General features: G+C 39.4%; 2 protein-coding genes across 4 annotated transcripts; one reads left to right on the top strand and one right to left on the bottom strand.

The window, feature by feature from the left end:
* Window positions 1-16,254: 16,254 nt before the first annotated feature.
* Window positions 16,255-60,185, top strand: RPRD1A (regulation of nuclear pre-mRNA domain containing 1A). 3 transcript variants are annotated; one of them, XM_069853408.1, is made up of 7 exons: window positions 16,255-16,490; window positions 27,787-27,916; window positions 28,622-28,728; window positions 28,807-28,901; window positions 29,883-30,009; window positions 30,113-30,288; window positions 56,863-60,185. In XM_069853408.1, exons 1-7 carry the CDS (start codon window positions 16,340-16,342, stop codon window positions 57,010-57,012), a joined length of 936 nt encoding a protein of 311 aa, XP_069709509.1. In that variant the 5' UTR covers window positions 16,255-16,339; the 3' UTR covers window positions 57,013-60,185. The 3 variants fall into 3 exon arrangements, with proteins under 3 accessions (XP_069709509.1, XP_069709510.1, XP_069709511.1); XM_069853409.1 differs by lacking the exon at window positions 56,863-60,185 and adding an exon at window positions 33,363-33,841; XM_069853410.1 differs by lacking the exon at window positions 56,863-60,185 and adding an exon at window positions 33,375-33,840.
* A 2,619-nt stretch (window positions 60,186-62,804) lies between these two features.
* On the bottom strand, window positions 62,805-70,354 carry C3H18orf21 (chromosome 3 C18orf21 homolog). Its single transcript, XM_069853412.1, has 5 exons — window positions 70,265-70,354; window positions 69,239-69,261; window positions 68,304-68,503; window positions 65,056-65,264; window positions 62,805-64,630 (listed from the first exon to the last, which is right to left on the bottom strand). The coding sequence occupies exons 1-5, from the start codon at window positions 70,336-70,338 to the stop codon at window positions 64,477-64,479; spliced, it is 660 nt and encodes a 219-aa protein (XP_069709513.1). The 5' UTR covers window positions 70,339-70,354; the 3' UTR covers window positions 62,805-64,476.
* Between the last annotated feature and the right edge of the window lie 1,576 nt (window positions 70,355-71,930).

The raw sequence follows: 71,930 nt of genomic DNA, 5'->3' as shown, positions 1-71,930 counted from the left end.
TGTTTATTTTGAGTAATGCCTTCTGTAAATTACTTTGTAAATGCTAATTGATGTGATTTTTTGAAATCAGTCAGAGCCAGCGAACCTGGCAGCCAGCTTCAAACTGAGTGTCTATTTAACGACATTTTGTGACAATGCGTGTTCTGCCAGACCATTTCTCATGAACACGATGATTCATCCTATTTACCTAGCTCAGTGTAATAGCCAACAACCAGCATTAAGACAGCACAGAACTGCAGCTGTTGTAAGCAGCATGTGACAGGACACCAACTCATCCAGAGTGCAAATTCGGAGCCATGTCACTGCCTGATTGTTACCCAAAAGCACCATTCAGATGGAAGAAGGCCTGGACAGTAGCTGCCCAGCTGTAACTTAATTAGACAATTCTGGTTCGTACTAGAAAATCAAGGAAGCATAGATAGGTACCACACGGTGAGTCCTACCTGAAAGCACTGCTAAATAAGATCTGACCTACACCTGCCCTCTCCAGTGGCTTAGGTATGTGCTGGGAGAACCAGGTAGAACAATATGTGGAAAGAAAAGGACTTTTTCTTCTTCCTCCTCTTCCTCTTCCTCTTCCTCGTCCTCTGTTTCTTTTTCGAACGTCAAAGAAACACTGGTAGCAAAATATAGATTAAAAACTACCTGCTTTTTCACACCCCCAAAAATGAATTCTTTTTTGTTTGTGTTTCCTGACAATGAAATAAAACTAGTAGGGAGTGGAGGAATATGTTTTACTTTATGTATTAAAAACACTGTAGGCTAAATCCAGCTTTCCTTGTTCAGCTAGGCATGAAATCAATAGTACAATTCAAATAAATAACTTAGGCAGGATCTAGCATTCAGTCTTCCACACTAGTAAAATGAAATTAATCTGTGAGTAGTGTGGTTCAGTGGAATACATTCAGCAACTACCCTGTGCATACAGCTGCCTTTGACAAAGATAGAATGTACTCAGTGAAAGCGGAGCATATAATAGAAAATTACCTCCATGAAAGGTAGTTCTTTTTCACTTCCATGTAGTCTTATTGAAATTAATGGAAATTGCACTTAAGCAAATGATAGAATGTTTTGACTACAGTATCACTTTGAGGGATGTCTTGTGAGTGAGAGAGGAAGAGGATTAACTCTCCTAGTCAAAACAACAGTATTTAATTTAAAGCAATCACAATTTTTAAAGTATGTTAAAATTTGGTGGTTTTTTTCTTTTGTTCATTTAAAACCACAGTATTTTTCCTTTTTGCTTTCCTAGATAAAAATCCAGCTAGCTGTATTTACAAGAAAAATTACTCAACACATCATTACCAAATTACAGATTTTCAGCTGAGAGTTAATGCAGAATTTGTTTACCAAGAATAGTATATTTTCTCTAGCAGTGGCAATCCTGCAAAAACTCTTTGTGTCACACTTTTATCCGTTCAGGTTTGTAAAGCTTTAGGGTTGAGAACAGGATATAGCTCTCTCAAATTAATAGTCTGGAATAACAGTATGCCTTCGTAACACACTATGCCTTCAAATTTCAAGCTGATAGATTTACCTTGTATTGTACATCACACTAACCTTGAGTACTAGCAGTAGTAATACAGCAGCAAGCGTGAGCATCTAAAATGATGTTATTGTTTGTGAATGAACTACAGGCCTTGGATAATGTTGGCATTAGCAATTTTTTAAACAGAAGAGGTCATATTCTGAGAGGTTAAATAACTGCAGTTGTTAAAGGGAGTGACTTATTTAAAATAACTTAAGGTCTCAAGTGTAAATGAGCTTACACTTACAGAGGTTCAGTATCATTTTAGTTCTTATGACAAAAACTGCTGTACCAGATGCACTTTTCCAGCCTGGAAAAGTGATGACAGAGTGTTGATATCACAGTTCTGTGAGTAGCAATGGAAAGAGAGAAAATGAGTAGAAAGGGCTTACTTAGGGTTCCTTGCAATACAAAACAACAGGGGGAATTAACTGAAGTTATCAGAACTTAAAACCACACAAAAGTAAGTAAACTTTAACAGAAAGTAAAATTCAACTCTGGAATCCATTGTTATAAGACAATTGTGGACATCAAAGTAAAATTGCACTTACAAATCCATTAGAAAATTCAAAGAAGAAAATCCATTAAACACAATGTTATAATGTCAGAGAGGAAATATTTGTTGCTGAAACGGTATTTGCACACACTATTTTAATAAAGAAAATATATTTTCTGTTTGTGACTAGAATACAGCTGTTCCTACAATTGCTTCATACTAGATATAGATACTTTTGTATCATAGATTTTTATGCATCACCATTTTTAATATCTAATAAAAAATATTCCTTAAAATTGCCTATTGGGGACAGGTCTGTTTTCTGTATTCTTTTTATTTTTGCTACTGAATGCAAAGAGAAGAATATGTCTTATTCTTCTCCCCCCACCACTCCGATTTCTACCATTTTATTCCATTTCCTTAGTTCTGGTTTGGTTTGGGGTTTGAGGGGATTTTCAGCAACAAACAGAGGTGGGTTGTTTGGTTATTTTTTTAGAACACTGAAGAAAATCAGAGTGGAAAAGAAATACAATGATACTGATGTCAGGGGAAAGTCTTAGTGAACCACTCCTGGCTGTAGGCAGAAGAAAGGTGCCTAAATCCTGACTCAATCAATTGTTGACAGAGAAGGTGAGGAGAGACAGACACAGTCACAAAAGAATCCCCAGACAAGATGATGAAAGTCTACGGCCTGACAGGGTCCTGATCTCAGCCTTTAGACCTCTTGCACTGTAGCTAGTCATTAGTAAACAGATTGCTAAGAAGAGGCAGGAAAGGAACACAACCAGAACAGAGTCACAGGAGCCAGAAACACCATGATTAATGATGTTCTGCAGACATGCAGAAGCAAATGCACTCCATGTTCATGGCATCAAAATCAGCTGCAGTCTAACAAAGATTCCTTAATTGTTCTCTTGGCATACGGCACATGGTTTTTCTTCTAAAAATAATTTTATATTGAAATTCCTGGTAAACTTTTTATCCAGACCAGAGAGAACTAAGCAGTGAAGCTTGTCCTGGGGAAAGAAAGAAACAACTTTGAGCAAAATGGATGAAGTGGTGGAGGAGAAGGGTCTGTCTGGAACAAAGACTAAATGCCAACTGCACTACCTAAATCACTTGAGGAGTAGTGAAGTGAAAGAACAGTGAACTTCACACATGACAGAGAAAATTTGCTTCTGGCAAGAGTTAAGTTTTCTTCTGAGGCAAGTGTGAAGGGTAGGTAGGGCAGAACCTGAGGTGTTCTCCTGATCCTCAGCCAGTAGATCTGCTCCTCTGATACCAAACCACAACAACCTTGCTGCACTGCTAGGTGTGCTTGGCTGCAAGGTCTGCTTAGCTGCCCCAAAGTTGGGAGAAAGAACAAACTGGTTTAATTTTAATTTCACATTCACCCTTCCCCAAAACCAGAGGCATCAGAAAAGTCTTGCTTTTTTGTTCTTCTTTCAGCAGTCACATGCCAATCTATTAAAAGTCGGTGTTTGTGGCAGAACATGAACTTCATTGTTTTCCTGTCATAATCTTGGTTATCTCACTGTGAGCTTAAGACATCTGAGTGGTTTATTCTAGAAGAATAAATTGATAGTCCTATCATGTAGCCCTCAAATTGGGAGCCATTTTTACCTTTAGCCAGCCTAGCTCTTGGAGCTCCCACCACCGCAAGGTGCAATTCCAGTTAAGAAATTTTATACAGAAAGTTCTCAAATATTCTGAAAACAATCTAGATGCAAAAAGGTTGGTCAATAACTTAAGCTTTTGACAAAATAAGTATTCATTACATATCTTCAGATAACATAGTCCTGTTTAAAGAATACAGAAAAAGCTTGCTGTTCAATCTGTTGTCTTTGGAAGAGGTTTACTTGGAAGCTCTTGGTTTCCTTCTGCAATACTTTGTCCAAAGATTGCTTTCAGGGTCTCTATTCTACTGTTCCACCATAAAAGCTTTTCTGTAGGATAGCTTTTCCATTTCTTAAAGCATAATTTTACATTGCTTTGCCCAAGACACAAAGGTTAAGAGGGTTCCACAGAACTTCTACAGAAGTGATGCACAGTCCCAGAATGGGATAAAGTACATCTCCACCAGAAGGTGTGACCAAAAGCTCATCTCAGAGGATGTTATTAATGGGAAGGCTGTAACTGTACCAAAGCTGTAACTGCAGGTAGCTGCAGGCAGCAGAGGTGGCCTCTATCACTAAAGTTAGACAACAGCTGCTCAATTCTCTGCTTCTTTGAGGTGGACGCTTTGTTTTGGCACCTGCCTCCCTCTTGGACTGAAAAGGCATTCAGAATCGACTTTCCAGGCATTCTGTAAGATCTGCCTAAGCTTTGGGAGGGCAATGATTTGGTCTGGAATGTACGGGTGAAGATAATTACAGTTTGGGAGTGATTTAATCTCAGGCTCCTTTGTTTCTTATACTCATTTGGGAGATAATAAAGCTGACAGCTTTTGCTTCTATGCTGTTTTCTTCTAGTAGTATATCATAGAAAAGCACTTACAAGTCAAAAAAGACCCGTTTTCTTATTGAAAAGAAAAAGGTAAAAAAATGATAAAAAGGCAAAATTTCCACTCAATAAACAAGTATTTGCAAAACAAAGTGAAATACCAACCAGTTCTGCCGTAGAAACCAAATTTCCATCCAAAACTCCTTAATGAAAATAAAATCCAGTGGCCACATACAACTTATCAAATGATATCTCGGAGCTGCAATCAGAAGTTCTATTTGGGTAGAGCTTGGTGGCACACAAAGCATTTGTCTGAGACGTATCTTCAGAACCTCTCATTTACCACACACACACACAGAGTAAAAAGCATTCATTAAACAAATAAGAGTAGAAATGGGAAGATTTATTCTGGAGACTGTTGAAAGCCTAACAGGAAAGCAGATTTTACTCTTATCAGCTGGGAAAACAATTGCAAAACATAATCTTGTTTTGTCTGGCATGCATTTTGCTCTCTTTCTGTTTGTTTTTAAGATGAGACCAGCTCTGACTTCTGTGCAACTTTTTCATGTTTCACAGTCTATTTTTTTTCACCAATTCTTTCACTGGCAGCTACCTTTACATCACTTTTAATTTTGAAGTTGATGCTTAAAATCTCTTCTGTGTCACCAATACAATTAGTGGCATGTTGACTGATATTCCTTCTGTTTTTTAGTACTGTATCAGACAAATTTTACAGTCTAAACAGAGAATACAGAGCTAAGTGGATCTTTTTACAGTACACTGGAAGAAATAGATTGCAAGCAATGTTACTGTGACAATATACGTACTGTAGTATTAAAGCTATATTTTAAACCGGGAGTAGTTTGCAATGAAGACCAAAGGTAAACACCTCATTATTTAAATAAGCTTTTAAATATTTTTATTTTTTTTTATCTCAGCCCTGAGTAGAGATGGCAGGACTAACCAGAAAGCAGTTTGGAATTGCTGATGATCAGCACCTTCACTTTGTGCAAAGTGAAAATGTGAGGAGCTGCTTACATTTACATCACTGATACAATCTTCCCTTGAGGGAACATTCTGACATTTTCTGCCTAGAACAGGACACTTGAGAACAGTATCGCCAGGTGTCAGCCAGGTGATGGCAGAGGTTGTTGTGAGGTAACAGAACTTTACTTCAAGCAATTCATAGCAGTAGAGTTCCTTTCTGCAGAGAAAAACCATATTATATGTATCTTAACAGCGTGAATCATTAGTATGCACCCATCCCTTGACCATAAAGAAGAATAGTCCATCGCACTGTTACGTACACTTCTTTGTATCTGCACATTTTCTTTGAAGAATGTTAAAAAAACCAGATTTCTACCTACGCTCTGAATGTTATTGATGGAATTCTAGTACATAATGATTACCTGAGAGGTTCCTTATTTAAAAGGTCTATGGAGGTCCTGGATTTCTTCCACATTCTGACTTTTAAGTGATCTTTGATAACCTACCTTGAAAATAAGAACAAATTACATGGCATTTTTTATTTTCAGCACCATATAGTACTAATACTGTTTGGCATCTGGTGAAAGGGCTGCAAAGCAGGGTGCAAGAATCCAGAGAGTTTCTAACGTTTAGATACAATTCTTTAATACAGATGCTGGATGGGTCAGGCGTTGGACGTGCCTCTGTTGGATACCTTATTTATTGATAAGGAACTTTTGGATGAAGATGTGATACTCATTGACAATCTTGTCTGTGATTACCATAAGACAGGGCTTGAGATCCCACCAAGATGGACAAGAAGGGAGAAATGGGGCAGCTACTATCTGCTACTCAGCCTAACTTCAGTCTCCATGAGTTTTATGGAGCAAATCCTCCTAGAAGCCACATCCAGGCACATGAAGGCCTACCATGCCATATCCCACAGTATCTTTCTAGTAAGACATAGACTAGAGCAGCAGACTGCTACATGGTGGAACAATAGCTGGATTACCAGGAGTCAAGGTTTGTGATCAATGGTACAAAGTCCAACTGATAGGCAGTTTAATGCCCACTAAAGACTTAGGGAATGGGATAGTACATGCCTTCAACAAGTTTGCAGCTGACAGCACACTGATGGGCAGATGGGGAGATGGGGGAAGGCAGTCAATGCACTGGAGGGCAGGGCAGGCATTCAGATGGGCCTCAATAAGCTGCCACAAAAGTCATGAAGCTCAAGAGATAAAAGTGCAGAGTTCTCAGGCTCTGCAATACAGGCGCTGCAGAATCCGGGGTCTGGGCTGGCTGAGGAGAAGCTCCGCAGGGAAGAACTTCCAGGTACTGGTGGCAGCATGCGAAACAGGCATGAGTGGTGAGTCCACGTTATGATGGAGGATCGTCCCTTACTGTGCAGTATTACTGTGCCACGGTCAAGGGAAGGGATTCTTGCTTTCTGCTCGGGACTTGTGAGATTATGCCTGGACAACTGTTCCTTAGTAGACAGAGAAAAGCAAAAAACAGAGAAAGCGTCACCAAGGCACACCAGGATGGTTAAGGTGACAGACAGAGACAAGGGACCTGTGTTTATTTGGCTTGGTGAAAAGAAGGTTAGAGAAGTATTTAACTTCAGTCTTCAGTTACAGAGAAGGCAGCTTCATGCTTTGCTGGAGTTGCCCACAGAGAAGCTGAGAGACTATAAATGAGTTGCAGGAAAAAGGAGATATGAATAAAACTGAATCTGCTATTTCTAAACCACTAGTGACATCTAGTTCCCAAGAAAAATACCAGCAGCTACATTAGCACTATTACTGAGAAAAAATGCATCGTATTGTGTTTAAGATGCTACAGATTCAGTAATTTGAAGGTGCCAGATAGCATAACCCCAAATTAATAGATCCCAATAATAAAAATATGTTAATTAAATATCTGCTCCAATGAAGAATGCAGAGCTCACAGGTGTGGCCTCTTGGTAGAAGGCACCAATGCTCTAACATAAGGACGTCTCCATGTCTGTGTCTGTGCTTTCAAGCTAAATCATTCATTTCTTGTTAAGGACTGACTCTCTGATTGTCCACACACTGTACACGTTGATGTGCACTGAGGCAACCTCTGGAGTGCTACCATCTGGCTCTTCAGTGAAACTGAAAACTTGGACTTGGAAGTGGAAGCAGTTTATTCAGGTGCAACTCCCACTCTCACAGGCAAAAGGTAGGCAATGGAGTCAAGTCTGGTTTGAGCTGCTCTGCTTACAGGACTCCAAAGACACTAGAGTACTGCAACGGCTGTGAGCCTCCTTTCCCTCACACTGGCCCCAGTTCAAGTTAAAACAGAAGCAAAGTGAACAGCCACTTTGGCTGCTGAAGGACTATCCAGGAACAGTCACGTCCTCTTTTTGGGGGGAAAGAGTAAATCTCTGGTGAGCATGTTGGTTTGGAAATTCTGTTTCTCAGAGGCAGAAAGTCACTACTATGTGACACAGCGTACAAGTCCTGACAGCCAGAAGAGGGGAAATGCCAGATGACAAGCCTTTGCGCAGTCATGATCTCCCAGAACTGGTAAGAGCACTCTGAACCATAGCATCCTTAGCTTGCTTCCAAATTTCCCTGCTTCCTGCTCACCATCTCCCAAGAGAAATAAGAACCCACTTCCATGTGAATGAGGGGCATTCATGCTAACTGCAGAGCAGCTGTGGCCAGCAGCAAAGCATATGGTGGCCTGAAACACTACCAGACAATGACAGCATGCCCAGTCACCACTTTATATTCAACAGACATTTGAAGAAACATGGACTTTCCATTGCATTCATAGATGACTCCTGCACACAACTGCTTACCCATCACCAGCTCTGACTACATTTTGAATTAGACATGACAAAACGGGGCCACAGAGAACAAGCATGACAGAGGACCATATCCCTAACAGCAACTGGCAAAACTACTGTATTTGAGTCATGTTCCGGAAAATTTCGGAAGAGCAAAACCAAGAAATCCTACTGCCTGCACAATCTTCCTTTCTACATATCCTCTCCTCATTTATTGTTCCTTCCTCAAAAACAGAATTTCGAGGTCAACAAACAAACATCCTCGGTGGACTGCCACCCAGCACTCTGGCAAGTCTCTGGTATGCTTTCAGTGTACGGAAGAGAGAAGAACTAGTATGTGTCAAAAAATGCACGGACTTTACTTATGGACTCCTCATACATTTGGGGAGACTGTGGCTACTTAGGTAATTGATGTTTTTGACAACATAACTGATTGCTAACATGTAGAAGACATGGCTGATGCCTGCGTAGTAACAATTCTAATAGTAGACTTCTCCATTCCGCTCTGCCTGCTCATTGATTAGTAGGAGTTCAGGGGTAAGGACACTCCAGAAGACAAAAAGTATCCTCTGTGAAGGATCACACTGACACGCAAGTTAACCTGAAGTGCTCTACATGATAGGAGAGTAATGTTGCGGACAACCTCTCATGCTATTTGGATCCAACTGATACGAAAGCAAGGTAAGACCTACAATGTACTTGCTTGCACAAGTATAAACCAAGTTCTACAGCAAATGTGAACAGCATAGCAGATAGACATAATGCAGAGCACTACTCCACCATCTTCCTGCTCAAAGCAGGGTCACACAGGAGGTCTGACCAGGGTGTTCAGTGCTTTATAACCAGCCAAGTTCTGAAAAGCTGGAAGGACAGAGATTGCACAACGTTTCTGGGCAACCTGTTCATTGTCTTAGTGTCCTTGTTGTGAAAACTTTTTCTTTGCATCTAGTTGGAACCATCCTTTTCAGCTTATGACCACTGTTTGTCAGCCTCTCATCATGCATGTCTATGAATGGCTTTGTTCTGTCAGTAACCTTCTCATAGGCATTGGAAACTGCCATTAGGCTGCCCCAAAGCTCTTCTTCCTCCAAGCCAAACAAGTCTAATTTCCTCTGTTTCTCCTTCTGGGTTTTGTGCTCCAGCTATCTGATCTGATGGCCTTGTGCTGGACTTGCTCAAGTTTATAAAGATTTTTCCTGTACAAGAGGAGACCAAAACTGAATGCACTGTGGTTTAATGCATGCTGAGTAAAGGTGAATAATTGCTTCTCTCTATAGTCTCGCTATGCCTGTGGTAGTACAGCATAGTATGCTGGCAGCTAAACCCTCCAAAACCATAAGCTGAGTAGACAGTAACAAAAAACAGAGTCTGCTTCCTACAGTTGAATGGTTTCTGGGACATCATGTCCTCTACTGGATCATAAAGGTGAATCAGTCCATTTCCTTTGATTTAAAGTAAAATTCTAATTTGCATTTTCAGAAATTGGAAGAAAGTTCTTCACACAATATATCAATACATTGCAGGGGTTTAATTTTCCTTGCAAAGATAACACTATTTATTGCTAGGAATGCACTTTATTACTGTGACTAAGAGATTTATGCACTCTCGGGTATATATTAATGATCCATTAATATATTGCTCAGATGTTTAAAATTACTCAGCCTTTCTGCACACCTGAGTTAATACATATCCTGGAGCGCTTTTTTTGCCTAGTTGCAGCATTCTCTCTACTGAGGAAAACTGGGACTTGATTGCATCCGTATATTAATCACAGTATATGTTTACATAGTATGACTTCACTTACTAGGGTAAGGATGAAGAAGCCAGATGTACATAGCTGCACTTAGGAAAAGGGGAACATTTTCTACAAACATCTTTACATCTCCACAGAGGGCAAAAGAAATCACAGAAAAGCTAGAGAGATTTTTTTTAGATTGTACAATCTGTCTTTCTGCATAAAATATGGAAATGCCTAGCTGGATCATATATACGCATCTCAGTAAGTGGTTCTGCTAATCTCCTAAGTAGTAAATAATTTCTGCCGTTAATGAATTACATTAAAAAGGGAAGTGCTCAGTGGCAGGAACTCATGTAAAAGAACCATTATTCACTCTGACGTTTTTGGCTCCAGTAGGCAGCTCCTGGAAGTCTCTTCAATGAGCTTCCTTCTATTTAATCTTTCTTCTGTTCTCTGCCTGCAGAACTTCACACTAATTTGACTAAATTTTTATTTATTTATTTATAATTTCTCCCAGGGATATGCCTTCTTGTTACACAGGTAACAAATATTTCTGAAGAAATGACCCAGATAACTACCATTTCCAAGTCAGGAATCATTTCACAGTTGTGTTTCAGGATCTTCTCTTTGCATTTCTCCATTTTTCATGCCCTTATTGGGATATGGAAGTAGGATCATCTACACAGAACTGAGTTGTGAGACACACAAGCATATCGTCAGAGACAGAAAAATATTTTTAAGTATAAAACTTCAGAAACTGTTATACTGGATGAATTAGATACTTGGAATAATACAAAAGAACCAATATACCACTACTGGATTTTGGAGATCCAGGTAGAAATTGGTATGCTGACTAACACAAATTCTCAGACACAAAACAAAACTAGAGAAACCTTATTTCTTCTTTAATATAATTGCATCCCCTGGGTGGAACTCTTTGAGAAAGAGCTACAAAACAAAGATAAAAATTACAAAAGGCCAGCCTCATACAGAGAAATATCTGCTCTGTTCTAATGCAAGTGCTGGCTTCAGCTCAAATCCCGAATGGCCAATGAACAATGTTTACCAAACCAGCATGCACATAAATTATTCTACTGCTCTTTGTAGTGGTGCAAAATAAGCGCTCTGAAATAATTCCTGTGAAGCACAAAATATTTCTAAGGATAAATCTGGTTACACCTCTGGGCTTCAAAACAAAATGACTTCTAAACGTGACGGTACCAGACCGGAGCACCTTGCACCCTGGAGGAAACAATTAAAGTTAAAATTGACTCTGAGATTAAGACATGTTCATATCAACAAACCATGCAATGAGACATGCAGACTTGGTGAACAGCATGTAGTCAGGTGGTATGTATTTTTAACATAGTCTACACCTCTTGGATTTTGCAAGCAGAGTCCTTTTCTGTAAACCAACAGTGGCTAATTTACATAGAACTAAATGACGGCTGGCGTACAGATAATGGCCAATTCAATGGGGCTTTGCCCATTTTGTGTCTCTGGGCACTCTGTTAACCAACACAAACTGCCACCTCTGCCATTTCTTTGTCCCTGTGTGAAAGATGAGGGATACAGACTCAGTATAGACAATCTGTCTTGTCTGTCTTAACACAGATCTCATTTTATATTTTGTCTCTTCTTACCAGTTCCAGAGAAAATATCTAATCCTGTATTATCTTTTGTCACCTTTCCTTTAAACTGCTTACTGATAAAAAACATGTTTCTCTCTTTTCATTTTGATCATGACTCCAAGAGCACCAGGAGCAAAGCCCAGCCAGAGTTTCTGAAGAGCAGTACAAGAAACAGTGTTCAGCGTTCTGATGGTCAGCTGGAATGGTTCATGCAGAGAAAGAGCACTCATACAGGCTTGCTGATTAGAACTGATGCTTTTCAGTAGAGTCAAGCTGTTGTGTTCCCCAGCACCTCAGTAGCATCAAGCCTTTTCTTTGAATTAAGACTGGATAATAGAAATACTTTTTTGGGAAAGAAAAAAAAGTAAAGATGTGGTTTTTGGTTTTTTTTAACCCTCCCTACAATGCACCATTTCAGCATTCTAGTGTTCATCCTTCACACTTCCACGCTTCCTAGGATTCCTTCAAGAGAACAGAACTTAAAAGTTCCAGTTGTTACTAGGGTTAAATTCCCTTCTTATGAAAGGTTTTATGAGGATGTCTGAGGGGAAAAAAGAAACAAAAAAAAATCTGCAACCAGCACATGAAATGTAAGGACAACCTCTTGGTGGTCACAGTCTGAAATGTAACTACATCTTCCAACTACCTAGACCTTGCCAGTCCTGTGCTCTACAAAAAGATTGACCATGTAATTTATTCACATTGTCTAACATTTGCGTGGGGCTCCTTTCTCCAGGAGCAGAAGAACACAGCAGAATACTTCTAACCCACAGTGGTCAGACAGAAGGGAAGCAGCACAGAATTTTGACCTTAAAAGTTCAGAGAGAAGACGTTATTACAGTTTTAACACAGGAATGGGTGGAAGAAAACTTGCCATCTGGTGGCAGCTCCGCCCCCGTGGATATGGGTGTATATCTTAAAGGCAGGTGAATAATGCATGAATTGTATCTCAATGAAAGCAGAGGTTTTCAAAGCTCCAGAACAATGAACCCTCCATCGTGAATACTTCCTGTCTGAGAGTCACTTCACTTTAAGTAAGTCTCAGTAAATTTCTACTCACTGACTGGATAAGCATAGCTTTTGAAATTAGCTTACTGATGTAAACATTTACTATTAGAAACTTAAAATCTGCAATAAAGATTTATGAGGAAAGTAAAGTCTCAGTTTTGCTGTATGTTATACACAGATGATAAATCACTCATGGTATTTAAATGTATTTATTTATGGAACAAATACATATCGCATAGAATTTATTTTTGTTTGTAAAACTTTCTGATAACCTGGGATGAAAGATGCAGAGGGAGCAGTAATACGTTTCTACACTCATTACTAAGATCTCTACCAATTCTCTGCTCTTTTTCCTTATCATTTTTACTTTAACATCTGCATTTCACTATTGCTACTTTTTAATCCAGTATTGTATATGTGATAGATGTTTCTTTTTTCATAGTTGCCCACAAGTTTCTCCTGCTGACACCAGAATATATGCCTCCAGAAAACAGTGTTTGAACATTAGTTACAACATTACCATTCATATTTCAAATTCCTAATGCTTGCTTCGTGTTGGCACTGTCTTAATTTTACTTCAGCGGCCAGTAGTACTTAAACCCAGAGTGTCCCCTGCTGTACACAGCAAAAATAGCAATATTTTACAAGTTCTATCAATCATGATGATCAAAATGTAGTGAACTGATAGAAAATGAGACTCTGTAGGGATCTGTGCAGCCTCTCACTTAAATTTCTCTGCCAAAGCATTTTTGCAAAATCCTTCCTAGTTCTGCAAAATTCATCCATGCCACAGATGATTTTGTAAATATAAATCACAATAAAACCTCCTAGCACTCCCACCTTGCCTTCACCAGTATCTTATGTTTAAAGCGAACATTTTGCTAAGAAACAATATTAGGAAAACACTCTGTGAATGTCAGACATGAAATACGGATAACACCCTGTGAAGTTTTAAAAACTTCAGTGATAACAAACTGGATGTGTGAAAGGTTATAGTAACCTACTGTTTAAAGCGTGGATAGTTAAAACATTTCCAGGGTGTCCCAAGAGTAAGGCATATGCATATTTTTGTAATAAATACATGATTTTACGGAAATACTGAAAATACTATCTGAGAAAGACATCAAATACAGTCATAATTATTAGCTACAGAAATAGGATTGAGGATAGACCTGTAGAAGTAAAGGTGGATAGTTCTCTGAAAATGTCAGCTAGTTGATAATATTTAAAATAAGAAGTGATGTATTTTTCAGAAGAGCAGCAGGAAGGCTACTGATGCTCACATTAAGACTAGAAATGCTACTCATGTTCAGCAGCCTAGAGCACCTTCCATGCACGGAAAACTGATTTGGATCCTTCAGGATGGAAAATCAACAGAGATGATACAATACAAAATCTATGAAAGAATGCAAGGAAAATGAGCAGAGAATCATTTTTATTCACTACTTCCACAACAGCAGAATAGCAAGGATTCCTTAAAGCTTTAAGGGAACAGGTTTGAAATGACTAATAGGAAACACTTTTGCACATCATCTTGTCATTGAACAGTAGAATTCTGACACAATTACTGTCAACGCCAGAAATTTCAAAAAGAAGAGACAGCTTTTAAAAATGAGGCCAGACACATTTGTGGGGGATGCGTCTATCTGCAAATATGAAACACCAAACTCTCAGCATCACACTAGATTCTTTAACCCACTAGGTGGAAGAAACTTGTAGGCCACAGTTGCTTTGGGGGCTTATTTCTGTCTGGTTTGTTACGGTAATTCCCAGGGCTGGAGAACTTCCTATATGAGGACAGACTGAGAGAGCTGGGATTGTTTAGCGTGGAAAAAGAGAAAGCTCTGGAGAGATCTTACAGCAGCCTTCCAGTTCTTAAAGGAGGCCTGCAGGGAAGATGGGGAGGGGCTCTGTATCAGGCAGCGCAGATATAAGACAAAAGGGAAAGTTTTTAAGCTGAAAGGGATAGATTTAGATTAGATATTAGGAAGAAATATTTTGCTGTGAGGGTGGTGGAGCACTGGAAGAGATTCCACAGAGGACTCAATGGATTCCCTATCCCTGGAGGTGTTCAAGGCCAGGCTCCATGAGGCTTTCAGCAGCTTGATCCAGTGGGAGGTGTCCCTGCCCATGGCAGGGGGGTTGGAACTGGATGGGCTTTAAGTTTCCTTCTGACCTAAACCATTCTATGCCTGGAGAAGAGGAGGCTGAGGGAAGACCTCATTGCTCTCTACAACTACCTAAAAGGAAGTTGTGGAGAGGAGGGTGCTGGCCTCTTCTCTCAAGTGACAGGGGACAGGACAAGAGGGAATGGCCTCAAGCTCCGCCAGGGGAGATTCAGGCTGGGCATTAGGAAAAAATTTTTCACAGAAAGGGTCATTGGGCACTGGAGCAGGCTGCCCATGGAGGCGGTTGAGTCACCTTCCCTGGAGGTGTTTACGGGACGGGTGGACGAGGTGCTGAAGGCCATGGTTTAGTGTTTGATAGGAATGGTTGGACTCGATGATCCGGTGGGTCTCTTCCAACCTGGTGATTCTATGCTTCTATGAAAACGCTGAAGTATCTACTCTTCTGTCGTAAGGGCCCCATAACTGTTTCAGTGCACCACATCAAACATCCTCCAGGGTTCATCAGGAAATCTCTCCAAATCTACTTGGTAAGACACTATTGGCACCTATACAAGAAGTGGTTACTATTACAAAAAGTGCAATATCCTTGATTTAAGCTAGTTTAATCTAAGCAACTGTATTTTTTTGGAAGTTAGACAGAACATAGAATCATAGAATCACAGAATCACCAGGTTGGAAAAGACCCACCAGATCGAGTCCAACCATTCCTATCAAACACTAAACCATGCCCCTCAGCGCCTCGTCCACCCATCCCTTAAACACCTCCAGGGATGGTGACTCAACCACCTCCCTGGGCAGCCTGTTCCAATGCCCAATGACCATTTTTCCCTAATGTCCAGCTTAAGCTTCCCCTGGCGGAGCTTGAGGCCATTCCCTCTCGTCCTGTCCCCTGTCACTTGGGAGAAGAGGCCAGCACCCTCCTCTCTCTGGCAGCACGTCTTTTTTTAAAACCGTGTTTTTCCAGACACTGTTCATTCTTTGAAGACAATGACATTTTGTGTGCAGTGTAATCTGTGCTGAGCAGATGCATTTTTTGCTGCAATCACCTCTCTTTGCAGCCTCACCCTGCCTTAAGTGCAGGGTCTGGCAGAGCTGGGGCCAAAGCTCCAAAGCAGCAAGAGTTTTGACCGCAGTGAATTTCATGATAACCTTAAAAATAGGCCATCACGCAGATAAGGTTTCTGGGAAAATCTATACATGCAAGCGGGAAATCCATCCCGCCGCAGCTCTTGTCCGGCTGCACAATGGATGGCGACCACTCTCTCGCGTTGCCCAGCCCTGATATAGGACGCTGCTTTCTCTCGCTCCCAAAGGAGCCTTGGGGAGCTCTATTTGCAGCCGCTCTAGGTACGAGCGCAGACTCAGGGCCGAGCGAGAGGCGACCGCCGGCGCCGCGCAAAGGCTGCCGGGAGCAGCCGCCGCCTCGCCGCGAGCCCGAGCCGGAAGTGAGCGAAGGAAGAGAAGCGCGAGGTGGGGGGAGCGGGCGGCTGTGCGCGAGGCGCGGCGGCCGCCATTTTGTTCGCGCCGGGAAGGGCCGGGGCGGAGCGGGCGGGGGGCGATCGCGGCCCGGCGGCGGCCCGGCCATGTCGGCGTTCTCGGAGGCGGCGCTGGAGAGGAAGCTGTCGGAGCTGAGCAACTCGCAGCAGAGCGTCCAGACCCTGAGCCTGTGGCTCATCCACCACCGCAAGCACTCGGCGCTCATCGTCAGCGTGTGGGAGCGGGAGCTGCGGAAAGGTGAGGCGGGAACGGGGCCGCGGGGCCTGCCCGGGGGACGGAGGAGGCCCGGGGCCGTGCGGCTGCCGAGGCGGGGCGGGGGGCCGGGGATCCGCGGCCTGGAGAGTTGGGGGGGGGGGGAGGGCAGGAGGAATGGAAGGGGGGCACGGAAGGAGAGGAGAGATGGAAGGAGAGAGGGAAGGAGGGGATGGAAGGAGAGAGGGAGGGAGGGGATGGAAGGAGAGAGGGAGGGAGGGAGGGGATGGAAGGAGAGAGGGAGGGAGGGGATGGAAGGAGAGAGGGAGGGAGGGGATGGAAGGAGAGAGGGAGGGAGGGGTGGAAGGAGAGAGGGAGGGAGGGGTGGAAGGAGAGGAGGGCATGGAAGGAGGAGGGGAGGGAGGGAAGGAAGGAGAGGAGGGATGGGATGAGAGAGAGGGAGGGAAGGAGAGGAGGGATGGGATGAGAGAGAGGGAGGGAAGGAGAGGAGGGAGGAGAGGAGGGATGGAATGAGAGAGAGAGGGAGGGAAGGGGAGGAGAGATGGAGGGAGGGATGGAAGATAGGGAGGGAGGGGAAGGGAAGGAGGGGAGGGAGAGAAGGTAGGAAGGAAGGGAGAGCGGAAGGGAGAGCTGACCTCCACACCTGGGGAGAGCAGGGCTACTGGCAAAAGTGTTAAACCCTGTGTCTTGATTTCTTAAGGACTGTGGTCTGGGAGGTGTTTCTCGTCCCTCCCTTTTTAAGTCCATTCTCCTGGCTCCTCTCTTCTCTTCCTTCTCCCATTCCCACCTTCTCTCTCTGTGCGATGCGTCTAAGGAAGCTATTCCACATGTGTTACCTCCTCATCTTTGAGGAAGAAGAGAGGAAAATGGGAAAAGGGAAGACGGCAAGCATGGGGTTGAGGGCTTTTTCTTCTCTGGTAGTTAAAGAATAATGATTATTAATACTATTTGAAGTTCCTGGCTTGGTGACTTTGTCCACATATGCCAGCAGCTATTTTTGTAGGGCAGCTGAGGATGGGAATACTCTGGGGGAAGAGCAATTTCGTGTGTCTGAAGTGTTTTTTGGTTTTTTTTTTTTAATTACTGTTTTTTGCCATATAGCTAATACCACTGTTGGCATAATACAGATCTGTATTTATTTAGCTGTATTGAATATTTCATATTGAGTATGCAGACTTACATTCTTATGTGACTTTCTTTTTAACAAGAAAGAGCTTGCAGCTATAGCCAGTAGTTCAGGAGCTGAAAGGCAGAAATGACGTATGAAGATTTAGTTGACCTGACTGGAAAATAACTTGATCTTAAGTCGATTCTTCTAAGAAATAGAAAAATCACTTGCTGGAACTTCACCTTGTTCTATTACTGCCTTCCAGTAGCTTCCTTTGGAGTCCCACTATGAGAAAAGTAGAAGGCTACATTTTCCAGTGGAGAGGGGAAAAAGCATTACGCTATTACAGGACTTATGAAGGGGAAAACATTTCATTCACATAAGAGGAATAGTTGGCTTGGAGAAATTATGTCTGATGGAATATAAGTGCATGGCTGGATCACAACTACCTCTTGGTTAGGGGGCATAACTTCATAGCAAATGGATTGAACCACTGTTAAAATAAAAATCTTGAATATGAAGTAATACTAAACTTTACAGTATTGTATGGAAATATCTTCCTACAAACTGTAGATTTTCACGTGGCTACTCTGTTTTTGTTTAAAATATGCTTTTGAAATTTCAGACAGGAGGTGAATTTTTTTTTATGTTGCCTAACAAAAGACTTATTTGGTGGCAAATTTAATCTTACAAAATAAACATGCTTTCACTATATGTTTGTTGCAAGTGTGTTTTCTTGTTCTGAAAACAAATGAAAGGGTCTCCCTTCTGCATCTGAAACTTTTCACATTTCTGTGTCTTCTAAACAAACAGCTTGAATGATTGGTGTTCTGAATGATATCAGAAGGGTACTTTAATTGGCACACAGAGTTTTCATTGATTTAATTAACGTGCACAATATCAGTTCATAAAAATCTAAAATATTAATGGTCAGTCCTTAGCTTTAGTATTACCATAATTTTCCTCTTGTGCTGTTTCATTAATTGGAGAAATGAAATGTTTGAAACATGGGCTACATGTCTGAACGTTTCATTTTGTGGCAAGGATAATGTTCTTTTAAGAACTCCTGGGAATACTTTGCTTTTTCTCAGCTTTCAATGTCTGGCTTCTATTTTTAAGCCTGTTTTGAGGATGTAGCTCAGGAGCTTTGGATCAGCATAGCTGCTATAACTGGTTTTGTCTTCGGTTTGTTGAGCTTGTCACTCAGCATTTGCTGCTTCAAAGTAAGATTTTTAATTTTTGGTGACCTCTTTTGGGAAGCCGGTTTTTAGGGGTCTGTGGAAAGCATGTAATAGTCTACCTACGATAGGAGTAGGTTGGTTGCTTTCAGGGTCCTGCACCTTTTGTTCTGCACTTCTAGGCCTTACGTGAAGTGCTACTTCTTCTATATGTTCCTATACCACTTCATTTGAAACTGGCATAGTTAAGATACATGGAGTGTATTTTAATTTTCTATTGCTAATGATAGTACCTGGGCTTCATAAATGTTAGCTTCCATTGGCCCAGTACTAACTTTTTACTAATTGCTCTTGCGTTGGATCTGCTTGTGTAAACCTGTTCTGAAGGTGTCTTTCATGAAAACAAGTGCTAGGATCACAGCTCTTTTATTCCTAAATGCTTAGTTCAGATTCTTCTATTTTTAAAACCATCATCTTTTTATCATGCTGGAGTACAAGTGAAGAGGCAGCTTTTCAAATGTGCCTGTAAAATAGGCAACATAAAATCTTAGTCCCTTGCTGTTTACTTGAACAAATTGGTAGTGTTTAGGCCCCTTATTAGAGCATCTTTAGACATCATGAGTTCCATATACCTTCATCTGCAGTTTTTCTACACTTGAAACTTTTCATTGATTCTCTTGGTGAATTCCTGTGCTTGGATGTAGCTTGGAGGATGAGCAAAACTTGCATGCCTTTGTCATAACTTGAAGCAGTATGTAACATTTGATTTGTCTTGAACTCCACTGTTGCTAAAATTGTATCAAGATGGTTGTTTAACTGCTTACTGAAGGAGTATGAGTACATGCATTTTCTCTAATAAATACTATAACTTTCACATGTAGTTTTTAAATTACTGGCGTGTAGGATTCATAGGGTCATTCTTACAAATAATAAAAAATAGGAGGAAAGCCAGTCTGTTGTGGTTTAGAATTGACCATATTGTGAAAGTATCAATAACTCTGAATTGTCAATACACTTCTAGTAACTGTCACAAATATTTAAAGAATGGATGTTTTCTTATATAACCAGTAGTTTGATGAAGTTATGACAAGGAGTTGCATATTATTTGCTTCAAGAGTCTGAGTGTAGAAATGTGCTGTTTGATGACTGACCTCAACTGTGTGCTAATGAAAACTGCCTGTATAAGCTGTGGTATCCATGGTGAGTGGGGCTGTGGCAGAGTTAGTGCCCTGCCCGGGTTAAGTATTCCTGATTCTGTATCTGTGCAAAACCACTCAGGTGTCACTCTAGATACTCCACATTTCAATGTACATAGTGGGTTTTTTTGTTGTTATTGTTTGCTACTATGATTAGAGGAGAATAGATTCTGTAGTTCATTGATCTTTTGGTCATTGATGTGTAAAATGATGAGAAGAAATTAACAGAAAGCCTTTCGCTTAAATGATGACTAATGAAATAATGAAGATTTCTCCTGTTTTGACAGATAAGCAGAGATCTACAATGACAACAGAACAGCTCCTTTTCCACTCTGCTATTGGTTAAATACGTCTTTAAATATTATTGATGCTTTTTTCTGCTGACAGTATTTTGTGCTGTGCTGATGCTGAAAGACCAGCAAAACCAATAATTAGTATTGAAATAGATGACTTCCCTGATGGAAAGCTGGTGCTGGCACAAAGGAGACTGTGAGGATAGTATTACGCTGTGGGCCGCTGCCTGTTAGCGCTGGCTTATGCTGATCATGAGTCTGCAATCTTTTGAACTTCATAGTTGATATTTGGAATGAATAATTTTGTGGGAAGCCTACTGTTTCAGTAGTTCGTTCGTAGTAAATGTTTTACTAACATGAGAATCACATGCAGCTTGGATTTTTATTCTAGAAAAATGTGGCTTTTTTTCTTTGGTACTTGTTATATGGCAGTTTCATGTTTGTTTTAGAGTAATTTGTGTGCATTAACTTTTTGTGATAATGATGTCACATAGCCTAGTAATTTTACAGAGACTTTGAGTAAAGGTTAGGGAGAATTTTATAAAGGCTTGAAAAATGTGCACTGAGGAAAATGATCCTACTTCAGCTAGATTTCAAATGTATGAAATGTAACACTCAAAGCTAAGTAGTTCATTACTTTAGTAGTCTTAAGCAATATTTAAGTAGTACTAATGAAGTAACTATAATGTGAATACATTAGTCATTCCCAAAATGCAACTGGTAGGCCTGTTAATACAATGAAATTTTTTTATCTATCAAGGGATTGACTGACAGGGTTTTTTTTAAACTTAGTAGTGACATTACACATACAGTTTTGTTTTGTAAGCCTGCATCCACTGAGTGGCTGCTGAGAAAGCCCTTAGGAAACCCCTTAAAGAGGCTCTTCTGAGATGATGTCTGTTGAGACTTAATTTTTATTTGCAGATTCTGTTGCATACATCTCTTGCTCCCTGGTTTCAGGATTCTCTGCAATTGTAGAGGTTTGTTGTTTGTCCCTTTTGTTTTGAAACAAAAAAAATTCAGTTCCATGATTCAAAGCATCAACCTTCAAGCGTGAATAGTAAGTGCTTGTTCAGTAGGCTCGATGGGGTATTTGCTGTACTGAGTTAAACTGTGTTCTTTTCTACAAGGAAAAAAAATAGAGTTGCTAAGTGTTTGAGTTTGATAATACGGGGCATTCTATTTCAAGCTCCATTTAGTTCTCTGTCACGTGTTAGGTGTTTACATCCTAGTCATATATTAATAGTTGTGTTGTAGCTTTAAACATACTTTCAGATTCAGCTGTCTGTTTACGTAGAGCCTGACATGGCATCTCATAGATTAGTCACTCTCGGAAGCTGATGCTGAACAACACATGCATACACACCCACAATCACTTGACCTCTTGTTCTAGCTGTCATCTGTCGCCCTGCATGGGCCACAATGATCATTATCTTCACTGTAAAGCTTATCCAGGTTAGCAGAACCATTGTATATTGTCTTTAAAACAGCTACAGTTGTGTAAGTACATCTAGGCTGCTGCAGTGGGACATAATTTTAGTACTTGACTCTGCCAGTTTACTGGCTATTCCAGTTTATTATCCTCAGACTTTTTTTTTGTTTATTTTGAGGTGTTGAAGTCATTCAGTGGTTTAAGAAGTGTGCTTAGAGTGAACTTTGAGTCAAGTTAGATAAACATACTTGCTACGTATTTGATTTATAAAACCACCTACAGTTCAGGAACAATGGACTAGTAATATAAGAATAAATTACAATAATCACATCTGGATTGTGTAATCCAACCTGACTATTTGAATCTTTAATATTCATCTTGAAAGAATGGAGTGCATATGAATCTATGTTCTTTTCTTGCTGTACCACTTGTGTCCTGGTATCTTACCTGCACCTGCCTGTCTTTTTGTCATTCTGGTTCTGAATACTTAAGTTCATAAGTTCAATGCCTTTTTTAATCCTAAAACTGTTGCTGTCAATTCATATCTATCTTGGCATTGTACCAGTCAGGCCAGGCAATGGAAGGAATTGGCTTATTTCACATGCACAGGTGATTCAAGATACACTAAGTGCTGTTGGAAGCTTCTGCAGAGTAATTATGTTAGAATAGTTTCCTTGGTTTGTGACCAACTTTCTTGCATCCCTGTGGTAATTTGATTCTGATGGCCCCTTTCCCAGCAGTGGCTGTATGCTGTGTTCCCTTTGTCTAGTAGCCGCCAAAATCAAAGTCAAGATACTTGGACCCTCAAACCCTGAATGCACACTCTGTGGGCAATCTTGTTTCCCTCTTTGAAAAGGAGACACAGTGTTTCTCAAACCTTGGTAAAATTCACAAGGAGAATCAGGTGATCTTGCGATGTTGAAGACATCCTTTAACTTTTTTATAACAGAAGTTTAATGAACTTTAAGATTATGTGCTTGATATACAACATGCCTTTTAGGGATTGTATTACATTTGAGTTGTCCTTTCTGGTCATAGCCTCTCAAGTGGCTTTTTACAGATATACTTAGAGTCGTATTACAGAAGATGCTGTACTTAATCAGCTTGCATAAAAACTCATGTTAGCTTTTAGTGTGGAAGGATCAGTGATCTTGTGCTCAAGTTTCAGTGCTGCTTGACTTTAAAATAATGAGCTGGGTATTGTAATAAAATGCTTGAAAGCTTGTTAAGTGTTTACAAAGATGTCATGTTACTTCTCGTGCAAGGTATGAAGTATGCTATGACACAGGAGCAGTCCCAGGGATTTTGGGAAAAGTGTTGACAGTCATATAGTCTGCTGAGTGAATTTAAACTAAGATAATTCAAAAGCATTTGAGCCAAATCTTTACTTAAATCCATATTAGAGAAGTTAAATAAAAAAAGCAACTGTTAAATGTGGATAAATGTTGTGGGATTTTGACCTACTGATGGTCATTTTCTCTAAACATCTTATTGAATGATGTTTTCATTCAAGGTCGGTTGGCATAGCAGAGCCAGCCTGTAGAAGGTTAAAACCTGTCAGATGGATCAGTAGCCTATTCACTTGTGGTGTGATATAAGTGAAATCCCATATGCCTCTGTTCCTTTGTATCTTCTTCCTGCATGCCTAAGATATCAAGTAACTCTCAGCTCTAGGAAAGAGGTGTAGAACAGCATGAAACTAATGGGCATGTTTCTAGTAGTCTTTACGGGAGCTCAATTTCCACTGCCGGGAGGTAAACTTGGAGAAGACAAATATGAGTGGTTACACTGGCTTTGTTTGGCAGGGCTAATGTCAGTGGAAATAACGTGCTTACTACCTTCCAAGGTAAAATACTAGTTTTTTTGCATTAAAATGATGGCTCTTCATTGTTTGAGTTCCCTAAGTGTTATGGACTCAAGCATATTATGTCCTGGCATCTAAATGGCTTGGGTAGAGAATCAGGAATGGCTAACAAGTAGGCGTTCCTAAGAAGTATAGATTGATGAAAAGATTTAAAACTAAGATTTAAAAAGGAGAATGCTGTACCAAAGATTTGTGATTATGCTAGCTGCAGATGAAATACCATGAATACTTGCAAAGTATTCATTGTGTTCCCTTTGTCTAGTAGCCGCCAAAATCAAAGTCAAGATACTTGGACCCTCAAACCCTGAATGCACAGTATTTTACTTGCAAAGTATTCATTGGCATTTAAATGTGTTGGATAAATGTCTGGTACAGACTTAATTTAATTTGTGCGATGCCAGTCCCAGTTACTCTCATTGTGGATGCTTTTGAAAGTAAACTTCAGAATGCGGGTCTTGTATCAGCCAGCACTGTTGATGTGTTAAAATACTTCACAAGCCAGCACTTCAGGATGCTGCTTGGTGACTGCTTTCATGTGTGCTTTCTTAGCAGATTTGCGCTTGCAGACTGTAGTCTTAGTGAACCAGAGATAGCGTGCGCTAGCAACTTCTAACTGTAAGCTCTGGCAGCATGTGCCTTTCAGTTCCTTCTTTAAGCAAAGATCATACCTTTTTTTTTTTATCATTTTCTTCTGCTAGTAAGAGTGCTTTTGCCAAGCAAAAGCCTTGCCTTGCCTTCAGAACACTTTTTAAATAGTCTAACTGTTCTTTGATCTGTTTTCATGTTCTGCGGTATATCAAAGCCCAGGGCTGAAGAGTTACTGTCACTGCTAACTGAAGAGAGATATTTTCAACAGTTTTTGGGGGGGGTTCTTTGTTTGTTTTTTTGGGGGGAGGGGAGGTTGTTTGTTTTTTGGGTTTTTGTTGTATTTTTTTTTTTCTATCAAAGGTCTGTCTTGTCTGGAATTAAATTTTGTATTTCAGACATCAGTAGTAAATTTACTAGTTATGGACAGTATTTAACTCTTGAACATTGGGAAGAATCATAGAATCATAGAATAACCAGGTTGGAAGAGACCCACCAGATCATCGAGTCCAACCATTCAAGTGAAAGGGAAGTGAAAGGGAACACTTCTTGAGAGTAGTTATAATTATAAAATGGTTTGAGTTGGGAGGGACCTTAAAGATCATCTAGTTCCAACCTCTCTGCCATGGACAGGGACACCTTCCACTGAACCACATTGTTCAATGCCTCCTCCAGTCTGGCCTTGAACACTTTCAAGGAGGGAGCATCCACAACTTCTCTGGACAGTCAGTTCTAGTGCCTCACCACTTTCAAGGTGAAGAATTTCTTACGTGTATCTAATCTAAATCTATCCACTTTCAGTTTAAAACCATTACCCCTTGTCCTGTCGCTACGTGCCTGTGTAGAAAGTCCCTCTGCAGTGTTCCTGTAGGACCCCTTTTTAGCTTTGGAATTTTGAGCAGAGCATTCTTAGAGCAAAGGAATTAAATTTTACTTGACAATATTCCTTGTGAACGTAAGGGTACAATACTAGTTGAATTTGTAACCAAAGTTACAGATAGCCTAATGGTGTTTGAGGATTTTTGTTCTTAAAATGTAACTTTATTTTTGTTGTATTGTAGTAGGAAGCTGAAAGGGTAATGCTAGAGGTAATTAACTTGAATGTGACTTTGGAAAAAGCATGCTAAAATTCAAACACAGTATATTGATCTGTTTACTATAGTGAATGGATAAAGACTAGGCTTTGTGAGGATGAGCATCACCTGACTTCATAGCACTGAATGCATCTCTGGTCTTTGCCAGCTCAGTTGATTTGGTTACTCGTTGGAAACAAGGAAGCTGAGGTCTGTCACAAATGACTTAAGTCACTGAGGATTAAAACATGACTTTTTTTTTGCCTGTGAAATGGAAGGACAAGGACCTATCCTGCATGCAGTTCAGAGGTGTAGTATGGGCAACAGTCTGCCTCATTAGATTTTTAGTCCTAATTCTGGGCTTGTTTAAGAAATGAGGGGGTGAGGGCGGCAGGGTCAGCTTGGGCAAATGCTAGTTAATTTTGGTGCATGCATGAGATAAGACATGTTCTTTGAGATTCTCTCTTTGAATGCTTAAATTTTTCTATGTGTCAGAAGTTTGATTTACCTGAAATTTAGGTAGGAAGTATGTTTCTATGATTGTCAGTCAGTTTTTGGTATAGAAACTAAGTAGCATAAGTTTATAAAATCAACATTTTGGTTTAACCAGTTTTTGGCCCAAACAGATTAATTTCCTGGGTGTTTGCATATAGTGGTATACCTGTCTTGAGCATACGTTTAGTAGATCCACCTTGTATCCAGCACTTCCAAACAAATTCTTTTTTGCCACTTTTTAGCTTGGCTTGATTTTAAGAGATAGGTGCATTTTTACTTCTAATGCAGGATTTTTTTTTTTCCCACTTAATCCATAACTTTCTTAACTTGTTGATATGTCTGTCCAGGAGGATGGAAAAAATTCAGTACTACAAGGAGAAATTCTTCAGAGGAGTCTTTGTCTAGTGGAAAAATTATTCTCAAAAACATTTCCTTAGAGTGGAAGCATTTCTGTTTGGATGCGAGAGCGGTGGTTCTGCATGTTTGAGAATTTGGAGTGGAAATTAACAAAATCAACTCATATTGGAAAAATAGCACATGTTTTAGGAAAACTTAGATTCGCTTTACCACAATGCTGCTTTGCTTGACAGGACAGAAAAAAAAAACCCCAACCAAACCTTATCTTTCAAGAGAAACCTCTTTGTAAAGTCAGAGTATAATCATAGAATAGTTAGGATTGGAACGGACCTTAAAGATCATCTAATTCCAGTCCCCCTGCCATGGGCAGGGACTTCCCACTAGATCAGGCTGCCCAAGGCCCCATCCAACCTGGCCTTGAACACCTCCAAGGATGGGGCATCCACAATTTCCCTTGGCAACCTCTTCCAGTGTCTCACTACTCTCATAGTGAAGAAATTCTTCCTTATGTCTAGTCTAAATCTGCCCTTCTCCAGTTTATACCCACTCCCTCTCATCATGTCACCGCAAACCTTTATGAGTAGTCCCTCTCAAGCTTTCTTGTAGGCTCCTTTCAGGTACTGTAAGGTCACTATAAGACCTTCTCAAAGCCTTCTCTTCTCTGGGCTGAACAAGCCCAACGCTCTGAGCCTGTCCTCATATGGGAAGGTGCTCCAGCCCTCTGATCCACTTCGTAGCCCTCCTCTGGGCCCCTTCTTATGTTGAGGATTGCAGAACTGGACACAGTACTCCAGATGAGGTCTCATAAGAGAGCAATAGAGGGGCAGAATCACTTTCCTTGACCTGCTGGACATGCTTCTTTTGATGCAGCCCGGAATACAGTTGGCCTTCTGGGCTGCGAGCGCACACTGCTGGCTCATGTTGAGCTTCTCATCGACCAGCACCCCCAAGTCCTTCTCTGTAGAGCTGCTCTCAATCATGTGATCCCCCATCCTGTATTGAAACGCAAGATTCACCAACCCAGGTGTAGGTCCTTGCACTTGGCCCTGTTGAACCTCATGAGGTTCCCACAGGCCCACTTCTCCAGCTTGTCCAGGTCCGTCTGGATGACATCCCGTCCTTCCAGTGTGGCATCTGCCCCACTCAGCTTGGTGTCATCTGCAAACTTGCTAAGGGTGCACTCAATCTCGCTGTCAGTATCATTGATGAAGATATTAAACAGCACCGGTCCCAGTATGGACCCCTGAGGGACACCACTTTTCATGGATCTCCATCCGGACTTTGAACCGTTGACTGCTACTCTCTGAATATGACCATCCCACCAGTTTCTTATCCACCATACCATCCACCGATCAAATCCATATCTCTCCAGAGAGGAGGATGTTGTGGGGGACAGTCTCAAAACGCTTTACAGAAGTCTAGATAGATCACATCTGTTGGTTTACCCATGTTATAGATCATAAATGAAGATACCTGAGTAGGTGCACTTAGAAAATGTTCATGGGAATGGGGTAAAGTGCTTAAGGTGTTTGGAGAAAAGATAGACAACAGCAGCCTGAAAGTGATTTTTTGGAAGTGTTTTCTTGATCTTACAGCTGCAAACGTGTGGGTGTTTTTAACCCTTAGGAGATGAGGGAGGAGAGTGTCACGGTGATATGTTTAAATATAAGTGTGGATAGATAGATATTAGTTGGAGGAAGTTTAATTTCTAATTATTGTTGTTTATCGCTTTTCATTAGCAAAACCAAACAGGAAGCTGACATTCCTGTATTTGGCCAATGATGTCATACAGAACAGCAAAAGGAAAGGACCAGAATTTACAAAAGACTTCGCTCCAGTAATAGTGGAGGCTTTTAAGCATGTTTCAAGGTACAGTAAACTGTTACGTACAGTGTCTTTTATTATACTGTATTCGAGGGGGATTTTTAGACATCTTCAGTTCATCTCTTCTGACCCAGCTAATCCTTGTGTACTGTTTCTGTACGTGGAGTCTTGCTAAATTGATTCAAAATTCTTTTGATCTTGGATAGTTGTAATGCTGTTAGATGAAGTTATGTAGTAAATTCATCGACATTCAGTCCCTTTTGCCTTAGAAAGCTGTTAGCTGTGCCTTAAATTAAGACTTGCTTTCAGTCTGCATTAAATGCTACAATAGATATGATTCATCTCCATTGTTACATGATACGTTTTTTTTCCCAGCAGCCATTTGTCTTGGTGCGTGAGGTTGCTAGAGTCTTGATACAGAATTATTGTCAGATGGCACACAGCTGTTGAAGCAGCAGAAACCTATGTGCAGTGTTTGCGTAATAGGGTTACAGGCTACAGATGTATGGAATGAACAAGCAGACAGAGGGAACTGGGCATTGGCCACTCTTTAATGCGCTTGCTAAGATATCTTGAAACTGGTGTTTGCTTCCTTTTCTTTAAAATGTGATTTTGTTATTTTCTGAAATTATTGGACTTCTGATACTTCGCTAATTGATGAAGTATGACAAGGTCCTTCTGTGAAAGATAATCATATGACACTGCTGTGCTTTTACACTGTGCTGATTTTTTCTTCTTTTCTCATAACAGTGAGTCTGATGAGAGTTGTAAGAAACACCTTGGCCGAGTGCTTTCTATCTGGGAAGAAAGGTCTGTTTATGAAAATGATGTATTAGAACAACTTAGGCAAGCGTTGTGTAAGTATTTCATGTGTGTATGAAGACTCGGTCTCTAGTTTGAAATACTGTTTCTCTGAATCCTCTGTTTTTGTTTAGATGGAGACAGAAAGGGGAGGAAGCGCACATATGAACAGATAAAAGTTGATGAAAATAACTGCTCACCTCGAGGTTCTCCCACTGACCCTCCACAGGTAAAAGCATGTTTGTAAAATTTTATATGTGCCTTTGGTTTGATGCAGAATTTTTCAGTTACCCTTGTTTTTGAATTGTCTCCTTTTTTGTTCTAATGGGTTGCTGTTTCTGAGCAAGGGTGACTACACCTGACGTTTTCCACTACTTCAGATTACAAGTGGAGCTAAGAAGTTGAGCATGCTGTAACTTCAATCAGTTTGACACTAAACCAGAGTGTATAAACTATATATCCAACTTTGTCCACATCAGGATTTCAGCATTAGTAACCAGTGGCACATGTTAGAATAAAATTTTTATCAACTTATCAACAAAATATTTCTCAGTGTTAGAGTTATGGTGGCTGGGAAAAGTTCTTGTTTACCTTGCATTGTTATGGCTTTTATAATTCTTGTGGTATTTTTGTTATAGTACTGCCCTGTCTTGAAAGGCTTTTTATTGTGTCAAGAAATGACTGTCCTCAAATTATCAGTATGTAGTATGTTTCTCTGTAACAGATATCTGGGCTTCTATGAAAATCAGCCCTACCTCCAAAAAAAAGTGCACTGATCTAGTCTGATGTGATAGTGAAGCAAAACGACTAGAAAAATAATTTCAAAACGGTGTAGTAAAATGAAAGGTACTGTTAAATAATCACTACTGTTAAATATAAAAGGTGGTTGGACTCGATGATCTGGTGGGTCTCTTCCAACCTGGTTATTCTATGATTCTATTATAAATAGTCCTATACTAAGAATTGAAATGAAAAATCTATTTTAGGAGGGTGAGCTTTAAAACTAGGAATACTGCAGTGTTTTTCTGAGAATTAATGGCTTGGTTTTGGTTTTCAGTCTGAGACGGTGTAGAATGTTGCTATAATACTGATACCAGAAATGCTTTTAAAATTGCCATCAAATTGATACCATGAGCTTATTGTGAAGTACCATTTTGTACTACGATCTGTTTATTTAAACTAGTTCTTTAATCTTGCATGCTTTTTTCAGACTACAGATCTCATTAGAGCATTACAAGAGCTAGAAAATGCTGCCTCTGGGGATGCAGCAGTTCATCAGAGAATAGCTTCTTTGCCTATAGAGGTCCAAGATGTGTCCCTGTTAGACAGAATAACAGGTGAGGGTTGGGGATCCAGTTACTGAAATTCTGCTTTGATAACTTAACAGTATATAATGAAATCATGCTTTTTTTTTTTTTTTCTTCCTGCTTGCTTTTTTAGACAAGGAATCTGGAGAGCAACTTTCCAAAATGGTAGATGACGCGTGTATGTTGCTGGCGGATTACAATGGCAGGTTGGCAGCTGAAATAGACGATAGAAAACAGCTAACTCGAATGTTGTCGGACTTTCTCCGATGTCAAAAAGAATTCCTTGCAGAGAAAGAACATAAGCTGGAAGTGCGTAATGTTTTGTTTTAGTCCATTCCTCCCTAAAGCTTGTTCTTGCAAATGTTTTTAGTTTGCCTAAACAAATTTTCTCTCCAAAGGTAAATATTTAATCGCCACTGCTAGGTCTTTGCTTCCGGCACATTTTTAGTGAGGCTTTTTTTGGTTCTAGTGTTCTAAATCTGTTAAACCAGCTCAACATTAGGTAATTCTGAAACTGTAATCACTTGAGTGTTTGTCTTTTTGTTTCTTAGCCTATTCAATCTTCATTATTTGTACAGGCTTAGTTTTAGTACTGCAGCTGTAGTCTTATCCTGAATGGAACTAGCTTAATTCTTCAGAGTAAATTTTTTATTATTCTTTTCATTCATTTTTGCAAGACTTACTTATGTATTACATCATTTAGTAATATCTTTTTTTGTGAATAGAATGGTCTTTCTGGTAATTGTAGGTTTGTGAAGCCACTTAAAGGATAAGAATTTAATTACTGGCTTCAGCAGAACTTTTTAACTTGATTCAAGCATGCATTAAACCAAGTAAAATGTAGTTTTGGATTCTGCAGCCTTCTAGCAGAGCTGGTAAGCAGCATTTGTATCACTAGCACCATTAGGACAGGACAGACCACTAATGAAAGAAAGATTCAAAGTGAACAGCTCATTATGAGCAGATGATCCCTCTTCACTATAACCAGTTATCGGTTTTCCTTTCCTGCCGTATGATACCGCCAGGCCTCCTGTTGAACATCACACATATCCTAAATAGGTCCATAATTTCATGTCCCTTGCTTCCCAAATCCCTTGACTCAGCTTTGAGACATAGATTCCAGTGCCACCTTGGGTATTACAGGAGTAGAACTGAACCTACGCCTTCTTGCAAGGGGGGATAGCTGCATAGTTGTGCCCTGTAACTGCAGTGTATACATGTAGTCCTTACTTGGTGCACAGACTGATTGTTCTTCGAGTTTCATATCGTACAGACCTGTCAAGAACACTGTCTTTGTGCTTTTTTTACCCTTTTATAACTTCAAAACTTGAGTTCAGATTTTGTGGTGTCTTTGTTTTGGAAAATGCTATTCACCGTTTGTCTGAAGTGATCATTTGTATCAATTATGTGATTCCTAGACTACTCTTCTTGCCTGACTTCCTTTGCTCTATGCCTCACAGAAAAGCAGTTAATGAAGGTTCTTCCTATCAACTTCACTGTGTTTATCCTGTGTGAAGAATATCAACCAACTTCACGTAAGATAGATGATATGCGCAGTAGTGCTAATTGCAGTATCAACTGATGCTGCTGCACAGTGGAACCTAGAAGATGATTAAAGAACAGGAGCCCTGTTGCCCCAGTTGCGTGCCCTGCTTTCCCTCTATGTGTGTATGTGTGTGTCATGTGTCTGAAGGACAAAATCCTTCAGTACCAGTGTGGGATTGGCCATCTTGAGACACGCTTTTCTGTTGTAGATCATTCCTAGCAATTAGACTCTACATATAGTGTACCACTGGGATAGTGAGTTACACAAAATACAATGACTTAAATTCTTCAGATGGATTTATAAGTCTATAAAAGCCAAAGAGCTCAGTCAATCAAAAATTACAAATGGAGCACTGCTGTGAATATATTTCATTCTTGTTTATTGTTTTCAACAAATGCAAAACCGGTTCTATTTCCCCATATTACTAGATCAAAGAGTTCATGGCTGTAAGAGAAAGGAATTACTTATTCCCAGGCTGTCATGGTCTTCAAAATTGTGTTTCTTGGCTGACTTATTTAAATTGTTAAAGAATCTCATTCTAATGCAGCACACTTCCAGTGTTATATGGGTTTCAGAGGTCTTTCTTCAGAAAGCAGAAGCCAGTTTTCAATATCTGTAGCAGTCTGTTTGAAACAGATGAAGTCCTAGGATGCTGAGGTGTACGGTAAGAATGTTTGTAGGCTGATCAGTGTGGTATAAATGCAGGTTATTGATAAAGAACTATGAGCCAAGATGGTGTCAACCCAAGGTAGTATTAAAGAGCTACGAGCCAAATAATTGTAAGGAACAGGAAGTTTCTAAACTTTGTGTTAAGATGAGTGAAATGACTTTATGCTCACTAGCTGTAGTGCCTTTTAGTTTGTGAAGTGAAGGCTGATAAATATCCTGAAGTTTTGAAATGTAAGGTTAGGATGTCTTCATAATACTGTCTGTAAAGCCAGCTGATGTAATTTCTTTTTTAAATTTTTTTTTTATTAAGAAGCTGGTATCTTCCGATGTAAATCCCAAATACCTGTTGCCAGATGTATTTGTTTTCTGAAGCAAGGACTCTGTTTTTACAGTCTTGGGAAATACCATACCGCTTACTGAGTTTGGCTTCTCATTTGAAATAACACTGGAAAAGTGCCTGTCACTTAATTCTTTGAGAATGTATTTTCTGAACTATCTATCCCTAGGGTTTGCTGCTGAAGTTTGATTTCTGGTGAGATTTAATTTGTTCTTGACAAGCTTGTTTGCTTTGATAAGACTTCTGGCTACTGACATTATTTTTAATATAGCACCCTCTGGGTCGTAACATATCGCGTCTTCATTTCTTTCTGAATTAGTGTCACCCATTTGTGAATATATTGATGAGACCCTACCTTATTGCTTTGTCAACACCCGTATATGGTAAGAAAAAAATGGTTTTATTCTTAGTGGAATCTAGAAACATTACCTACTGTTGAACTGGTTTAACAGTATTAGATTTGAATTCCCAATGAATTCTTGCTAACTTTAAAGTTTAGATGGGAGCTTTAGACCTAAATTTGCAAGTCTTTTATCTTCTGAAGGAAAGTTACAGGTAAGTTAACTTTGAATAACTGATCTTTCCATTAGTACTTTTTAAAAAATAAGTTTCTCTCATAGTTATTTCTAAAGAGAAGGGCATGATTCCCATAAAAATCGAGCTAATGTATGCATTAAATCTTGACAGGAAATTGTGACAGCAAATAAATATCAGTAATATGAGCTATCATGTTTGCATCAAAAGCTAACTGTACTGCTTAGTAGGTGACTCTGCTCTCGGTAAGTATTGTCATGTTTAACTCTTATATTGTTCTCTTTAACATCTGTCTAGCTTCTGTTGCAGGTGGTGGACATGGACCTATCTTCATGATGTCACCATCCATTAGTACACACATCCTGCTAAAAATAAATTTAAGAATAAAAATCTTGTATTGTCTGTTGTTTTTGAAATCTGAAGAGGAGGAATTCTGTAACTACTCCTGCCAAACCTCTGCTATTTTCATCTATATTCTCACAAGCGTTACTGCATTTACTCACGAGGTGAATTTATCTGGTGTTGTTTCTTTTTCTCAAAGATTAAAGCTTTCACATGGTTGTTCTTAAAACTCACAAGTCCTTTCATTCAAAATTTCAAATGCAGAAGTTTGGGTGTCACTTGCATTGAAGCTGCCGTTAGCAAAAAGAAAGAGCTGTGCAAACAAGACTTCTTCAGACTTTTGCTTTTTTAACTTACACTCTAGTTCTTGAGTTTACGTGAACATCAGAAGTGAGAAGTGATGGATAGATGTAGAACTTGTCCTTCACAAGCACAATAAAGAACTTATTTTTTTCATGTGACTCTATCACACATGTAGGTTACATTTTATAATTGCTCTTATGCCCTTGTAGAGGCCCCCTCAAATTTAAGACTGTTTTAAAGAACATTTTCTCTTCACTGTTTAAAGTTTTACTGTAGTATAAATATTATGGTTCAGTGTATAATAGCTGTATCTGTAAACTTGTATAGGATTTATAGGTAGCTGTGATTCTACATATTAGAGAAAATTAATTTTTTTCCTACAGGATTTTTGTAGGAACCCTTTTTGTTCTCACAACTGTAAGGACTAATATGTTTTACTTTTTTTTTCTACTGCTTTGGCTGACTCTTCCTTCTCTGCTTCCTTCTTGTGTCCTCATCCTGCCACCCTGCCTCTCCCCTATTTTTGAGCAGAAATGTTGGTTGATCTATTAGTCTTGCTGAAGGCTGATAAAAAGCTATGTTATACAGGAACAGAAAATTAGATATACATAAATTAACATCTATCTGTGCTCATCTCCTTGTGACAGAGATTGCTCTGTAGACATTCTAGAATTAGTGTGGCCTTAAAAATATAGGGGTTACATGAACGAATGTACTTGATTTTCTGTTTTTTCACATTGCTTTGCTTTTGCCTTTTCCACAGTCTTGCACACCACAAAGTAAATACTCCTACTAAATTTCAAATAAAGGCTTCAATAGCTTAAAATCTTACTAATGCAACCTCAGTGAGTGTGGGCAGGGGATCATTTTGCCTTTTTTTAGAAAAACAAGACAGCCTCCTCACTTTCATTTTGATGTTACTGTAAAACATGGCATTGCTACATTAGAAACTGTGTCATCCAGTATGCACTAGTGTTTATACCAGTGTACCACTTTAAATTAGGGAACATTCTTGTCAGTAAATCCAAATTTTTATGAAGGAAATGCTTCTCTGGGAGGCGAGACATTTTATTGATGATGTTGCTGTTTTGCATTCCTTATTTTCTAGCACTATATAAATAAGTCATATCGTTGTACTCACACTTCTGGTTAGAGTTGTTGGTTGTTTCGTAGCATGTCAAGATTATTACATGTTCAATGTGCTTTTATTTCATGATTGAACTTTATAGCTTAGTATAGCTTGGTTTGTTTTCCTAAAGGGTTTAATTTTGTCATGGGATTTTATGGATAAGCAGCAAGCAAGGCTTTTTTTTTTTTTTTCTGTTCACTTCCAGCTTAATGGTTCCAAATACAGTCGAACATGTTAAGCGAAGAATTTAGGAATGTGGTATAATAGGCCGCTTGTGTTGTGTTTGTTTCTCAGTGGAAGGCTGGGTTGATGCTGTTGTCTGCTAGTTGTCCAGGATGGCTGCCTTGTAATCACAGGGTATAGTGCTTTAATTGGTGGGTTTGTTGTTTTTCTTTAGATTCCTTGTACTTGCCTAGTACATTTTGTATGTCAGCTTCTTTCTTTAAGTGCCAGGTGGACTTCAGGTAACACATTCACATCATGCTTCATACTTCTCAAGTCCTCTTAAAATAATTTGGATGAATTCCTTCATAACCTTTCAGCTGAGCAGCTAAAGTATTTTGCTGACCTTTGGTTGAAGTCGAAGATAGATTTGTAGCATCAATCCTACACTGCTTTTTGTTACAGGGTGGAGTTTGTAGTATAATAGGTGATCTGCCATTCCCTAAACGTGAAAGTGCTGCAGTAACTCCAATTAATCTTGAATTAGAACTGAGTTGTGCTGTATCTGCTGCTAACAGTGCAATGATTACAGAACTGACAGCTGGAAAATATCAGGAGGCAGGCAGTAAGATTCATCCATGCTCATCAGGAATGTTGAAAGAGTATTTCAAATCATCTTATACATACTAGGCAGCAGAAGGTGCCCATGAACTAGTGATACCAAACAGACCCTGTTGTATGGTCTCTTTTGATGTTATGAACCGTTGCATTCATTTCTGTTCAGGGTTGTAGCTACAGAAATTGAAGCTGAGTTGACAGTGAAAGAAGTGTTTGAAATGATCGTAAAGTGTTTCGAGCGCGTGACTGTGGATCTCTATAATAAAAAGGGGAGTAGACCCTTTGTCAGAATTATTCTCTTATGTGCGTCAGTTTCTAGTTACTTCCACTGTTTTTCAGATAAATGTATGTAGCACTCAGCTGTCAGGTGGGAAATGCAGGCTAAGGATCTGCAATGGATGTGTTCTCTTCATTCTACTCTTCCCCATCCCAATCTGTACAAAATGGAACAGAATTCAGAAAGAGGGCTCTCTGCTTAGTGATTTGTGTGGATCAGTTTAAGGTCCTTGCTCATAGATTGGCTTTGAGTTACCATTTGAGATGCTTTGCGTAGTGTAAATGCTGTATTTGAACATAAAGCTGAATTGCACAGTGCAAGTCCTTTAATGAATATTGTCAACTGGTGGGATTTGTGGGGTTTTTTAAGAAAAATAAAAACCCAACCCACCTCCCAAGGCCCCCTCCCCAAACCAAAAAAAAAGAAACGACCACCACCAACAACAAAAATCCTCACCAAACTTCAGTAAGCTCAGTGGTTTCAATTCTCTACCTGAAGATGACTGGAGACAGTTAAGGAACCACTGCAATCCTCATCACTTCTAGAAGTTTTATTAGATGAGAAATTAGAAGAATGTGAGGTGACATTTTAAGTGAGACACCGGTTGTATCTCTTTTCTGCACAGAAGTAGGCTTGCTAATCCGTCTTGTAAATGTAGCCGTTCTTTTGTTTCCATGAGCATTTTTTTTAAGTACCAAAACGTGGCAGTAGATACATTTGTATTGGTTGTGTTATGTAGAAGTAATCTGCTGGACTGGAGTGAGGACAAGCAGCCCATATGTCAAACACAGCAATGCAAAGTCAGTCAAGTGGCCAGTGCATTTTGTTCCTTTGTGCTGTACCCTTCTTATGATAATAATGCTTGTTTGCCCCTTTTCTTACAAAGAAGTTTATAACCTCCCTGTACTTGACTACTAAATATCCCTTTTTTATATTGTAACTTAGTGACTGCAGCTTTACATATACCTCAGGCTATACTTGAAAGAGAATTAGACTTCAGAGCTCTGTATTGTTATTCAGAGCAACAAAACCACTTGAGGGCTCTCACTTTCTAAATTGACTTACCAGATGCTTGAATATAAATCCTAGCTTTTCTAACAGATCAGACAGGTAGTAGGTTGTACTTGGCTCATCCTTGTAAAGTAAGGATAACCTTTTACATCAGTTCATCATGTTTTAAAGCATTGCTTGTCACCTTGAAGGTGCGCTGTTTTTGAAACAGGGTAATAAAAACGTTAAAACTTTAGTATTTACAAGACTACCAATTTTACCCTTGTTTGTGAAGAGTAGGGGTTTTTTTAACCTTCACTCAACAGCTTATCTTTTTATTGGAAAGATTAGGGAAAGAAAAAAGAAAATACAAGATACTGGGTAGTTTAATACCCTTGAGGTACCTTTTGAATTTTTTATTATAAAGGTACCAGGAGAAGCTACTGATCTTATCTAGGACTTGTTGTTCATGAGACTTTTAGGCAGACTATTCCTGGCTGTTGCAAGCCAAAAACGTGATAGTGTTACCCAAAATGAATGGATCTATTTGAGTCATCCTCAGAAGAACAAGTTTTGCAGGTATGTAATGGATTTGGATTTTGTGCAAACAAACATCTGAAAGCATGGGAAATTGAAAGTTAAATAGTCAGTGCTTTATCTAGAACTTCTTAAGGTGAGCTGTAGATTGAAAGTGACTGAGCCTTTCTGCAGATGTTACCTTTGCTTTGAACAGATGTTTGATGGAAGAAAAAAAATCACAACTGGGTGTAAGAAATATTGAACCTGTAGCACCGATTCATGTTGGCATTAGCAATAAAGTGTTTCAAGTTAAGACTATGCCTTTGCTACAGCCCTTAATTTCTCACAGTAATATAGTTGCAGTTTAGACTTAAAAATCTGATGTTTGTGTCTCCAAATTATTAAATTTTAAGGGCATATTTTTTAATCTTTATTGTGAATACAAAATCAGGAGAACTGTGAACCCTACTTGTGTCCCTCCTGCAACTAGAAACTTACCTTTGGAATTGTTGAAGCAACTGTAAACTCTAGAAGCATAAGATGACGCTGGAATGAAAAGCAGCTGTATTGGGGAAAACTAACTGTAAAATCTCACTGCACAGACTAGGCATTGGGCTTTCTCACTTGGGTTGAGAGTTAGAAAGGAAATATTTGTCATCAAGTTTAGAAAAAAAACTGAAGGCTGTGAATGGAAAGGAGGATTGAGGGGAAGGTGGCAGGAAGCTCTGCTGTACAATTTGACTCATGTAAACAAACTGAATAGGTATTTGCTGCTTTAGCTAATGTCTTCTGGTGTTTTTGTTTAACTGAAATAAGCCCAGGTGTATTCAAAGATAATTGTGTTTGACTCAAGCGCTGTGCTCCTTAGTGTTTTCTTTAAATTGTGTCATAATTAAAGCCTGTGTCATTCGACTGATACTCAAAACTTATACTTGGAGAATTTTTCTGCCTTCATTAAGATCTAGAAACTCTATAATAAACTTATTGGTCTTACAAGCTTATGTATGAAGTGAAAAGGAAGCACCACATTCAAGTTACTTTTTACTGTGACCTGTTCATGTAGTTAGAATTTTTGTGGCATTTGCAGTTATGATTTGGCTGACTGGTTGGAAGGGCTTACGAGGAGTGCTTTTAGAAGTCTCTGACAGAAGAAAGAAGAAATGGCTAGAACATAACCTTGCTTTTTCTCTCAGCCTGTCTGAAGCAACACAAAGCAGATTTGATTCTGAGTTACAAACTTTGTTTCCACTTAAAACCAGTGTAGTGTTAGAAAAAGTGATATGTGTAAAATGTGATGTAGGACATAGTAGCGTGCATTTGTGGACATGGCTGATAGCTTTTTGATGAATTTGAGTGTGCACAAGGAACCAGTCTACAAGTGGACAACAACTAGCTGTTTGAGACAGCATTTAAGGAAAATTTGCATTAGGATCCTGGGCAGAGTGCTCATATTTACCTGTGTCCTCAAATATACATTAGGAAAAGAATTCATCTTCTGTAACAGCCTGAGGCAGCAAATATTTTCACACCCTATTAATGAAATGAGAAATTACCTTTTATTATTAGTTGCATTTTAATGACAGTGTAGGGGAAAGTACAGTTCTTACTGGAAGATGTGTTAACTAGCTCAAACTAATTAGTAAGTCTAGGTGGTGTCTATGACAAAAACCTGTTTGCATAACTTAGTTTTAATAATTCTGTTAAATCAAAATTACTTGAGTTCATAGTTATGGTGTTTTAATAAGGCACCAAAACTTCTGTAAATTCATGATGACCTTATGTAGTGGTACTACTAAACTATTCAAGGCTTATTGGGACCATTTCTGACCTCTTGTATGGTCTGCGTGCTCGTTTCAAATAGCTATGGATGATCTGAAAGACACCTTCAGTTTTTCTGTTAATTGCAAATTCTCCATCTAAAGTTCTTAATGGAGGTACAAGTAAGGAGGCAAATGTTAGTCAACAATTAGAGTTCTAACGCGTCATGGTAGGGAGGTTGTCGTGTTTGACTAGTGGCTCTCCAGTGTGCTTTTTTTAAGTAATCTCTGCTTAAGTAGCAGATCATGGAAGTTTGTAACTTAAAGCGCTTTTCAGCTAAGTAAGTGTAGTCAACCTGGGGAATTCTGCTTCAAAAATAAAATCCAGACATTTTGTAAAATTGGCTACATCTGGTTGTTGAAGAGCTCAAAGAGTAGTAGCCTACTTCATGAAGCAGTAAAGCCCCACCTGAGAAAAGATGAAAACTGTTAAGGAAAATAATGCTTTTCTTAGCTGGCCTGTGGCTGAAAAATCCAGTAATTAAAAAAGGTCTGTGTCTTTTTGTTAAAGCACTCAGGTCAAATGCGGTGTCTTGAAGAATGTCTACAGTTGAATTAATACTGGTCTGATTCTGAAAATTAGTCTCCAGGAATAATGATAGCTTTTCTTTCCTTGGAGCAGCCAGTCCGGAAGGCTTACCTCCGTACTGAAATACACAATGTGTATACTCTGAATCAAAATGCTGAGGGAGGAATGGAAGGAAGAGAACTGCAAGGCTTTTACGTGATGCTACAGCTACCTGATAAATGCATTCATTCTGGCTTTGTTTGGAACTGGAAGCTGAAATTCATGTATATGTTTGTAAACGCACTTATTTTTTTCTAGCACCTAATTTCAAAATGGATTGTCTTAAAAGCTGGATTATTTTCTTCATGCACGAATTTCCCTGATTGGGAGAGCTATGGTATAGACGTCTGCAGGGGGGACAGTTTGAATTAAAACATGATTGAGGACAATGTGAAAACACTAGCACTCAATACCGACAGCCTTTTGAAGCTGTGTGCTTTAATAATTCTGGAGGATGTATTGGAAAAGTAAGAGCAATTAGGAGAGGTACTTCAGCAGTGGTGAGGAAACTGTATTCCACATCTGTTGTGCTTGCTGAGAATTAGTTTCTTAGCTGTGGAAAGGGAGAAATGGAGGTTCTTTGTCACAGGAGTGCTCACCATCACACGGTAGGGGTGTGAAGTGGTCCTTAATACATCCCTTAAAATTTAATTCTAGACTGAAGGAATGGCCAGAGTATAATATGTTTATATCTGCATTCAGCCTGAAACAGTTGTGATGGTTCAGTTCTGCCAAAAGTAAAAATACTGGATTAGTCTACTTTGAAGATAAAGTTTTTCCACTGCCAAAATCTGGAATGCTGTGGACTAAAACTGATGGAAATACAGAGAAACAGAAAGCAGGGAAACAACTCAAGATGATGTATAAATCTTGTAAATGAACTCTATATTGTCTTTGAATTTTATTCTGCTAACATAGAATGAAAATATATCTCAGGGATAAAAAGTGCATTAAGTTGACTTGATTAGAGAGAGTAGAACATTTTTTTAACATGTGCCACCTGCTGCTGGTGGTGATTGGCGGAACAGGGGAGAGAGAATTGCTATTATAGAAGGCTTATAGGTACTGTGCTAGTCTGATTTCTCGTGAGACTTGACTATTGCAGTCATGCCGCCAGTCTATCAATTATTTTTTCCCTTGACAGAGAAACACTCTTTAAAATAATTCAGTTCCTTAAAAGTCTGATAAAATCAGTTTTGTGAATAAGTGTCTAGAAGGGAGGCCCAAAGGAAGGCTTCAGTAATTGTTCTGCTCTCAAGTCTACTATCTGCTCAACCCGTGTAGCAGAGAACTGGCCATGGCTGCTGCAGCTTTTTGCCAAAACAGTAGCTGGCCAGTGTAGAAGATGTCAGGGGATACCGGGATGGGAAGGGGAGAGCTGGAGGGGGCATGCTGGGTCGGAGTTAAGTGTTGGATGGAGAATTGGGATAATTGGGGGATGGAGTTAGGACATTTAGCTGGTCCTTTAGAGGAATCAGATAGCATTTACATTCACTGAACATCCTTTTACCACTGTTCTGCCACATCTTTAAGAAATTATACTCTTGCATGCGATAACAGGATAAAAACAGTATTTCTCTGAAAGTATTAGTCTGAAGAGCCAGTGTTTTGAGCTGCCCTCTCCAACATCAGTAGCTGCTTTATTTTCTTACCTGATTCACTGTTAGAGTGCATTCTTATTTGTTTTTCAAGCAAACACCTTTTTGTTTAATTTTCTTCATATGTGAAACTGACGTCACAAAAGGTTCTAAATTCTCTGTGGCTTTGTAATTTAGAAATAGATTATGAATTCAAATTGACTGCCCCCCCTTTTGCACAGTTATCAAATAAAGTACGCTGCTACATCAAGAAAATGAAGAAAAATCTGCCATCATAACTTTTTCGAATTGGAGAAGAGCTTCATAATTTGAAATGGGATGGTGCATATTTAAATGTGAATGTTTGGAACAGTTTGTCTAAGTGTCAAAAAGATGTGTTAGTTATTTGATTTTCCACATTGTTACACTACCAATTTAAAAAAAGCCAAACACTATTTTGATCCAGTAAGAATGTATTTTTGAGGTGCATAGGCAAGACAGGAGTGTGCTGTGACTTCTTGGGCAGAAAATTTGATGAACGTAGAAGACACATTATACATCTAAGAACTTAGAGGAGATAAATTACTGTTAACAGCATTATCTGGCTGCAACCTTGTCTCCCTGAATCAGACTGGTTTCTCGGTGCAAAAGAGACCAGTTCTCTCTCCATACATGGGTTTGTTCGCCATAAAGTACACATAATTTCTAAGTGGGGGTAAAGGAGGAATCTGAGAAGGAGGAAGAATGCCACATGCGTTTTAGAATAATTAGGGAAGTTACGTAGATTTGCACCAGAGGGCTGGAATATTGATCAGGTTTTTTTGTAATTTAGCACAAGTCTTGAAGCATTTGAAGCTATTCTGTGATTTGTTGATTTGAATGTAGGCCAGTGTTAACTGATAGGTAGAAATCACTAAGATTAAGCCTTTGATAAGCCTGCAAGTAAAAGGTTTCCCTTTGTTGTTTTGGGTTTGTTTGTTTGTTTTTCCCTCCTACCCATGCACCCCAACCGGACTTTTGTATGCTGTTCCATCTTTGAGGACCTATAAAGCAGATTTGGAGATTCGGTTTTGCAGTTAGCACATGCAATGGTTTTAAAGCTCTGCTGCATGCAGAATATGAATGTAGGAAATGTGTAGTGGCTGCATTGTTAGTTATTACATTGTAAGAGTGAGAGAGTCAAGTTTTGAAGACACAGAACTGAAAGTTGGAGATAAGCATTTGATCTTTGAGTTCCACCATTGAAAAGATTTTTGTTTTAAGTCACTTCTGAAAATAGCACAGTGATAACCTGTCATAAATAGCAATAAGATGATGGGAAGAAGGCTGGAGAACCAAGAGTTACATCTGACTGTGGTCCTAGAGGTCAAGTAGATACTTAACATCGCTCTAGTTCCTGAGGTGTTAGGTTCTCATTGCCTCTTTCCATTCCTGATTATTTCATCTTGTCCTTTGTTTGTCTTAAATCAGTGGCATTCAGATAAGGTTAATTTTACTTTGGCCTATTCATCAGAGAGCAAAGGAGGTAGAGGGACAATATTGCTTGTTTGTTGCAGCGTTGTGCTTTTAAATAAGTTCTTGGATTTTGTGTGGACCACTGAGCCACTTGTAACTTCTTTAAAAAACAAGCCTTAGCTGCCCTGATCTCAGTAAATGTGACACCTTTGATCATGAAGATGGTAGAAGGCAGAAGACTGAGCAGATGGTATAACTCCTCCAAGTCTTGGCAGTGTTTCAAGCACACAACATTTTCATGTAATTTATTTCTAGGTTGCTAGTAGCTACCAGAGTAGAAGGAATGATTCTGCAAGGGCAGGGGAGAGGAAATCAGTCATTTCCTGCATCACGTCCTAATTCACTATTTGTTATCTGACCCACTGCTTTGTTTCTTCTTTTCTGCACTGTCACTTAAGCCGCTTTTTCTTCAAAGTGTGGTCACTAAGAAAACACTGAGAACATTGCATTTGTATAGAATCACCACTTCCTTTCCCTCTCTCCACCTCATCTTTGCTATCCTGTGTGTCAAGACTCAACAGTAAAGCTGAATCTGAATCTGGTGCTATTTGTTGCCTTAAGAGTTCAGAGTATCAAGGTGAAAATGTGGTTAAATTCTAGTTGTATTCTAGAAACATCATAAAATCTCCTGTTTTCAGCTACCTGTTTTCAGGTGGAGATAATTGACATCCATAAGCCTTAATGAACCATGGTCAAAACATGGTGACTCGTTTGTAAGGTTAGTATATTTGACAGATAAATTAAGTGAGCTATGCCATGATTTTGCCAACTTTATTCTGGAATATTTGGCTTTCCCGATAGTGGTAATGATTTGGCACCCACAAAAAATCAGAAGTTTTGTAAAAGTGATACTTGCTTGGTAGCTTCCAGCCATATTGTTTCAGTCTTTCACTCATCTGTGATTCTATAATAATAACCAATGTAAGTGAGAGCATGGGCACCAGTAAATTATGTTTTCATCTTTCCCTTTTTTCTGCCATCTGCCTTAGGAAAACTTATTTTGCTGCTGGTTGTGATTTTTGGTGCTGTTTTTTAAACCAGCGGTATGTTAGTAGCTTTAGTTTTAAACAGTTTAGATCTAGAAGCTGTACCACAGTCATTAATATTGCGTACACTGACTCTTTAGCAAAACAATTTAACATGCCATCTTAAAAAATAGGCATTTTTTATGCTTGCTGTCACTGGTCATGTAGCAAATTGAATGCTATTTCCAGAGGAAATGGCAGAGAAAAAAACATCATTTGGCATAGGTTGATGCTAGATGCAACCTCTGCAGAGAGAATTAAATTCTCTGTGTATACCTACTAATTTGCTCTTTTGGCCATTACACCATTACTGTGCTTAGCTATGCCTGTATCTAAAGATGTAGGAGTGGAAAGTCCCTATTTATAATATTATCTGTGGAAGAAAATAGGTATTCTTGCTCAGCAATGTTACCACAAAGCCTTTTTACTGATAAGGCTGAAAGATTATGGAACAAAGCACAGTGTTGCGGGTGCAAACCCGAAGCAAAAACTACAGTCACTACACATTGCTTTGGTGCTGATGAACCTGCATGAACTTTTTCCTACAACATGTTCCTCTCAATAATTCCTGATTTTCTGGATTGCTTGTTGTGCCATAGTGGTGTCTTAGAACAAAGGCAGCAGCAAGAAATTTTATGTGACTAGGCTATTCCCCAGAAACCACTACTCCTTTGACTTCCTGGGTAAATTCTCATCTGTAATTCATCTGGATTGTCAGTGCATTCTATTGGTGCAATGTCTGTAAGAGAAAGTCATCCCAATACCATTGAAAATGTAATGGGCTGTTCCTTCTGCAGCGCTTTTCTACCAGTGTTCTCAGCGTTCCTAGAAGGAAGCACCTTGAGGCTTCTTTTGTATTACCTTCTGGCTGATTAGTGTCTTCAGCCTTACGTGAAGAGAAGAAGACAGGCCAATTTTGTGGGACATCAAGGTTTTCCTTCATTGCCAACCCACTCTCCATTAGAGCTGTTGCACTTAGTGCTAACCTTTGAGTCCTAGAGGGGTGCTGCTTTATTATTAGGCTTTATTACAAGTGTTACTAAGATTGGACTCAAAAGGGTCATGCTACTGCTTTCAAGCCAAGTAGCTGAAAATTGTTTTGATGTCTGTGCAAAACATAAAATAATTGTTAGTTGGGGTTTTTTTGTCAGATCTAGTGGTTCAAGATAGAGAAGCTTCGTGTCACTGTGCTGAGTAGGAGCATCTTATTTATTCCCTTTGTGTCCTCTGCTCACTGTGTATGCATGTACAGTTTGGCAAATATACTAGTGCCAAACCTTTGAAGCCATGCTGGATAACAGACACTGTAGTCAGTTGAAAATTAATGTTCTTTCCATGCAACATGATCAGAAAAACTGTACACACTCAATAGCAGTTCTAGGTTTTAGCTTTATGCTTCTGTTAAACAGTAAGCAGTAATTCTTGGGCCTCTGAGGGTAATACTATATGTGGGGTATGGAATAAACTTGATCACTTAAACTTCATTTTGGAGTTACTTGTAAGTATTCATTGTCTTCTAGTGTCTTAATAGTTAGGTAATAACTAAAAGAGCAAGGGAGTTTACAGAAGGTACTCTTAAAAACACCAGAAGTAATAAAGACTGAGATGTATATTCTTCAACTATCTTCAGTTGTAAAATGCTGAGCACAGCCTCCAGATTTGTATCTTTCAATGTACTTGAATAAGGCCTGGTGTTTAAATATGTATTTGTTAATTTAAGAAAATATAATTGTGTTCTGTGATTTAAGATTTAGAGCAGATTTATTTTCTGCATGTGAGCCAAAGCCCAAGTTTCAGTAGGAGAAAATGCCTGGGAAATACTGAATTTTGTTAAGAAATTCAATAAAATCAATTAAACCCCCTCCGGCTGTGCCATGGGAGGTTCAAGTTGGATGTTAGGAAAATTTCTTCCTTGGAAAGTTTATCAGGCACTGGAACAGGCTGCCCCGGGAAGTGGTTGAGTGACCATCCCTGGAGGTATTTAGAAGACAGGTGGATGAAGTGCTTAGTGGACAAGTACAGTTGGGCCTGATCATCTCAAAGGTCTTCTCCAACCTAGTGATTCTATGAAATAGAAAGCTATTGGTGAAAAAGATAAGTGCACAGATGAACTGTTTTGAGGGACAGCGGGTAGTCTCTCCATACTGCAGTGGGAGTGAGTGATACTGTACAGTTCTGACAATTCGGCGAGGTTCGAACTTTCATTAAAGCAATTTCTGCAGGAGACTTTTTCAGGTCATATGTGTATTTAAGAATACTTTTTCTTCCAATATTTCAGTACTTAGCATGCTTTTATGCTACATCACACAGCTTTTGCCATGTTGCACAATGAACTTTTTCTGCCAAAGTTCAGTTGATCCTGAGACATGACGGAATATGCCCTACACACTTTCAGATTTCAACCTACATATGAATGACTGTGGGGGAGGATTTTTTTTCTGGTTTTACTTGGCTCCATTTTCTTGACTATTCTTAATAAGGTAGCTGCAAGCAAGTCACTTTCCCTGTACAGTAGCAAAAAGGCCATCAATCTCATAGCAGGCTGGAAACGCATACCCGCAGGACATATTTTACTGTTCTTCATAAACACTTGCCCTGCCCTGCAACTGATAGGTCCAGCAGACCAGAAGTCTTAAAGCATGTCCTGGCAAGTGGGCTTTGCTGTGCCAGTCAGTCAGTCCAGCTCTTACCTAAATTTCAACTGCAGATTCAGATCTGCTGGGTTTTATTTCATTGATGGAATCCTGGTCGTAAGATGCTAAGCATCAGTTATTTTCATTTTTTCTTTCAAACTTCATATTTATGAGAGATCTGGAAGCATAGACTTATGAACAGACAGTTCATAAGTTTTTAACAGTTTACTGAACAAGTGGGAAAGAGATGGACGAGTATTTTAAGTTCTTAAATTGCCCTGTAATCCACGTATATTCAATTTGTATTTAATTCAGTTTGCCGCAATGGTGAGCCCTTTTCTGCAGCAGGAGTACAGTCTCCATTGCTACTTCAGGTCTTGTTTTCTCAGGGAAGTTAAAACAGCTCACCAGCAGAATAAGACAGAATTATTTTGCAATTTGGACATCAAATCTGATAAACCCAGTGTATTTCCTTGGTTTCCTGAGTAAAAGCAACATGTTAAAAGGTTTTAGGTTTTTACTTTAGTCTGTACAAATGGAGACAGAGCCTGAGTTTTTCTCTAATTCAAATTTATGAGAGTGAAGTTTGTATGAATGACAGAAATTTGGAGGATCTGTCACAGAAAGAAATCCAAAGTAATGTAACTGGTGAAAATGTACCTAAGTGACTTGCATACTGACATGCAAGAATCACATGGCAAAACAGGGGATTTCAGTGATTTACTGCTTCATATAATTCCATTTTTTTTTTTCAAAACTAGAACACCAATTAAGTAGTTTAGGAAATACCATAAAGGAACTGATGAAGAAGAGTAACTGTTACTCTGTATTTTATTAGTGAATACTGAATAGTCATGAGTCTCAGACATTAAGATCTTTATCAGGAATATCTGAAATGCTGTGCTTTGCAAACAATGATTCTTCCTTGTGTTCTCCTCCATTCCAAAATGACATCTTTATTAAAAATCGGATGAAAAGTTAAATAATGAAAGGATTTTTTAGATTATTTACATTTTTCCTTCATAACGTGTCTAATGAAATACTCCTGATTTCATTTGTAAATACCTTATTAATAAATTACTTTAAAACATTTTATTTGCTACTTTCTCCTGATGACCTGATCTTCCAAGGTCATTTCATCCCCAGCTGTATAGAAACACCTACCTATGAAACAGAAGATACAAGAGGTAGTCTTACAGATTCTATATAAGCCTGGATAATTCTAAAGACCTTTTTAATAAAATGCAGGTGGCTGGAATGGAGGAAAGATGCTTTAAAAAGCTAGGACATTTTAGGTAGCAATGATTGCTAACCTCTGATCCATGTTTTCTTGTATCAGTAGATCACAGAATGATGTGCATTAGTGGGGTTATTGCAAGCTGTAGGCTTTTGGGATGAAAATAGTTCATAATGGGAAAGAGAACTTTAGGAAAAACCCTGTTCTTTCTATGTTCTCTTTAATGCTGTTTCCTTCTTCTGTGTTCTGCTTTTTCTCAAGACTTTTTCTTCTCTGGTTGCTCATAATTTCTGCCCTGACAACCTCTTTTTACAGTCTTTTTATTATAAAAAAATCTACCTAGCTATTTGAGCAATTCAGAATTGGATAAATACTGTAAAAACGGGTACGTGTGTCAAATTTGCTGCATGAAAATGGTTGTTTGATAGGAGACATTTACATTGTGACTTTTTTTGTGTAATTGCTCTGTGCTTTCTATTGGTATTGTTTCCATTATGCATAAACATTCTAATCATAATATTGCAATACTAAAGCTTTAGATTAAGCACTGGTTTTTGTTGTTGTTTTTGTTTGTTGTTTGTTTCTCTACGCATTGTTAGGAAGTTCAGATTCTGCTCCTTTCTGGTTGGTTTTAGAAGGGGTTTGATTATTTGCTTGCTTCATGCATGGTAAAGTTTTTATTGGAGGTATTTACAAAGGATGTACTAGGGGCAGTTTCAAGAAGTAAGTCAGAATATCTGCTGCTGCTGTGTAGTTCTACCTTTCCAACTTTACCTTTCTCATGCTCCCATCCTGATCGCTGAACACTGCATTTGAAGTATGTATTTCACACTCAGCAAAAGGGGAGAAAAACAAAATTACCATGCAGCATATCAACAGTTTGTCTTATGCAAATAATTATCCTCATCAGTCATGTAATCTATGGTTTCAACTCTCAAGTGACACTGAAAGCAACACTTTCAACTCCTGTTAAGGCAAATCAGGCTTGTGAATGCTTCCCTTTGAGATGTAACTAAATTCTCTTCAGAATCCATGTCTCTAAAATGAATATTTCAACCTACTTAATGAAATTGTGAGAGTTAGTTGACAAGTGTAATGTGAAACTGTCTAGCTGCTGATAAAATTGATTAGCATGTATGCACATTGTATGACCCCCTGGCATTTCTTGGTTTATTTTGAGAACTATTCTTTAAAAATCTCTTTAAGAAGTAGTCACATACCCTTCAGGTAAGACTGTTGTGGGATTGTAATTAAGATGATGTCTTTAAATAATAGTTTATTTTATTAATTAATATGCATCACTGTGGACATTTTATGATTGAATGGAGGTAAATATAAATCAAGTAATCCTAGCAATACTCCTGGTAATTAAACTTGTAAGTCCCTATTTTCTTTTCTTTAACTTTTGTAAACATCGACCAACAAAACAAAGGACAAGTTTGTAATAGCACAATCTTAAAAAAATGACCTTTTCTTTGAGATGATGTCATTAATGTTTGGACTCGATGATCCGGTGGGGCTTTTCCAACCTGGTGATTCTATGATTCTATGATTCATGTGCTTTCTCAAAGTATTATGGAATGGGGAAAACCCTCTATCTGTCAGGAGCATGCATTTTGATACAATTAAAGCCTTTGGAGTAATCTTACTTTAAGAAATCTCTGATGAGTATATTGAAATGTAACTAACACAGTTACATTTTAATAGCCTGGAGAAGAGGAGGCTGAGGGGAGACCTCATTGCTCTCTACAACTACCTGAAAGGAAGTGTGGAGAGGAGGGTGCTGGCCTCTACTCCCAAGCGACAGGGGACAGGACAAGAGGGAATGGCCTCAAGATCCTCCAGGGGAGGTTTAGGCTGAGAGAGTTTTTGAGCTTGGCCTAAAGAAGATTTCTCCTGCAATTACAAGTGCATACAGTTGTTTTCCAGCCTGACCATGAGTCAAGCACCTGACATGAGAGCAGAGAACTTCTTCCATGGGTGAGTTGTCCACGGCTGCCACAAGTTTAAGTAATGGGGATGTGGAAGCCGATAGGTTTGAACGCAAAACTTGGACAGGTGCCCATGGAACCTGACACTAGAGGCTGCAGAGGTTAAGAAGGGATCCAGGACTAGACATCACACTAAAGAATGGAACAGGTGATCCACTGGCTGAGAAGAAAGGGAGTGACTGTCCAGAAAAACATAACATCATGGAGGACTAAAATGGGAGGAACTGGTATTCCTTTGGACTAAAGAGAATGAAAGCAAAAACTGGTACGATGAGACAGAGAGATCTGGTGGAGGTATTATATAGGCAGAGAACAGGGACAGATTGAGTATAGGACGGAGGATTAATAGATGGAACTGGAACAAGATGCAGCCAGAACTGTAGGCAAAGTAATAAGTGCACACCAGGACTAGATGGGGGAGGAATTCAGATATGGAGCCAGAAAGGAAGGAAATGGAAACGGGCAAACCTCAGCTGTGATTATTTATATCGGATTGGAATACGGGCATGATGGGGCTCTGAGAGTGTCCAGCCTTGCTGGACAAAGAGATTGGTTCTAGGAACAGTGTTCGAGGAATAGAGATGAAAATCAGGAGTCCAGAATGGATGAATGAGACTTGAGACCCAGGTTTAGCATGGAAGGAGCCAGGCAAAGAAATTGCATTTTCAAGGAATGGGAGGAACAGTTTGTGACCATTGTGAAGGACTTCACATTTCTGATAATCACACTTCAGATAGGAAATGTCCTGGTAGAATGCTTTGTTGCTGTTCACTACTGCTGCACTCAGGAAATTACACTTTGAAGATCTGCAGTGAATTCCTGTATTTACCACAGCATAACAATTGATGGAAGGCAAAGTCACTGAGGCTTTCCCCAGATGGTCACTAGTTTCATTTGTAGGTTTCAAACTTCTGAGTTTATTGCTTGCTATTGCTTCGTTTGCAGACAAGCTGAGAAGTCTCTAATATTTTATCTTAATTTAGAAAATTTACTTTGAAACATTAAGTTCTTGGTAGTTTTAAGTACTAAGAAAAATAAGATACTCAAAACTAGAGGATGCATTTCATTTTCATCTGTCAGCTCAAAGAACTTTTCTGAAGAATAAATTGTGTTTAATAATGGTGAAGTATGCCATTAGAAAACCTATGAGAATATTAGTAAATCTGCACGCAGGGTGATGCATAGAACAATAAGGAATAAAGCAGTCACTAGGTAGGCTCTCGTTGCTTCAGTGCTATTTATTTTGCTCTAAATGTGGTGAGGCCTAGTAAAAGTGTTAGTATCATGTATGCTAACATACTAGTAAAGTATAATGGTAGGTTAGCCAAGTCAGTGCTGTCCTCAGCTTATCCTAACTGTCCTTGCTTTTTCAATCTTTTGTGTGTGTGATGCATATAGATGTGTTCAGACTCTGTTCAGTGTCTTAATTGAAAGTTATTTTGCGGTTTTGTTCATCTTTAATACTGGTAAATATTTTGAGCCTTTAATCATACTGGTAAGGAATATGAGCCATGCGAAATTTTTAAAGGCAGCACAAAATTTAACCCTTCTTATCTGTTTCCAGAGTGATGATGAGGCTTACCTGACTCCTCTAAGTCTGGTTTTTAGTCTTTCTTGCAGAAAAATATGCAGACTGGATGAGGCGTTAGATTTTAACAGGATGGAGGCCATAAACAAATACTGTGTCTCTGAATTTCAAAATCTAGATATCTGCTTATCATATTTCATCTGCCTTCATCTGACCCTTTAAAGATTTCTGGTGGTTTATGTGCTGTTGGACACAGCTTTGCTGTGTGACACAGCTCCAACATCTGTACCTGAAACTGGAAGGTTAGAACAGACCTAGAAAGGCAGAGATCTCAGCTTTAAATATGCTGTACATGCTGGCTGTGGATGCTGATGTACACACATGCCCTTAACACCTTAAAAACCGTTTAAGCCTTTTGGGTGTTGTTTTTCTGTATTGAGAGTATTCCACCTTACCCTTTCTTTCTGTGGCTAACATAGGTGCAGATTAAATATTTATGTTTTCTGCAAAACTTTTATTGTTGCTTTAGAATCAGACTTTGTTTGTTTCACTTTGCTATACATTTTCTGCCATGCAGTATTTTGATGCATGCCATAACCTTAGTGATTAGATGAGGTTTCAAAGTCACATTAATGTTTTAAAAGGAAGGCATCTCTGTGGAGTTCCAAGGTTTTTTTTAACTGTACCACTTCCCTGCGGTAATTGCAGAAACTCTATATTAAGATCTATTTCTGTTGGAAGGGAAAATATCCTCTGCAGTGCACAGCCTGTTTGGCTGGACCATATTTTTATTATTCATGATGATTGTAGCATCTAATAAAAAGTTATTTGGCTTTTTTGCTTAGTATTCATTTGATAGAGAAGTACTATCCCACACTAACTGGGTGTGGGATCCATATGTTGTTAGCTTTGCTTTCACAATATCCATATTCTACACTGTTGAGTAATGGAAACTGTAGTAATCAGTGGGATTTTAATAAGCAAAATAACTTCTCCTAATTACCGCATAAACCTAGTTTTATGACTGGAAGTACAAAAAAATTATTGCTTGAAAGTAGTGCTATCTTAGACCACTGAACAAACTGAAGAGACTTTAATTCCATACATCAAGTTGCCCGTATATCCCAAGAGTAAGATTCTCCATAGGTAGCAAGCAATATAAATTATGCTCAGTGTAGCAAAAGAAATCATCATACTTCTGCCTGTCCTTTACTGTTTTGAAGTAAATAGCTTGAATCTTGCCTCATTTGCATAGGGGTAATTTGAAGTATATCTGAAAATCAACATAATGAAAACAAAATTGAAGTTCTCCGTGAGGATTTCTGCAGTTAGGATTGTTAACATGGATAAATTGTTACTCGATTGTATAGTAGTATATAGAATTTCTAATGGAGCAACTATATCATAAATAACACCTAGATATCGCCATTCCTGCTCCTCTGTCTTAATTAAGTCACACCATCAACATATACACTGAGGAAAAAGGTTGTAGGCACATGTGTGTGCTGTCATGCTAAATCATGAAGGCTGTACATATAACAAGTATTGTTAATAATGAGTACTTAATACATTCCAACAGTCCAGGACTAATAAGGTAACACCAGGACTATATTAACAACCTTAAAAACACATAAGCAACCCTTCAGAAGTGACTAGTGATTTTAAATAGAATCAGACTATAAAAAGCAGCCTCGTTGGAAGTACCGCAAAACTGCTAAGTCACTGTACTTCCAATGCCACTGTCTCTTGAACTTGCTCTCCAGTCATGAAAACTGGATATTTCTAGAGATTTCTAGAATGATTTGGGGAGTGTCATGGAAAACGAGGTGCTCTCGGTAAAATTAGTGAGATTTCTACTTGTGGGGAAGGATTGCCATGGACATTTAACCTCTAGCTGCAGATCTCATGTATGCTTTGAATTACCAAAATTGTATGAAAATTGGGTTCCCTGGCTTATTCCATGTCAGTAATATAATTAACTGTAAAACCTCATGTGATTTTTTATTAACACTAGTTTAATAGTAAAAACCTTGAACAAATTTTCTCAAAGCTCTCTATTTCTGAGAAGGCACAAGGAAAAAGTTTTGACTCCTCATGAGTGGGCATTCTGGTAAAGGTGTTGGCGAGAGGAAGACGACTGTATTATATGGAAGACTGAATTTATGAGAACATTTTCCTTAGCGAGAAAAAGGAATCTACTGTCAGTAAAATTGATCAAGCTGGTGTTCACTAGGCAACAAGTCCCAGGCAAAATTTATATGGAAAATGTTGCATGTCAGAAATGTGGTTACTATGGAAATGATTTGTTATCAGCTAAAGGGAATTCTAATGGAGTCAAGCAACTGGTAATCTAATTTAAGGCACATTTCAGGTTTTGGAATAAAATCTAGAGAGGACACAGCTACTAAGTGTGATCTCTGTGTGTTTGCGTAGCATCATGCTTTGAGCTTATGAAGAGATACCGATTTGCTGCTTCACATTCTTCATTGACAAAGAGCAATTCAAACACCATTTACCAGAATTAATTGCTGGAATTATTTTAAGAGTTTATTTCTTTTAATTATTTTGGGCCTTTTGAGTGTTTTGATTCTGCTTACAGTTCTACTCATCTTCTTGTACAGCAGTACGTTTTTCACAAGAGGCCAGGTCTCCTAGCTTCAAGCTTACTCAAAGCCCTTGTTACCCAGTGCTCAATCTCCAGCCATCCTGCTTCTCAAAATAGTGATTCTGGTTAACTAGTGTTCTGTATATTGCAAAACTGCATCTTTTATTAAACAATTAAGCTTACCTTTCCTCTTCAATCTGGACTAAAACAGATCCTGAAAGAGCAAGAAGTATTCTGTTGTTGGCTTTTTGCATGCAGGCAAAATGTCTCTTGCACAGAATCAGCTCACTGAAGCCTCTGGATACTGCTGTAATTTTAGATTTAAAACAGTAAAGTATTTGTGGCCCTTGGGCATTACTATAAGGATGTAGTATCAAGATACAGCCCCATTTGTTTCCATAGCCATGTCCTGAAGTCACTAGCACCAGCCAGTGTGTTTGGGGCAAGTGTAAGCGAGTGATGGTTTTCCTATGACCAAGGAGATCGCAGTTGTGAGACTTCTTTTGTGTTTTGTGTTATTATCATAACAGCAACACTGCTTTGGTCTGTGTACCGTCACCAGGTGTTTAGAGTTCTGCCGACTAGGCATCTGTAATTAATTTTCACTGTATTTAGTATCTCATAGAACTCTGAACTGTATGTAATATTTGATTTTTAAATATAAATTATATTGAGAAATTGATGATCCTAATTCAGGGACACTTGATTTTCTCTTTCTTTGTAAATATTTAATTATTATTTTTCTTAGCCATGGGTTACCTTCTTACTAAGAATTTAAAATTTCTTGTGGTTCTCTTAACTGCCTGCAGTAAGAGGGACATACTGCCGCTAACAGTCTCCAACTTTGTTTTTATGTGTGTTGGACCTTGTCCAATAATCTTGACCACTGAACATTTGTATTACTGTATTGAGTTCTACTACAAAAAAGTCTTTTCACTGGCCTTCCTTCTTATTCCATGCTATTAATTGTATAGAAGAATATTTAAAATTATGTTTAGGCCTTGTAAGTATCATGATTGTTATCTGTCATAGATTTTTGTCACAGTGGTTTTATACTTGCTAGAACTTTCATATATTTCTATTTGGCACATTTACATGTGCTTTACGTGCCAATGTAGATTTTTTTCCCTATTGTTATTTATAAATGGTTATAATCATGAGATCTGGTTTAACCGTGGGCTGATTATCCAAGTTGTAGGTTAAGTTTCTTGTTATTTCTAGACATTCCTGGGCTGCAGCAAAACCTGCAGCCGCTCTAGAAATCATCTGCATTTGATGTGATGTGAATTACAGTATATTTTCACAAAGCACTGCCTTGCCTGCTAATGCTTAGTCTCTTCTGCTCTCCAAAGAAATGTGTTTCCAAGTTTTTGAAATGTAAATATTCCTGTAAATTGTACCCTAATCTTCCTATATTTTGGAATAACTATTTTCATTTTATACAACCTGGTATTCTTCTCTGTTAGGTCTCGTATTCTTAATAGGTTTATCTTGTATAATGTTTCATGTGAAAAGTGCATAAAAATCATTAGATATATGAATTAAGAGTAATTTGACCTGTATTCCAACGCAATGTGAAATTTTAATGTAATTCAAAAAGTTTCTGAAAACTCAGGCTTTTATTATAAAAGTTAATTAAAAGTACTTACGATTATTCAGCTTGATGGGGCCGATCAGCAGGCCTGGTTAAGTAGAATTTGATTGATTTTTATTCTTTTATCAGTATAAGCTGAAAGTAACTTCTTTGACATCAGTAAGTTTATTCTCCCATACTAGAGTATATGTGCTCTTTAATATCTTCATCAATGATATTTACAGCAAGATCAATGCACCTTGTGAGAACCTCATGAGGTTCAACAAGGACAAGGGCAAGGTCCTACACCTGGGTCAGGGCAATCCCCGTTTTCAGTACACAATGGGGGATGACGTGATTCAGAGCTGCCCTGCAGAGAAGGACTTGGGGTGCTGATTGATGAGAAGCTCCACATGAGCCAGCAGTGTGCACTCGCAGCCCAGAAGGCCAAATGTATCCTGAGCTGCATCAAAAGAAGCAGGTCAAGGGAGGTGATTCTGCCCCTCTATTCCTCTCTTGTGAGACCTCATCTGGAGTATTGTGTCCAGGTCTGGAATCTTTAATGTAAGAAGGATATGGAGCTGTTGGAATGTTCCAGAGGAGGGTTACAAAGATGATCAGAGGGCTGGAGCACCTTCCCATACGAGAACAGGCTGAGAGAGTTTGGCTTGTTCAGCCTGGAGAAGAGAAGGATCTGAGGAGATCTTTTAGTGACCTTCCAGTACCTGAAAGGGCTGTACAAGAAAGCTTGAGAGGGACTATTCATAAAGGCTTCTGGTGATAGGGTGAGGGGAACAGGTATAAACTGAAGAGGGGAAGATTTAGGTTTGATACAAGGAAGAATTTCTTCACCATGAGAGTGGTGAGACAATGGAACAGGTTGCCCAAGGAAGCTTTGGCTGCCCCATCCCTGGAGATGTTCAAGGACACATTGGATGGGGCCTTGGGCAGCCTGGTCTAGTGGGATGTCCCTACCCATGGCAGGGGTGTTGGAACTAGATGATCTTTAAAGTCCCTTCCAACCCAAGCTATTCTATGACATGTATCGATTATCCTTACTACGGTTTCTAAGAATAATCCTGTTCTAGTAGTTGTATAGAGAAACATATGTCTTTGTGTTAACTGGGATTGTCTTCCTTGTTTAGCATTTCTGCACTTAGAATTCAAAGCAAAATTGTCCCATGTCTATGCTTCTGAAATCAGATGCTGAGAAAATGCTGGTACTGGTGCCTCTTCCTCCAGTATACCCAGTTCTCTGCGTTCTCACCTATTAAAGGTTGCGTAGTCATCTAACTGATAGAAGAGGTACTTTCTTTAGGAAATGTCAAGTGCAATAAATAGGATTATATTGGCAAAAGAATTTCATGTTGAATTCTTCTGCATTACAGGAGTACAAACGCAAGCTAGCCAGAGTTTCCCAAGTACGGAAAGAACTCAGGTCACGCATCCAGAACCTGCCTGATCTCTCTCGACTTCCCAACGTCACGGGTAGCCATGTACACCTACCGTTTGCAGGAGACATCTACAGCGATGACTGATTACAAGAACATCCTTCCATAACCTCTACTTTTCTGTGAAATGGGGGGTAGGTCAGACTGATTGGTACTCTTGCAGTATTATTTTTGTATATTGTTGGAGAGTGTCAGTAAAAATACTCTAATAATTTATAAAAAATGGTTTAAAAAGTTGATTTGTTTACTATTTTATTGGCCAGTAAACACATGGGTACATTTATAAAAGTGGCATCTGTGTCTATTACATTGAAGAATGGATAATTATATTATCTTTTGTAAAGATTTTAGTTGGGTGCCCTGTAAAAAAACATTCTAAGATTTTTCTTATGTATCCTATATTTAATGTAGGTCAACATATAGAATCAACACATACTTCTAACTAGAGGCATTTCAGTTGCTAGTGAGGGAGTGAAATGTGGAAATTGCAAGCTTATGTTTGCAAAAAAGTTGATGCAATTTAACACAAAATTAAAAGTGATCTCACTGTCCATTACATTGAAATTGCGCACTTCCAAAACAAGTCAGGTGGGTTTTGTTGAAGTGAATGTTAGTAACCAATTTTGTATTGGAAAACATGTCATGTTACACTGAGTAGATCTTTAAATGACTCAAGATATTGCAATAATTTAATATCACTTAAAAGTCAGCATAAGAAACTATACAAGCAACCAGTTTAATTATGTTTCAGAATTGTGACTTTCCTTTTACAGCTGCTTAATTTCTAAATTGAGGGACCATTCATTTGTACTCTAATCCCTTTTTGGAACATTCATCTCCATCTAGAAAGGTTAATCTCAGAAATGTGAAGCCATTCTACAGCTTTAATTAAATCGAAAGGTCATTCTCTAAACTGTCCCAGTTGTTAAATGTCCATTATTAAAATTTGACAATGCTATGTACCGTGATAATACAGCCATGCAGTACATCGTCTTCCACTGAGAAACCCCAGGGGCCAGCACCAGCTTCTAGCTCCCCACCTCCACCCACTCCAACAAACATTTCTAGATCTTGATTGCCTTTTCTCACAGAACAGAAAGAGACGGTTCAGGCCGATGTATACGTTAAACTGTGGAAAATTACTGCCGAGTCTCTGTTTCTAAAAATCCCTTTGCATGGCACAAATATAGTATTTGTCTGCAGGTAGCTGAGTTTGTGAAAACTCCTTGTTACTTTACTATGCACCAGTTTTTAAGTTTATTTAAAAACTTAAAGATGCAGGCAGGCGTCTAGCAGGTTGCCAGAAAGTTTAAGCTTTTCATTCAATTGGAATTAGGTATGTAAGATTAAAAAATGCCTGCCTGTCCCTTTGGCGTTTAGATGGGCTGCAAGTTTTTGAGTTGGATATATCATCAGAGATTTTGTTCCTGGGTTTACACTTGTCAGGAATTGGTTGGCATCAGTCGAGTTCCCAGTTTACAAGCTTAACACTCCTTCTCATGTGAAAGCAAATTTTTGTAAAAAAACCAGAATATATTCTTCCTTTGCAAAAACCACAATAATTCAAAATAGCCCTGGAGTGAAATTGTTGAAGACGGTGATCTGTCACTTGTAATTGACTTCTGTAAGGCTAATTGCTAGAATACTTGCTGGATGTGAATGGAGAATAAGCCTTCTTTTTAAGATAAGTACACTTGGATTAAGCACCTCAATCCAATTATTTTCTTTTATAGAAGTTGCCATGAATTAGACCTCAGTTAAGCAGGGAAAAGCCTCAAAAAGATAAAAATACAAGCTCTTTACATAGCATTCCATAGCATGCAGTACAGAATATTGATTTAATCAAAAAATTGGACTGATGAATAAGAAACCTGAAAATAGTTCATCAGAGCTCACTAGCTGTCCAAAGAGTTGTAAGTTTTGAGTGGCAATTTTCCACTCCGTACACAGGGAAAAAGCCCTAACTATAATAACAAAACAAGAAGGGTAAACAGTGAACTCATTGTTGAATCCCATCTATGGAAAACTTAATTTGTACTCAGGTGATTGTAAGTGCAGTGGCATGGCTTGTTTGGAGTGCGTTGAAGGGTCTAAGTCTTGGTAGATACTCAAAACTATAAGGAATTAAGCATGAACAGTCATTTGCTACCTTAATTAAAAGTAATAATAAAGTTGAATGCTGAATTTCCTTGATCTTTCCAGAGTATTAAAAAAGACATGACACTTCCTTCACTAGACTTGATTTTCATATTCATAACCCTTAGTGTTAATGTTGTTTATCTACAGATAATGTAGAGCTGATAAAGGAATAAGGAAAAATCTCACCTTATCCTTGATGTATGTAAGTTTTCATTTTGAGAGTGCGCTATTTTCTGGATATGTTTTTCTTTCTTTTGTGAATTTGTTTACTTCAAGGAATATTTAATAGTTATTTTTTTTGGAAACGATCCCTCAACTTCTGTTTGGAAAAGAGGACTTGTGGAAGGTAAAGCCAAGTGTCACATAATAGTGGCAGTATGGTGTGTTGCTTTTTATTTATATGGGAAAGGCATCGTGTATCAATTAGTTAGAAGATTTATATTGTAGCTGTAATAGTATACCAGGAGATAACATGATACAAGTGCAGCCCTCTAATATCAAAAGTACCTCCAAATTCTCAGGTTCCAAAGCTTAACGTATGTACTTCTGACGTCTCAGGAAGAAGAGGTTGGGTGGGGAACAGAAGAGTGCCTAAGAGCTAAAAGGGATAACATGCCTGAGTGGAAATTAAAAGCAAAACAGATGTTGCCTTTTGTCAAAACAGAAATAAGAATGTGAAACTCTGGACAGTACGATGATTTACTTGTAGGTGGGATTATACAATAAAACTGCTTTGGGGTCTTATCATCCTGGGAAAGAAAAGATGTGAGTATACCCCGTCCCTCTAATCTAAGGTGGTCCGACTCTATTCAAACCAGAATGCCCACTCTACAAAAGTCATAATTATAAATATCCGAGCATTTTTCATGTAATAATAAAAGCAGAATGATTAGATTATTTGCTTCATTATATTGCACTTTTGAGCATTCTCGGAAAAAAAAAAGCAGAGATAAACCTGCAACACTCTGCTGTGTGAGAATGCTTACCTTAGAGGTCACTGGGACTGCTTGTATATTCTAGTGTTTGCAGGCTCACACTGTGTTTTTGCAGACCATTTTAAAGATGGCAGGAATATTACCCCACTTAGTGGTTTTAGAAACAAATGTCAAGTCAGTCCTTAGTTACAAAAATTACCATTCTTAGAAATTGTGTTTCATTACTCTTTTTGGAAGTTAAACTACAGCCTGCAGAAACGTTAGCTTGTCTGTTTCACTCCGTTAATGTTTGTATTAATATAGGAAACCACCTCAATTAGCCCCTAGCAACACAAGCCAATCTACATGCTTATTATGTATTTTATCTGAGTAGTCTTCTGAATGTTGAACTGTGTGTGAGCTTTCATTATGATAAACTAACATTCCTGTTTATCTGAAGCTTAAAAGACAATGTGTTAGGGCTTCCATGGACAAAGGTCGTGGTAAATCAGTTTGGTACTTCAGTCTTGACCCAAAATACCTACATCAGATGCAGTTGCCCCCTGCACAGATGACCATGGAAAACTTGGAAGTCATGCATAGGCTTGATTTGCCTTCTACAGAGGAGCTGGATTTCAATCCTTTGAAACATAAGCAAATACATTCATAGGTGTGGGGTTTATTTCAGTGGAAAAACTAGTGAACTAGAAAACCAGCACGTCTAAAATTTGACCGTTACATTTATAAATATTTAGGGCCGGTTCTACTTATTACTCATGCATATAATCACAGTGACTATTCCTGCAAGTAAAGAAAGCAGATTCAAATGTAGTTTCTGAAGTGGAATTTTTCTTTAATGAATGACCAATTTTGTCTCGGCTCTTATTTCAGTGTATCATTTATCTTGATTAAGTAGTAAATCTCTTCCATCTTGTTATTTAGAAATCTAATTCCGATTTCATCTTTACAATATTTAAAGTATCCTACTAAGCATGATGTTTTTGTGGGAATTTGCAAAACTTCAATAGCATTCGTTACTTGTTTGCAACAAAAATAGACATTTGTTAAAAGCTAACAAGAAAACTTTGAAATGTAAAAATGTTTCATTATTGTGCTTTTCTGACAGAACATGTAATTCTTGTGTAATTTATGTCCTCAGAATAACACCTGTATGTAAGCTATTTCATATTTAATAGAATAAAACGTTGTTGTAAAAACATCTTTGATATCCTTGTTTATTGCTTGCCTACTCAATCTCATGGTGTGAGAAATGGCCTTTGTGTAAACAGCTCCCTATACTTAGGAGTCGACCAAAATCTCAGTGATGCTGAGGAAATGATCAGTACTAATTCTGCAGTTTATTACTCCCTGTATTTTTATTTTGTACAATAAAGTGACAATTTTCAGTGAAGATGATGTGTGTCCAAAGGTTGGAGGTCCTATCTCTAGAATTGTAGATTTCTTAGAAAGAAATATTGTTGATATGCCATCCACTTTGGCTGAGGTTTGTGTTTCTTCAGAGGAGAGGCTGAGTGCGAGGGAAGCTGTTGCAATATGCCAGCCTGAGGTTCCCAGTGCTCAAAAATGGGAAAGCGGTTCAAACTGATAAATAAAACATGTTTTGGTTGGACTGGTTTTGTTAAGGTACATTTTGTAGCATTTTCAATAGAGGATATGATTCTATTACTGTCTGTGATCTATTTACCATTGCATAGGTAGAATTTGTAGGAGCTGGAAAATAACTCTTACTCTATAACTAAACACCTGTGCACAGGGGCACATACTTAAGATTGAAAACCTTCTTGGCTTTGCTTTACAAATCCGGGTGAAACTCTGGCCTCACTGAAATCAGTGAAGCTGTTTCCTCCTCTTGCAGCTCTTCAGCTGCAAACCAGTTAATGCTGCACGGCAGAGGTTTGGCAGGGGGGCTCAGCAATGGTCTGTTGCAGCCAACAATTAACCTTCAGTGTTTCATTGAGTACAGGAATATGCCAAAGGGAAGAGTGTGTAAGATGTGTATGTATGTGTACACGTATGTAGATATACGCATCTGATGTGCATATATGTATGTATATGCCTATATACATTATAGAGATATGTACAGACATACATAGATATCTCTCTCTCTATATATATATGTACGTGTATATATGTTTTTTCAATACACCAATTCTGTGGAAGTCCAGTAACAGAAAAAGACTGCATTAAGAGGCTTAGGAATAATGTAAAAGCACTTCAGATGATAGAATGTAACAACACACTTCCTGTCCAGCATTTTGAAGCAGGCTTGTAAAACAAGGAATGGCACATGCCGAGTGATTTTTTTATTCCCCATTGTTTCCACAGAGAAGCCTAAGAGCTTGCACTAGTGATTCCCTTACAGCAACACATCTGGACGTGCTCGACAACGCTGGTCATTGCAAAGAAAAAGATGCTGCTCGGGGCATGACAAGACTGCCTGTGGAGTGCAGAATGCTTGAAGCTCAGTGCTTGCCACCCAATACACTTTCTGGAGCTGCGCACCCCAGACTAGCTCTCCCTGTGATCCTGTGGACAGATTGTCTGTTCACAGCACCCTGCCTGTGCCCGGGACCAGGTCTTTGATCCATGATCTGAAGTTTTATCCAAAAGGAACACGACTCATACTCTGAGACCACTCAGTATTGTCTAACAAGCACAGTAAACATGGGACAACTGGGAGATATTCAAAAGCACACGGTTGATTTATGCAGCACGTGTTGGTGCATCTTAAAACATAGCAGATGACCATGCTGATTCCACATAAGCCTCACAGAATGCACAGCATTAGAGCACCTGATTTGTGTATTTTTAATATAAAAATTTATTGCAAAACTTGTTTTTTAAATACTTTTTTGTAATGCACATTTTCCCTCAACAAGATTGAAGTGTTTTTCCAGACACCTGGATCATAAATACAGCAACAACAGATGAATTAATGGCAACTTCTACGCTGGAAAAGGCGTAACTCCAAGGTCCATATTTTGATCAAAGAATGACAGTTAATTTGATCCTAAACGTACATAAGAAACAAATGGCAGTGAACCTTTCAAAGTTATTGTGCAAGTGCTCAGGAGATATAAAAAGGTTACATGCCAATCTTCTAGACTGTAAGTAGAACTTGCAACAAACTACTTTCCCCTGCCCTTGATTAATTTCAAGTCTGCCAACTGATTTTCTGGCCCCATTTCTTCAGTGATGTTCATCAAGTCTGAATACGCTTAAAGGGAACTATTCATTACAACACAAAAGAGAGGAAAATAAAGACCTTTAAACTCAAAAATTTAAATGAATTTAACTGATTTGTTTGTTTTTTCAGAGGGGAAATCTGAAGTACAATTCACAGAACTGTCGCCGCAGACTATACACACAGCAGGCTGTACTCAGTCCTGAACAGTGAGTTTCTACTGTCCTTTCTCATATCTATGCAGAACTGAAAATGTAAAACCTGTCAATGGAGACTCCTTTAGCCTTGACAATGGTCTATTCATATCAAAACACTTCAGTGCAATGTATTGACTACTGTCCGGGGCAAACTTACTTTTCCAGATTGAAGTCCAGCAACTCTGAAGCCTGATAACAATGAAAGACATTTAAGAAAGGAATTCTCTCCTTAGTCATTTCTTCATGATACAAAAGTGACCCATTTTTGTAGCACCAGGGTAATTGGAAAGGAAGCATTCCAAGTTTTTTACGACTGTGCCACTCTCCTAGCAGTAACAACTTGGGGTGCTGATAGCAGCCTAGCACGGAGCTGCCAGCTGGCATTGAGAGCATCCCATGTCAGAGCGCTGTTTCACAAAGCTCTGCATTATTCTGGGGCCAGTATCATCTGCAGTCCAAATCACAGATAAGATTCTTAAGAAAATGAAGGAACTTAATCTGGTGACACACAGTTCTCTCTTTGCATGTAAGTACTGTCTTAAAGAGGAAGCTATTTTGGAACTTTCCTAATAAAGACTGTGCTGACATTACCACAGGTATCAAAAGAAGGGAACACTACATTGAATCCTTGAAAATATACCTGCAGAAAGCGTCATGAAAGTGTCTTTGTTTTACTGAAACACACAAAGCAGGGAGGAGATAAATTCTGTTGTGATCTATCAACTGGGACAGTGAGGTGGAGCAAACTGCAACCCCCAGCTCCCAGACTGCTTTCAGGTCTGCCAACCTACCTTGGTCCTGCTGGACCCAGTGTTGTCAACTTTCTCAAAGGACAGATCCTGACTTTTAATTCTTGGGGATTAGAAACTGCAAAACATCTTCAAGATTCCAAAGTAGACTGGATATTCTCTCATCTCTTTCTTGCAGATAATCAGACCCCTTAGAAATACAGCTTGCTACTAAAAAATACGGTCTGTGCTTTCACAGGGTACATGCTGTTAGCTTAAGTTTTAAAGAAATCATTAACCTTGTTGACTTAATAAAACTGGATCAATACCTATTGCTGGAATCTTTATTACTCTGAAAGAATGTATAACTAAAGTAAGTTCAAGAAGGTTTTTAAATCTGCCTTCTGGTTTTTCTCTTTTTCTTCTAGGCTAAGCATCCGTTTTAGTTTAGAAAAGTGGAATTTGGAGTTTCGGGGAGTCCTGGAAGCAGAGCCCGTTGTCGCCTGTCCGGATACAGACGTTCTAAAAAACAAAAAGACTTGAACATGTTAAAGGTGAGGGATCAGAATTAACACGAAGTAACTATGAAAACACATGTATATATTTGTGTGAAAAATTTTGAACATAGCAGATTTTCATGCGAAAGTAAGCAGTCACAAGCATTACTTTGCTATGCAAATTTTAAGCCAGACATTTCACATAAATGACAGACATATAATTGTTCATTCTTTGCACATGGTTGCTTTTTGTTAGACTCTCCTGTTTTAGAAGTTGGAAAGTTAAAATTGATCTCCTCAATCACACCCCTAAAGAAAAACATTTAGTTTTCAATTTAAAGTTTATTATACAGTGACTGATCTGAAATCAGTGCACGATGCCCTTCCCCAACATGACATAATACACTCTAATTGGCAAAGTGCATCTTTAAATAGGAGAGAAACAGGTACCTGGGAAGTGATGAAGGACTGCTCCCTTTAGATCCAAACCTATGGCAGCTCAGAGGGGTCACTTTGTTTGCTGACTGAATTTTTACACCTGGTGTCCTCAGGCTCGATTCAATACTTGGAGTGCTGGAATTGCGTGTCTTGGTAGCTAGAAAATCCCTGCTTTCACCATAATGTCTTGTTGTTTTGTTGCATGAGTTACAAGTAACCAGCTAAGGAGAGAAGAAAGGAAATATCAACCATTTTTTCACTCTTTCCAGCTCTGTGCTATGAAGCCGTTGTAAGAATTATCCAAATCATTCTCCAAAAAGCATGGCACAAATTCAATATTTGCTTAAGTGAAACATGAGATATTAAAAAGCAACATATGCTTTGCAACTAACTATTTTCATTCAGGTTTGTTAAGCCAAATATATCCTATGTGTTTATACAGAAATTGCTCCACTCCCCTAGGAACTAATTTCAGGAGACCAGTAACTCTGAATGTAACGTTGTACAGAGAAATACAGAAAACCACCCTGCCAAAACAGCAAGATGAAACAGCACCTGAACTGGATATATGATATCTTGAGCATACATTAGGGGTATTCATATTTTGCTCAAAACCAAAACATAGAGTGTGATACATATTCATTAGCATATTCTACCCCAATGAAGTAATATTACACACATTCCAGGGAGTCTTGAAATAAAATACTTAAATTACCAAACACTCAAAAATAGTAACCCATATGTAGTAACAGAAAGTCTCAGTGAACAAAGAGAAAGCTTTCTATTAGTGCAAAAATACTACAATACAGAGAAGCTTCTAAACAAAGGGCACTTTGGTTTCTATCTGTTTACTTCTAGGCTGCAGGCAACTTCCAGAGCACAGTGTGTCGCAGAGGTGCATCAGAACAGATAATGTCAAGACAGTCACAGCAACTGTCAGATATTCCTGATATCCCTGACTGCCATGGCAACTACTCTTATTAAGAGACATGAGAGTAATACAGCCAGACAACTTTATGAGGCACGCAATTACACTGACAGAAAAACAGTTATGTGATGTTTCCAGTTAAAAAAACATACTCCAAAGAATGTCACAAAAATGTCTAAGCAGTTTTGAAAACTATACCAACTAATTTCTCATTTCAAGTATGTAAATTTACTTAAATTCAGTTTGCTTCAAAGTAATTACATTTAGAAATGCCGAAATGAAATGTTTTCAGTTAAGGGTTTTAACTGTCTCTAGACATTATTTTTTCAGCCCAACAAATTAAAAAGGAAAAACATCATTAACTTACACACCCCAGGTACTGATGTATTTCTAGTTCCCCTAGATGAAATTCAGATGGGGAAAAAACACTCAGCATCACATGATGATTTAGCACTCCACAGAATTTAAATGGAGCTGAACACTTTACAGTGCAGGAACTAGCAATGCACAGCTAGTTTCCATTGCCTGAATTGCATATACAGTTAATTCCAAAAAGTTCAAAAGCCCTGAAGTAGTTCCCATGTTATACGCCTTTTCACGGCAGCAGCATTCTCAAATCAAGTTATTCTTGCTAAGAAGGGTGTCAAGAGGAACAACCTGTCACATTGTTGCTTGGTTTAATTTTCATCCACAGTCAAATTTTCATTTTCTCAAGTCTTGGGTATTAGATTATAGGGATCTACATTGCTAATTTTGAGAGCTGTCAGTTGCTGACAGTATTCTAAGTACTTAAGAACAGTAATACTCAAATCATAATCCACAGCACTAACGTGAACTGAACTGAGCAGAAGTGCAGCAAACTGTAATTACATCCCAAGATTAGAATATTACCCAGAGTTTAACCTGGACCTATTTAAAACTGAATTTTAAACTACTGATATAAATGCAAAGTGCATCCTACAAACCTCTCCAGCTACAGAATAAATGCAAGAACCCATCAAAATTCCCTAAGGCACTGTTCATTAGTTGACTAAAGAGACAGTTCTTAACATGCACTAGAAGTTTGTGGTCTTCTAGCAGAAAAAAAAAGCAAAGATTCCAGTTTCTCAGATGCCTTTTCTCTTGCTGTTTTTTGCTGCTTAGCTATGATCTACAGCATGGAGAGAATAATAGCAAGTGTGCCTCACTGCAACACCTTCTTTAGCTCTGACAGCTGAGAACCTCTGTGATACTTCCTCAGTTTAATTTTGTGTTACTGACTCTTTAATTTTGACTCTGCAAATTCTACTCCCCAAACCAGCAGACCCGCATCTGAGAAAATGCCCAGCGTGCCAGGAACAACTGGGCACAATAGGGTGCCATCTCATTTACTAAACATCTGTTCACATAACCTGTATTAATAGTAATGCATGTGTTTGCAACAGTAGATTAAAGGTATACTATTATCCTTCAAAATAACAGTAATTGGTATAAAAAAATCACAATTGAATCTTATGTTCCCCGAGTAATTTTAGAAAAAAGAACTGGAGCCCCAAGAGCAACATTAACTTGTTTAAATTGCCTACATGGTTTAGTTTGGAAAGATTTCCTATAAACAGTAACATTCAGACAAATGTAAAAAATTTGATTTGTACAGAAGATAACAATAAACTGATGTAGCCATGACAATCTACTGAGAGAAATGAACTAAAGCTTCCAAGTTGTAGATGTATCTATTTTTAGACAACGGATACAACTGAAAAAATCCAACACTTTATCAGCCAGTCAAACCCTTCTTCAGGGCTGCAACAAAGGCAGTGAACGTCAAGCTACATTTACTGGCCAAACAGCCTGACTTCAGTAAATAGCACGTTTTAATTCACATTTTAGGATATCCTTAGTAATGTAATTCTAAGGATTCTAATGGATTTCTGTATCTATGTGGCAGTATTAAGGCTCTGCATCTAGTAGAGTTGCCTCGTCCTAGTTCTGCCACAATGAGAGGAAATAAGGAATAGGCAAAAAATCTGCCAAAACTGCCATTTATTGCAAAGCCGCACAAATGAGACAGTGGCTGGAAATTACTTAATTTTCAGCAAGATCTTAGACATCTGCAGAATCTACCTAGACTATTGCTAAAGAAATCAGAGGGAGAGTAGAGCTGTTTGTGCAGCTTCTCTGACGTGTGGGCTTCGGTGTTTTTTTGGAGGGAAAAAAAAGTGTAGGTGGGAGCTAAAGAAAGGTGTAGGTGTGAGCTCCACCTCTAAGAGAAGGATTTCTGTATGTTTTTTATGCCACTGAAAAATTTCAGGGAGATAGCTGTCATTTGGCAGTTACAAGCGTACATCCTTACCAGAACATTTCTTGACTCCCTGTACTTTTTCAAAAGCTTTGTCTGTTTCATGTTAAGTTTATGGTTCCTTGCCTCTCGTTTAAGAATTTTCTCTATCTGTGGAGTCACTTTCATCTTTGGTTTGAGACGCACTCGGCAGGCATCTGGAACCAGGAACTGGAAGCAGTAAGGGCATGTCCTTTCTAATCCACATTCCTTACCTACAGGTCAATAAAGGTAAAAGAGTAAAATTTAAATGAAATAATAACATTTCATAGACAAACATTAAAATGGTATGATTCTATTTTATCATTATCTAAGTAGATATGTTTCTATTTTCAGATGCAACCAGAACACAAGAGGAAGCTGAGCACCTGCATGTGCAGCAGTGTGCGCTCAGCTGAACACAAGTCACACTAAGTTTATGCGCAGCATAAGTTTACACAATACGTAATCATAAATTTTGCTGAAAAAATTCAATTCCTTGCTAAAATTCTTTAATTACAGAGGCTCATAATTCTGCAAGGAGCTTCATGCAGGCCCACCCTTTTAGTAGAACAGTGACACCAAAACTTTCTCAAGCTCTCTGCTCCTCTTAAGGGAAACAATATGATAGTGTCTCAGCCTGGAATGAAGAAATATCATCAGGAAAATTTAAGATGCTCTTGCATCTACCTTATTACTTCCTGCTGCCAGAGCCAGATTAGAGCATCTCTAAACCCCTGAGGGGGCCCTGCTGATTAGTAAGTGCTGCCATTTCTACCAGCAGCCCTAAAGCAGTGCAGAGAAAAACTGGAGAAGAAACGAAAGCCTGCCCCCATTCTTAGGGTCACATTTCTGCCCTGTGCATTGCTCTCCAGCCAGAGGAGCCCTGGCAGGTCTGGGTCAGCGGGCTCCTCTCTACTCTGCTGCAGCCACCCCAGCCCTGTGGTACGATCCCAATACCCCTCACTCGCCTCGGGAGCTGCGGAGCATCCACCTGTGAGAAGAAAGAAAAACACAGTGTCACCTGAAGGGCGTGAGGCCAGCAGGCGGGGCCACCCATGCCTCATCAGCTGGGCCTTCTCCCTCCTGACCCCCAGCACCACCTCTCATGGAATCATAGAGTCACTAGGCTAGAAAAGAATTCTTGGATCACAGAGTCCAACCATTCCTATCAAACACTAAATCATGCCCCTGAGCACCTCACCATCTGTCTTTTAAATACCTCCAGGGATGGTGACTCAACCACCTCCCTAGGCAGCCTGTTCCAGTACCTGATGACCCTTTCTGTGAAAAGTTTCTTCCTGATACTCCTGAAACTCCTCTGGTGCAGCTTGAGGTCATTCCCCCTTGTCCTATCACCTGTGACTTGGGAGAAGAGGACAGTTCCCTCCTCTCTACAACCTCCTTTCAGGTAGTTGTAGAGAGCAAGCAGGTCTCCCCTCAGCCTCCTCTTCTCCAGGCTAAACAACCCCAGCTTTCTCAGTTACTCCTCGCAAGACTTGTTCTCCAGCCCCTTCACCAGCTTTGTTGCTCTTCTCTGGACTCGCTCCAGAGCCTCAACATCCTTCTTGTGGTGAGGGGCCCAGAACTGAACACAGGATTCGAGAAGCGGTCTCCCTAGTGCCGAGTAGAGGGGCAGAATCATCTCCCTGGACCTGCTGGTCACGCCGTTTCTGATCCAAGCCAAGATGTCATTGGCCTTCTTGGCCACCTGGGCACACTGCTGGCTCATGTTCAGTCGGTTGTCAACCAACACACCCAGGTCCCTCTCCTCCAGGCAGCTTTCTAGCCAGACTTCTAGTCTGTAGCTGCACAGGGTTCTTGTGCCCCAAGTGCAGGACCCGGCACTTGGCCTTGTTAAACCTCATGCCATTGGACTCTGCCCAGCGGCCCAGCCCGTTCGGATCCCTCTGTAGAGCCTCCCTACCCTCCAGCAGATGTAACACCACCTCCCCCTCCGCCCACCCCGTCCCTGGAGGCCGCAGCGTTCCCCTTACAGCAGGAAGCGCGCCTGGCCCGGGCAGGGCCCCGCCAGCCCCTCCGCCGCCACCTCCTGGAACCACCGCCCCATCCCGCCCCGCCGCGCCGGAAGCCGCCACCGCTCCGCTCCGGCTGCCGGGAGCGAAGGGGGGAAAGGGACGGGGGGAAGGGGGGACAGTGCCGCGTTTCGGCCGGCCCGGCGGGAACCCGCGGCCGCAGCGCTATGGTTCCGGGCGCGGGCGGGGCCGCGCTCAGCTGCAGCCGCGGGGCGAGCGGGGAGGCAGCCGGGGTGAGACAGAAGGTGCTGGAAAATAATACTCTGTAAGACTCGTTTTGGAGTTGTAGAAAGCAAGCAGCCTTCATCAGGCCTGGGCAACGAGAGGGAGCGATCTCCATCAATCGTGTGCCACAAGACAAGAGCTGGGACAGAATGTATTTCCCACTTAACGTGCATATGGATAAATTCTCCCAGAAATCTTACGCGTAGGCTGTTGCTTTCCAAGGACTCGTTTTAACGTTATCGTGAACTTCACAACAGTCAAAACTCTTGCTACTTTGGAGCTTTGGCTCCAGCTCTGCCTGACCTCACACAGACAGTGAGAGACTGCGAACAGCGGTGATTGCAGCAGAAGCCACATCTGCTCAGCACAGATCACGCTGCACACGAGATGTTATCGGCTTCAAAGAGTGAACAGCGTCTTGAAAAAACACGATTTTAAAGAAAATATGCTATCACGTGCTCCCTGACTTTCCAGAAAAATAGTACTTGGATGAAGCTTGCCTTTGGCTTTAACAAAAGATATTCCTCTTTTTGTGGAATACTTCTACTCCTTGTATCGGGTGGAGCAGCCATCGTTTCACTGCGCCCCGGCCACTGGCCACCAGTTTGGGCTGCATTGGTGGAAGATCATTCACTGGGCACTGGAACAGGCTGCCCAGGGAGGTGGTTGAGTCACCTTCCCTGGAGGTGTTTAAGGGACGGGTGGACGAGGTGCTAAGGGGCATGGTTTAGTGTTTGATAGGAATGGTTGGACTCGATGATCCGGTGGGTCTCTTCCAACCTGGTTATTCTATGATTCTATGATTCTATGATCATGCCCTGCTGGCCTCCCCATCCGTGCTGCTGCTGTTCTCAGGGATCCCTGCCACACGCCCCCAAAGAGGGGCACGATGCGCTCTTTATGAACGGCACGCACTGGGAGGTGCTGATAGCGCTGCTTTTCGGACAAAGATTGTAAGCCTTTCAGACAGGCTAGAAGAGACTGGGGAAGAAAAAGAACAACTCAGGGTCAAGAAGAATATAAGAGCAGGGGAGGGGGGAAGAACTAAAGATTAATCCTTTGTATTGCATTTGTCACTGCTTCATTAGTAGGTCTTAAGGTCTTGCCTTGATGCCCAGTACAAGGTGACAGAAAGCAATGTCCGTGTTCACGTGCCGCTTGTGCCTTCTCTGGTGTTAAAAGTTGGTTTCTTTTTTTCTGTAGGAAAGAAAACTTTTACCTCAGGGGCAGGAGGGGGAACAGAACCCTTGGATTGTTCTGTCCGGAGCTGTCACGGGAAAAATTTCTGCCAGCAGCTCCTGGATGTGCATGATGTTCAGAAGTACTGAATGCCAGCCATATCCCACTCTATTTAGATGCCTTTTTTTATGACTTTTGGCAACTGCATACTTTGCTTTATCAC

The sequence above is a fragment of the Phaenicophaeus curvirostris genome, chromosome 3 (genome assembly GCF_032191515.1).
Source record: "Phaenicophaeus curvirostris isolate KB17595 chromosome 3, BPBGC_Pcur_1.0, whole genome shotgun sequence".
Lineage (NCBI taxonomy): Eukaryota > Metazoa > Chordata > Aves > Cuculiformes > Cuculidae > Phaenicophaeus > Phaenicophaeus curvirostris.
The sequence above is the reverse complement of the archived record's forward strand: the minus strand, read 5'-3'. Positions and strand labels throughout refer to the sequence as shown.

Bases quoted from the DNA above. Each gene is read 5' to 3' on its own strand.
- C3H18orf21 (XM_069853412.1), bottom strand. From the start codon at position 70,338: ATGGGGCGGTGGTTCCAGGAGGTGGCGGCGGAGGGGCTGGCGGGGCCC. The intron at 69,262-70,264 runs GTAAGGGGAACG...TTCTTCTCACAG, and splicing joins GGCCAGGCGCGCTTCCTGCT to GTGGATGCTCCGCAGCTCCC. The intron at 68,504-69,238 runs GCGAGTGAGGGG...ATTGACCTGTAG, and splicing joins GATGCTCCGCAGCTCCCGAG to GTAAGGAATGTGGATTAGAA.
- RPRD1A (XM_069853408.1), top strand. From the start codon at position 16,340: ATGTCGGCGTTCTCGGAGGCGGCGCTGGAGAGGAAGCTGTCGGAGCTG. The intron at 27,917-28,621 runs GTACAGTAAACT...TTCTCATAACAG, and splicing joins GCTTTTAAGCATGTTTCAAG to TGAGTCTGATGAGAGTTGTA. The intron at 28,902-29,882 runs GTAAAAGCATGT...TGCTTTTTTCAG, and splicing joins CTCCCACTGACCCTCCACAG to ACTACAGATCTCATTAGAGC.